The sequence below is a fragment of the Sceloporus occidentalis genome, unplaced genomic scaffold (assembly GCF_023333645.1).
Source record: "Sceloporus occidentalis isolate IW3139 unplaced genomic scaffold, rSceOcc1.0.p SCAF_362, whole genome shotgun sequence".
Lineage (NCBI taxonomy): Eukaryota > Metazoa > Chordata > Lepidosauria > Squamata > Phrynosomatidae > Sceloporus > Sceloporus occidentalis.
Window position 1 is genome coordinate 290,550 of NW_028317342.1, and position 71,863 is coordinate 362,412.

At 45.0% G+C, this 71,863-nt stretch overlaps 4 protein-coding genes and 1 non-coding gene across 5 annotated transcripts; 3 read left to right on the plus strand and 2 right to left on the minus strand.

The window, feature by feature from the left end:
* Nucleotides 1-6,722: 6,722 nt before the first annotated feature.
* LOC149273629 (E3 ubiquitin-protein ligase Itchy-like) lies at nt 6,723-21,008 on the plus strand. Its single transcript, XM_089506065.1, is given in 22 exon segments — nt 6,723-6,792; nt 9,267-9,408; nt 9,658-9,782; nt 11,343-11,471; nt 12,091-12,303; nt 12,743-12,929; nt 13,161-13,256; nt 13,698-13,872; nt 14,066-14,129; nt 14,837-14,921; nt 15,215-15,343; nt 16,049-16,121; nt 16,569-16,640; nt 16,743-16,831; nt 16,916-17,075; nt 17,687-17,820; nt 18,595-18,735; nt 18,972-19,092; nt 19,602-19,706; nt 19,843-19,939; nt 20,444-20,516; nt 20,909-21,008. Coding segments are annotated over 22 exon segments (2,580 nt in total).
* Nucleotides 21,009-24,244: 3,236 nt separating this feature from the next.
* LOC149273630 (dynein light chain roadblock-type 1-like) lies at nt 24,245-27,969 on the plus strand. Its single transcript, XM_089506066.1, has 4 exons — nt 24,245-24,307; nt 25,959-26,034; nt 27,187-27,354; nt 27,926-27,969. Exons 1-4 carry the CDS (start codon nt 24,245-24,247, stop codon nt 27,967-27,969), a joined length of 351 nt encoding a protein of 116 aa, XP_089362192.1.
* A 2,569-nt stretch (nt 27,970-30,538) lies between these two features.
* On the minus strand, nt 30,539-30,611 carry TRNAM-CAU (transfer RNA methionine (anticodon CAU)). The gene has a single exon. It is a non-coding gene; the product is annotated as a tRNA-Met (tRNA).
* A 703-nt stretch (nt 30,612-31,314) lies between these two features.
* Nucleotides 31,315-36,229, plus strand: LOC149273632 (microtubule-associated protein 1 light chain 3 alpha-like). Its single transcript, XM_089506072.1, has 4 exons — nt 31,315-31,354; nt 33,885-33,940; nt 34,933-35,039; nt 36,070-36,229. The coding sequence occupies exons 1-4, from the start codon at nt 31,315-31,317 to the stop codon at nt 36,227-36,229; spliced, it is 363 nt and encodes a 120-aa protein (XP_089362198.1).
* A 2,630-nt stretch (nt 36,230-38,859) lies between these two features.
* LOC149273633 (GPI-anchor transamidase component PIGU-like) lies at nt 38,860-45,188 on the minus strand. The gene is made up of 12 exons (XM_089506084.1): nt 45,059-45,188; nt 44,417-44,481; nt 43,543-43,602; nt 42,866-42,928; nt 42,417-42,526; nt 41,886-41,986; nt 40,552-40,649; nt 40,242-40,396; nt 39,707-39,850; nt 39,454-39,578; nt 39,151-39,293; nt 38,860-38,973 (listed from the first exon to the last, which is right to left on the minus strand). Exons 1-12 carry the CDS (start codon nt 45,186-45,188, stop codon nt 38,860-38,862), a joined length of 1,308 nt encoding a protein of 435 aa, XP_089362210.1.
* Nucleotides 45,189-71,863: the final 26,675 nt, after the last annotated feature.

Genomic DNA, 71,863 nt, shown 5'->3' on the forward strand with positions numbered 1-71,863 from the left:
TCGTTCTCTGTTGAGAGGATGTGGCAGATTATTTTTTTATATATATATATATATATATATATATATATATATATATATATATTTTTTTTTTTATTTTTTTTTTATTTTTAGAGACAATATTAGAACAAGAGGTCATGGTCTAAAACTATAGGGTCAGAGGATTGTATTTAATGGAAGGAAGTTTTAAATTACAGAGAGTATACATTTTATGAAAAAAGTAGACAGCTCTCTGATTTTACTAAATAATACATTGCAATTATTTGGGATTAATATGAAAAAATACTTTATTATACCAAAGAAATAAGAGTTTTAAAAATAAAAAGTGGCCCCGGCCAAGAACATCGTAGATCAAGTTGTGGTCCCGGTCAGTTGGATTTGTGCAGCAATGTCGGTCGAATCTAATTTCTCTCCTAACTCAGCGTTGTCATACATCATGCACGGTGATTATAGTGTGGGGTCTCTATATAGATATATATAGATATATATATAGTGGGACAGCTGTCAGGATGAGAGCGAGAAGGGGGAATGTAACGCAAGGAGAGATTTGATTCTAACTAGCCATTGCTGAAACAATTTCGTCTTATTGGGTTAATCTTCCCACCATTCATGTTTGGGTTCCTCTAAGACTTTACTGCGCCCCTTTCTCCATGTTTATTCCTGTCCTTGTGTGGAGGTGTCCTAATATAACCCCGTTCCACCGCTCACAACCGTTTTCATTCCTATATTCCGATTTCTGCATCCTACATGCTCAAACATGTAGCCATCCGGGGGCCAAACCTCCACAGCCATTGACTGGAGATCAAGTGACTACCTGAAGACAACACAGACCCGGTATGTAGCTGGGATGTAGATACCAAATGGAATCCGCGTTAAAGCTTTGAAGGTCCTTCCCTGCGTGAGCATAGGAACAGGCGAGAAGAACCGGTGTTACTCCGGAGAGACCCAAGAGCATTGAATTCAGAATGCGTGATGAGTTCAGGAGCTACTGTTGTGGCACCAGAACATTTAAGGTCCCACAAATCCTATATTGCTCCTAATTCCAAAATACCTTTCTTGTTCTCAGGGATTGTCATTTTGTCCTGTTTGCTGTGCGTCTGCATTCGTGTGAATGTATTGAGCCGCACCAGACTGTTTGAACCTATAGGTTTTGGGGTGACTGTGACATTAGAAGATCACACAAAAAAAGTGTGTATTATGATGGTTTCCATGACAGCTTAATGGCATTTTAGGCCATGTCTACCTGATTTGCCTTTTAAAGAAGACACTGTCCAGGAAATGTAATATAACCTGTATTGTTCCGTAACTTGTTTAAATACTTTGTGTTTTTACTGGGAAGGGTCTTCTGGAGGCTGTCGGGAACACGCTTTGTCACTCGCAGCAGGTACTTAGGGGATTAAGCCCCAGCCTTCTCTTCGCCTTCTGATCCTGATTTATTGGTCGCAGAATGACGTGACTTTAACGGTAAATGTAGATTTCCCTTTTTGAGTGTTTTATACATGGGTTGTGTCAAATCCCGCTGTGTTTTAAGGATTTCTTTAATTACCGAGCAACCGAACTGGTGTGCATTATTATTGTGAAAACCTGGCCAGCCTGTGGCCCCTGAAGACTGCATGGATAACCTGGTCCTCGGTATACGGACTGCACGATGCATTGGATGTACTGTGAGTGGTTCTGTGTCTCCAGTAGACTGATGGGGCAGTGAGATGTTATTATAACTGCGTTGGAGGTAATTGCTGCCGAAATAAAGCCCCACGGGTACCCTGTGTTTCCATACTTTCTACCTGCTGGGCCCAGCTGGGAGCGATGGCGTTTGCAGCTGCGTGGCCAGCCCCGTCGCTGAATAAATCGCACGTTTCCCTCGTTTCGTTCTGGGTGTCCCTTATTAAACACTGTGTTGTGTTAACGTCACCCTAGGCAGCTGTTGAACTAGATCTGCCTCAATTTTTAGGCAGTCTAATAGTTCCATACACATGGGGGGAGTAAGTTGCAGCTCATTTTTTGGTATCTTCTATTGATCTCTACAATTACTCAAGAAGTTGAGTTGGGTCGTGAAATATTACCCCTGGCTTCTAACCGCTGAACAGTCCCCACCAGCCATAATTCCTCCATAACTGCCGTCACCTCTTCATGTACCCCAGAGGACATGTGTTGCCTGCTTTAGCCCATGCACGTTTGAGTCCTTCTGTCATTCAGAGCGCCATCATTAGGCCTTTTCCTCCTGAAGACGTTTTTGCTTCTTCTCTTGTGTTACCAGACGTGACCTCATTAGCCGTCCGAGTTGTCATCCTTTGTAGTGACCGGTTACTGCAAACATTTCTTTTCTCGCCGTGAAATGTTTTAATTGTCTGGCACAAAAGCTCCCTTTATCTTGGAAAAGTGTGTGTGTGTGTGTGTGTAATAATGGAAAGCTCTGCAGTCAAAACAATACAAGGCTTGTTCCGTTGTCCAAAGGCTGCGATCAGATGACATTTTAACTCTGTTCTGCGTAGCAACACATTCATTTATTGATTATTGGGGGGTTTTGGGTTGTTTTAGCTGAATAATTCATCAAGCAGGAAGTTTATCTAAAGGAGGGATAAGCACACTGCCGCATTAGAGCCCTCGGTGAGCTACAGATAGCATTCGGCTGGAAGGGCATCATGAGACTTGTAATTCTCCAACAGAAGAGCTGCTCTTTAGCCACCCATATGGCAACGGGGTGCATTCATACGTCACCAAGCATAAAGCCTGCTTAGGTTCCGTGTAGCTAGGACGCCCCAGCTTCAGTGGAGACTCCTCTATGGGGAACCCAGATTTCTCTTCTGTTTTCACCAAATTCTCCTATGTGGACGGTGCCTGCCAAGGGAACAAGACCCTCACCGTGATTGTGGACTACAGGGACTTGATGGCCTTCAAGAGATGACATCTCCAAGTGGTTCTACAGCCTGCTTCACCCACCACCAAATGTTACATATGCATATATACAGTCCTTTCTTGTGACGACTTTAAACGTATCTCGTATGTGCATGCAATAAGACGTGTCGTGGCATGACATGTAAGTTGTGTGACGATGTGCATGAGTATTGGCTCTGGACACACCAGCCCTTTTCTTATTGTATGTGTATATAATATATCTGCATGAGCACGGATATAAAAGGTATCATGTCCCGGTCACAAGTTCTCCAGCGGAGCCGTATAATACCAGAAAGTCTCCACAGACGCTTAAGGTTCCCCCTATGGAAGCTGCGGTATGGAGGGGCTTTCTGTTGGTATGATACATGCCGGCTGTAGGGTTTTGCGCGGCTGTCTTCTCCTCCGTGCTCTTGATGTTTGCGGTCGGTGTACTTTGCCCGTTCGGCGCTCCGCGTCAGCATGTGCTGTGCTTCCCTGATATAATTTCAGATGGGATTTATGCAGGCGTGTTTATCGGTTGCACCATATATCGCTAGGAACCTTTTGTAGTGACGTATGGCTGCTTTTAATATTTGCTTTGCCGAGCCTTGATTTTAAATAATTTCTTTGTGCCGTGTATTTACCTCCGGTACCGCCTGCCATGGATTTACCTCCTGTATAACAACCAGTGCTGGGGTTGTTGCCTGTGTGCGCAGGAGGTAGTCCTTACTGGACAGAGCTTCCCAGCTTTCACTGAAACCGAGTGAATGAAGAAAATATAATTGACTTTGCGGATCTTTGGAACGAATGGCCGGCACCCCTCGTTTTTAGGAACAGATGCAATCTTGTGCCACGTAGGTGACTTGCATGTTTCGAGAACACGGCTAAGGTCTGGATATCAGACCTTCCAATCACATGTAAACATCACGCTAATCACGTCTTAATATTTAATTTCAAGGACATCATGATTTTATTAACATGTTAATTATATTTTATTGCTGAAAGAATATCGGACTGAATTAAGGCAGGACTGGTCCCTGGGCGAGCCTTCCCTCTCGCAGCCACATGGCGATGGCGGTCTATGCCGCGGCGAGTGGAGAGACCTTCGCAGCCCTAATGCTACCCTGGGGGCCGTGGAGGTGGCCCAACGGACAGCTGACTCGGACCTTTAGCATTCTTGAATTTGGCCCTGAGATGGAAAAACCTGAGAGGTATCTCCGCTAATAAAGCATTATGGGTTTAAACTCAGTAAAGTAGTTATTGGGCGCAGGGTTATAGAGATAGTTGTGCGCTGGCTCAGCTCTGCGTGACACGGGGATCTGTATCATTAACCTTTATCATGCGCGAGGCTGAGGAACACCAAACCCTTTCTCTCTCGGCTATAACGTGCTTCATGAGTAATTGATTTTTCTTAATCAGTGACGTATCTTCGATTGTTAGCTTTTACACCTGTGCCATTGTCAGTGGCTTTCCTGTTTTCCTTAAAAATCAATACATTTGAAAGCAAGTACAGAAGAAACTTAAACAAACAAAAAAAAAAAAGTTAAACCGCTGACATCACTATGATGTAATTATTATAAATACACATGCATTCTCGTCAGAGAACTGAGATGCTTCCTCGTTGTTAATATGTCTTTGTACGCAGTGTCCGAGGGATCGTATACATTTTTGAGTCTATACCGTATATGAAACCAGCGGCCCGACCGCTACTACACTTATTATGAACTACAGAAACTCTGATCTCTCCTCGGGCACTTACAATCAGATGCTGCTGTCACACTTGTAACTCTGGATTTTCTAGTTTCGCGTGACCGTGAGTCTTCCGCATGATGTTTGTAAAGGGGAACCTTATCCTTGTTTTGAGAAACCCTTTCGGTTTTTTCTACCGGGAAACAAAAGTCGACGTTCTGTCTCGGGTGGTTGGCAAATAGTCCTGTTAAGGAGCCAGCTGAATATTCTTGGTATATGGAAAGGGCATGCGAGGTGCATCTCGGCCCTTTTATAGGATTTGTTTTATATAGTTGAGGCAAGGTCATGTTTTGATTCTATAAAACCTACAGCTCTGCCGCCGTCCTCTGGCTGCTAGCCGGATCCCAGCCCGCTTGTAGAAAGAATCCCATTGATGGCTTTTTCGCATGTGGCCGATCGTGTTTTGTCAACATCGCTCTGGTGTCCATTTAAAAACAAGCTGGCATGCCTTCCTCGTCTCACTGCTCGCATTAAAATTTCAACAGACGTTCCACTGAGGCTGCCTCGTACGCCCAGGTAAGACTTTAATTTCACCTGCGTGAGAGAAAGCCAGCTCCTCTACGCACCCAGGATCAGAGGACCTTCTCTGGCTTTCTGCGGGGCCGCAACCTTCAAATGAGGTTGAATGGAAATGTATTAAAGATAATTGTTAAATGATACATGTTTGTCTAAGTTTTAGAAAAAAACAAATGCACGTTGGTACTGAAAGCAGGTCAAGGGGATCCGTAACGGGCATTAATACCTTAACACAAACCTGGCGATGGATTAACTCTGCGGGTTTATTCAAAGGTTCCTGTTCTTCGGTCACCAATCTGGTTTCTCGGCTGATATCTTGAGGTCAATATTCCTGTGGAACGTTTTGAAGATAATCTAACAGATGGTGGCCGGCTTAAATCATTGTTGCTTACTGCAAGGTATAGCAAGGTGGAAATAAGACCTGCCCGTAGTTCTGAAGGGGTTAAAGTACGGGATTTCGAAACCCAAGGCATTTGAGAGCTGGAGTCTGTTCGTTGTTTGTACAGCAAACAGAAGCCTCGGGTAGAAATATTGTTACGTGTTTTATAGCGGATAACATGTTTATTACATTAGGGGCCTTGTGTTTGGGTCATCTGTTGAAGAACCTGTGCCCTTTAGACTATATTTGTCTCCAGCTGCAATTTTTGGCCACTTGGTTAGTAGCCAAGCACCGGTGGATTAGTAGGCTTTCTGTTGCTTGACTAAGGTCTGGTAAGGTCATAGCCTCTTAATATTACACTAAATATAAGCCTGGAATGATTGTAGTATTTTGGATGCCTGGCATCGATGGCTTTCTATTTCCCGAGTGCTCCGGTTCTGTTTGACCTCACCTAGAGGATGAATGAGGGCGTCTGTTTTTACGAGGCGCTTGTGTCGGCATGGATTTGCTCGGCCCGGTGGTCATATAAATAATTCATGCTTTGCTGGTGGCAGTGAAGTTAATATTTATTTTATTTAGAACCTATTTCCTTTATTTGTGTTCCTTTTGCTCGCGTGATTGTTTTGCAGGCTGGAGACCACTTTGCATGTGTATAAGCAGGCCTAGCATTGGTGATCCACTTGCTTTACCCTCTAAAGTGATCTCTGTAATCATTCTGTTAATGTACCTGGACCCTAAGGTGTCCAAAGCTCATTTTAGGTCAACCTTTGTATTAAAGTCCATTGATAAAGGCACTAACGGCCACAAATGCTCCGTAGTGATGACCTGAACCCCAAAGGGCTAATCACAGATCATTAGACCTGATCAACACAAGTCTGCATGATCAACATGCCCACATCAGCCAGATAACCTTCTTCTTGCACAGAATGTAAGCTCTTGAGCTTCTTAGGGGGCTCCAGGCACAACCAGCTATTGAGCATTGAGGGGCTTGCATCACGATGACCAAAATCATGACCAACCGCTGCATGTTTGTGCTGTGTGTGTGTGTGTACATATATATATATATATATATATATATATATATATATATATATATATATATATATATATTTATGTTTAAAACGTGTTTGAGCATGTTAAGACATGGTCTGTTTATAACGCACAATGTGTTTTTGTTCCTCGGTAGACCCCTGCTTGTTGAGGGGAGATGGATGGCAATGCAGCGAATCCTGGAGGAGTGAATGGCTTTACCAAGAAATCACAGCTTCAGGTCACTGGTAAGTTGGAGAAACACAGAGAATTTGTCACATTCAGACAAATCCAGGCCCAAGCTGTCCGTCCTTAATAGACCTGCGTTAGGTTAGCGAGGAAACTCTAAGACGCCAACTCTTCCGCAGCTAGTCATTGTTTGCTTGTATTATGTTATTGACGGCTCCCGGTCACTGGATTCTGAAAGGAGGCAGCACAAAGCATAATCTTCAGACTTCCCGGCAAGCGAATTTAATGTTATTCTTTTACTTGCTATAAAGATAAGTTTTAATCAGTCTCGCTTGTAAGACGCAATGCGTGGGATCATTCTATTCTTCACACAGCTGGAGGATACAAGGACAAGAACGTTTTAGTCCTTGAACTGTTTTTTATATAATACAATTCATATATACAATAATGTTAAAATGTACAAAAAAAATGTCTTTATCGAGGTCAGAAAAGCCGCTTGGTGGACCGGTGGCCAATGACGCCGCACACAAGCCTTCACAGCCGCGCAATCGGCAGATGTGTCCTTGGCGTGCAGCCATGTTTGCGTCTTTTAGCTTTTCAACCCCCAGGTAGATAAATTGGAATGGAGAGGACTCCAACAATTAGTTTGGGTCTCAAGGTGTGCGTTGAGGCAGAGAAGTCCCTTCTACATCAATGACCTGCACGAGTTATGTCATGGAAACTGGATTAAATCTTGTAACACACGTTAACGTTTCTATATGCAGTGGCTAGTAAATTCTTTCTTTCCAGCCACACCTGGCACGTATTTCACCGACAATGGTCAACTTCATCCGAGGAGCCAACCATTGTCAGGGAGACGCCCACTGAGCAGGATCATTATCCCAGTCCCTTAAGAGTGTAAGCTTGCAAGCCGGCTCTCTCCCCCTAATCGATTTTTCTCAGTCTGTCAGTTCTAGTCTTGTCAGACCCCTTGAATGTATGTGTTGTATTAAGCGCTGCATAAATTGTTGGCGCTATATAAATGAATAAATGCTAATAATTGGGCAGGAGGCCGGCTTGCTTTTACGTAGTAGCAGCCACGACACAAAGAAATGATCCCTTGCTTGTGGCGATGCCTGCGTAAGACCATCCATAGTCTTATGTCACTGTGGGCAGGTGAAGCTACAAGATGGCGCCTCATATTGGGGTTTTTGTTTTCATCTTTCTGATACGTATCACTAGCGGTCTTTCATAAATTGGGCTTGTGGGCAATGGGGAAGCATGCTTACGTTTAATGGATTACTGCCTCGTATACTTTAAGAAATGATTGCCGTGTCCAGATATATTCTAGAACTGGGACATTGCAGGGAGGAGGATCTGCTCTTGGTCTCTTCGCAGGAATGAACTAAAGAAAACAGGAGGAATATGTAGTGAGAGATATTATTGCTGTGTAATGCATATCAATATTTTTAGCTTTCATTCACTCCAACTGGTGGAACTCCAGATGATGTCATAGCTTTTTTTTTTTAAATGTCTAATATTTGTGTTTTATGACTGCATCTGCACTGTTCTTGTATGTAATAAATACTAGGTGGTTATGCTGTGTAGAGTATGTTACATGTTGGAAGTAAACTGTGATGGCGTATGTTTTCCCTCATGTGATTGTTAACAGTCTCTGAATGTATCTGATTGGTTGTACTTGCTATGATGTAATAGGTTTGTCACTCAGGGTAATCTGGGTGTATCGGGTGGTTATGATAATCTGGGTCTTGTTCAGAGCTCTGGTTCGTTGTTGACATGATGGCGCCCTGGCTGGCGGCCTTTTCCTATGGGGTTAACACCAGCACTTTGACAACTTTGTTTACACAAAGCCACGTGGACAGTCCCATTAAGTCTCGTACGTTAAGGTGGTTCGCACCGCATAGGGCGTTAATGCAAGATCACGACTTGACCGCTAACAACATAATTGAAAAATGTCCACCGTGTAAATAAGTGCCAGACCGTGTGAACGGGGCACATTCAGCCCGGAGAGCTGGCGCCAGCCTCAGCCCTGCTACTTTACTGTGTTTAACATGCCCGTTTCCAGGGTCGGAATCTCTTCACCGTCATTTTATACTCGTCTATATGGTTATACCTACTTCTGGCTCGTTTAAAAAATATATAGTTGACCCCTTGAATCCTTTTGGCCCCTAACGTCTCAAATTTGTCGAGTCCTGGCTTTTGGTCGCTGAAAGGTATTTATAAATGTGGGCAAAGAAAAAATTCTGCCTAAAGGGAACATCTGATGCACACCAAACGTTTCATCGCTCAGCATATGGGCTTCCATCTGTTACTTTAAGCCTCCCAGAAGAATAGTACTAATGTTCATCCATCCCTGGATATTGTTGCTTGTCAATAACGAGCCGTTTATTCCTTGTTCGCGGTGTTATAACATTGTATGACACTGTGGAGCCTATTGTTACCTTAGAAATGGATGTAATTGATATATATCTTATCATTTCTTTAATAAGGGGTATGGCTGTATGGTATTAACACTCTTTTCCGTTTGACCCAGTGATATCTGCGAAGCTGAAAGATAACCGGAAGAACTGGTTTGGTCCCAGTCCCTACGTGGAGGTGTCTGTAGATGGACAGTCAAAGAAGACAGAAACCAGGAATAAGACCCACAGCCCAAAATGGAAGCAACATCTGACGGTGTAAGTATCCAATGAGTGAATGAAAATGTCGCAAAGACGTCTCATCTTTGTTGAAGCAACTTAACCAGCGTTTGTTTCCTTTCTTCTTGATTTCTCTTGTCTTCTTGCCACGTTGCTCTTCGCCAGAAACTCAACGTATAAAAGCTGAACTTAATGAACATACTGTTAACTGCGTGTTTCTTGTGGTTTGTGTATTTGAACTGTTACTTTGTTAAGCTCATGATTAATGTTATTACTTTTTGCTTTTAGAATTGTTACACCATTCAGTGTGTTAAGTTTCCGGGTATGGAGCCACCAGACTCTGAAATCAGATGCCCTGCTCGGCAGCGCCTCTCTCAACCTGCACGAAACCCTTCGATCCAATAACTTGAAACGTACGTACATCGCTTTGCTACATATATCTGCTTTTTGATTAAACTCAAGCCCCCCACAAAGGCAAAAACTGCAAGTTATAGTAGGATACCGAAATAATTCATATTAGGGTGAACCATGCCCGATGCCCAATTGTACGCATGTGAGTATTAATAAGCAGAGCTGTGGCAAGTCCAATGGGTAGGAGCTTCTCGACAAGGTAAGATTATCAGACCAGTTTGACGATGGCCCACGTGACATTTACGTCACAGCTTGTCTTCAATGCTGCGGGGAACAAACTTACAGCTGGCTAAGCGGGCCAAGGTCCACCATCAGACACTCTGGACTTTAGCCACCTCCGCTGTGACACAATGACTTTTCAAGCCACTGATTTGCAAACACAGGAACATTTAATTCCTGTTCGTTCTACAGGATTCTTGTTTTATTATTTTCTGCTGCTTAAAGTCCTCACGACGTTCGTATTAATAGCACAACCAAGTCACTAGTTGACTTTTCATAAGGTGTTCGGTTCACAAGCTGAAGCATTGATCAGCGGTCGTCTGTTCTGTTTCTGTTCTTACACTGTATCAGGACAGGCTTTTGGGGTTTTTGGAAGGCCTATTTTTGGACATATGTCTGAAAAGCCCAGGTTCTGTTGTGGTCTTTCATTGGAAGGGGCCCCAGCCTGTGATTTGGGTGATAAGTGTGGCCCTCTTATTTGCAAAGATTGACAGCATGAACCTAACTAAACTTACGTTAAAACCAAGTCTTCATCTGCAATTTACACGGTTACCCAGAAAAATATATAACGTAACAGCAATGTGGCAGTGTAGATAAAAGTGGGTTGTTAATACGCGACATGGCTCCGAGTTTCTCTGGTCGCGTGCAGTCAGCCTTCCATTCTGATTTTGTGTCTTGCGTCACAGCTGTCCAAGTGGAACCATACATGCCGTACTAAACTATTACCAGCGTGTGGTAATTATCTCTAAGAATCCCGATGATCTTTACCTTGCCGAACCATTCCAATGATGATGGTTTCACTGGGCTCAGCACTGGCTTAGTTTGATATACCCTTTGGCTCATTCTTATTAGTATAAACTTGTGCCTATCCTATGCTTTCTTCAATTCCTTCGCTGCATTAACCACTATCGCTATCAACAACCCTCTCTGTCATGTATTATCACTGATTGCAGGTAGGTGTTTGTGTATTCTGCTTGATGAGTTTCATTGGGACGTCTCTGGGAGCTGTGCTTGTCTGTGCTCATCAGTCCATTCCCAAGAGGTATAAATGGCAGGTATGCTTTCTAGCACACGTAACTGGTTTAACGTGGTGTTGCTATAAACAGAAGTCTAATGGGTATGAGAAGGTGCGCAAACACAGGATCGGCGCCAGCAATGGCACAACTGGATAGTATAATGGGAATCCGAAAACACCCACTCTTACCTAATGAGCTTTGTATGCATAGCTATGCAGATCCCATAATGCTTTGCTGCTATCCGGTATATTTGTCTAGCTGATCTAGACAAGCTTAAAAAAAACCATAGTTCTATGATTCCAGTTTTTGATTCCTTTTCCCCTGCAGTGGAGGAGGTGGTTGTGACCTTGCAGCTATTAAATGATGGGGAGGCAGTCGGCGATCTGTCCGTGTGTCTGGATGGTATGCAGGTAGACGCGGAGAGCTTGACGAACGGAGACATATCCTGTACATCAGGTGAGCTGCTTCTTTTACGATATTTCTGCACCCTATATTAACAGGACACGTAATTTCATTTCGCTGTCCCTGGAAAGGTATGCGTTGGAGGCTTTCCTAGATGATCTTGAGTTGCCACTGTGGGCACCATACCGATTGCTCCAATATTGGAGTTCGTTCTTGTTAATTTCCTTTGTTTTTTTTCCGGTTATCAGACATCTACGTTTGCACTGTTACGAAAACACGTTTTCCTGCCCTAATTCCTTTTCATTGGTTTTACAGAAAGTTCAATGTCGCCTGGAGAGATGCGCGCTGAGAAGTAAGTCCAGTTGGAGGATCCCTAATGTAGATGTCAATCATGGCTACACTTCTTTAACTTTGCAATATAATGTATAACAAAAACAGTTTAAAGGAGAAGAAATATTTTCTGAGCCGTAAACACATGGCTGTATACATTGACAAAAACTGTTTTATTTAAATTTATTTGCAAACCTAGAGACTACCTGTGCTCAAACACCAGCAGTGTAATTAACTGACCCATTACAAGAGTATAAAATTATTTTTATTAGTAATTATCGTAGTTAAAGAAAATTAGGTGGAATTTCCCTATTAAGTGGGCTATGAAACATACCTGTCTTAGGGGGGTTATGAATGCTCACGGATCACACAGTTATGAATGCTAATTTTTATTATCTTCACAGCGCTGGTACCAACGAAGGATCAGCCTCTGTTGATAGCCGAACGACTAACGGTACAAGTTCGCCATCTCTGGCCAACGGAGGATTCAAGCCCAGCAGACCTCCGAGACCATCGCGTCCCCCTCCCCCAACTCCTCACAGGAATTCCATCTCAGGTAGACCAGGCTGTGGGGGGCATCTTTACTAGGGGGCTCCTCTGCTGCAATGTGGTGCCCAGAACTTAAGCTTTTGTTCCAGAGCTTGGTGGCATCTCTATAAGAAGTTTAACATGGTAGAACGGCTGCAAACACGTTGTCTACCACAGAGTGAAATAACTAACGTATGCATTATAAATCTGCCTTACCTTTAATGCCTGCAGACACCTTAACTACTAGTCACAGAGTTTTCCTTAATTATGCCTCCTAGTTTGGGTCTGATAGCTTTAGAACTGGATCCATTTACAAGGGAGGTGAATTAATTCACTAGATGGGTTTCAAACCGTTTGTGTCTGCCGTTAGCTAACCGTGTACCTTTTTAATACACGTAGGTATGATACCTGTGCTTAATGTAGGTTGCCAGTCCTTTATAATAATCCATGCTGTTCTTCCTCTCCAGCTACTGCCAATGGTGCCCTTCCTGCAAATACAGAAAACAGTGGCATAAGCGCAAATAGTGGACTTGCCATCCCATTGAACGAGACAGAAACGTTGCCCGGCATCCCTCCGGTTTCTAGGCAAATTGCTCCGATCGCTGTGGATGGCCCGCGAATGGCACCAGTCAACCCAGGTCCTCTGCCACCAGGGTATGATATGATTATGGTGGTGCTGGGTGGGGGGTGTCGCAAGCATTGGTGATTAAAAGCATATCTAGTGAAAGTCAGACCTGTTACATGGAAGATTGAGGTAAGCAGTATATGTGTTTATCAAACGTTTTCTGTTGCAAGAGGAAGAGTTTTGGGGTGTGCAGCCTGTATAGGCCAATACCATTTGTTTGTGAGACCAACACATATCTAATAATGTGGTTTTGTTCCTAGTTGGGAGCAGCGGGTGGACCTGAGTGGTCGTGTCTACTTTGTGGATCATGTGGCAAAAAGGACAACTTGGGACAGGCCTGAACCTCTTCCTCCTGGGTAGGTGCCACATAATGTGGGACAGAAGTTTGTCTCCTTTACCGACCGGTTACCCAGTATGAGCCCCACTCCTCTTCTGTATGCCCTTCCTCCTTTCATCATTTCCACCATGCCCCCTTTGACACAGCCCAGGCTAAACAGTGGAACAGGGATCTGAGCAATCGGCTGTGCGTTGACAGCGCCAATCTGTTTGGAATGGCACCTGATGCCTTAATATGTTGGGTCTTCCCCTACATGAGTGTAGCCTACCCAGAACCAGTGGAAGTTCCACATCCCCACAAAAGCATATTGATTCAGACGTCTGATCCGTTTCCTTATTTGCTCTAAATGCTGACATTTTTATGTTGCTCCTACCGAGATTTTACATAGTTTTCAAACTATATATTTGGTTTCTTTTTTTCTTGTCAATCATTGTCAGTACTTTTTGTTCCCTTTTTTTAGCTGGGAACGCCGTGTGGACAACATGGGCCGAATTTACTATGTAGATCACATAACCCGGACTACCACGTGGCAGCGTCCCACTCTGGAGTCTGTCCGCAACTATGAACAGTGGCAGCTTCAGCGCAACCAGTTGCAGGGAGCCATGCAGCAGTTCAACCAGAGATTCATCTATGGGGTAAGTTCAGGGTTTTATTACTTTGCCGCATTGTCTAGTAAGATGGACCATGTGGTTGCCATTCAAGCCCTTCTGTCACTTCTTACTTGAACACTATTGTCCTCGTTCACATACCATTTTTAAAAGAGGATTCTTTACCAAATTCTGCCAGAGACAAGTCTATTTATTTATTTGCATTTTTTTTTATCATTAGAACCAGGACTATGCAGCCCAGAACAAGGAGTATGACCCATTAGGACCCTTACCTGCTGGCTGGGGTAAGTGTTTATTTACCCAACACAGCTGTAAAAAGTAAAATAAAATATACTAATTTTAATAGTGCAGAAATATGCTGTCATCTTCGCTACAGAGCCTTGCTGATGTTACTTAAGGCCCGGGTTATGATGTCATTGACTCTAATGGGGTTTATTAGGTTAGTCAACCACTGATCAAAGCTTTTAAACCTTTTGATATATGGAACCACCCTAACCATCTGCACACACTTCAAAGCCTTTAACCTTACCCAAGATCAGCTATTAGGTTGATTTGCACCTCTTATCATGAGAGGTTGTCTAGAGTTGGGAAGGGAGTCTGGGTTGGGTATAGTTATGTATAAAATTATCTCTAAATCTGGTTTTAAATGGGGCACAAAAATGTAAAAAAAAATAAATCCAGGAATCTACATGTCCCTCGATGGAGACTTTAGAGAATTTTGAAGGCATTTTGCACATCATTCCCCTAAAGATTGCGTTTACACCTCCGAGAGATCTTTTCATCATGAAGTCATTGTTTTATTTCAATCAGAAGCCTCAAACTTACTACACGTGCTTTCATTTTGGTGAATGTCTTGCTGGAGCCAGATGCGTTAGCCCGGGAGTTAGACGGGTCTTGCTTTGGATTTTGACCTGTTACAAAGTGAAAAGCTTCAGGAAAAAATATAGATCTTTTACTTTTATTTTATTTTTTAATTTTCTCTCCTTCACAGAAAAGAGAACAGACGCTAATGGCAGGGTGTATTTTGTCAATCATGCTACAAGGACAACTCAGTGGGAAGACCCCAGAAATCAGGGGTAAGTGGCTGTTATTATGGTTAAAGGGGGGAGTGCGTTCTGCTGGTGGCCTGGTGCATATAGTCTAGCAGAAACGGGTCGGACCCTTGTGCTTTGCTACCCGATCACTGCTGCTTCTTCCGGTGGACCTGCAGAGAGATACAGATGTCTCCGCACGGGTCTGCTGACACAGCGTCTAGTATGCTACAAAAATATCATGTACGCGTTAAATGTTCATAGGGACATCTGGCGTTCTGTCCGTAGAACAAAGTCGAAACGTGTGTAGATTTTAAGCCGTTTTCCTTATGTTTTAGACAATTAAATGAGAAGCCCCTGCCGGAGGGCTGGGAGATGAGATTCACCGTGGATGGAGTTCCTTATTTCGTGGATCATAACAGAAGGACCACTACGTATATCGACCCCAGAACTGGCAAATCTGCCTTGTGAGTCGCGTTCTAAGTCTCTCTGGAGACTTTCTTGGTCTGAAAGCCATCTTGCTTCTGCATCCCCATGAATCTGAACTGGAGACTAACTTGCTAGATGATAGCTGTTAAATATGTATATTTTGTTGCACTAAACTTTTAATCATCTGGAGTGTACCAAAACCATGAGATCTTCTGGGCCGTGCCATCTGCTCCCTAACCTTGCTTGCAGGACCATTTATACCAAAGCCCCTTGAACTTATGTTAAGCACTTCCATGTAATTCCATAATACACTGTATTATTCACAGCACTTAAAGCCTTGTTCGATGTATATGGCCCATGGAAAATAACTCAAGATGTGAACAATTCCACCTAGTGTCAAAAATATGTGTTCTTTCATGAATAAATAAATAGGGCTTCAGTTCCCTTCGGCCGCAATGCTCGATTTCGGATATCTACAGGTGGATGGATTTAACAAATCACACATTCCGCTTCTACTTGTTTCCCTTCAAAGTTGCTTTCTCACTCTTAAGGAAACCTTTAACAAGCCTTATTTTAATTAAAAGGATGGTTCCCAATTGTTTCCTGAAGAGCTTGGCGAAAAACCCTCGTTACCTGCGAATGGTCACTGCTGCCTCCCTGCTCTTCTCTGCGGAAGTTGTTCTTTGTATCCATAATGTTCAGCCAGATCTTCACTATTAACCTCCAATATTCTGTCCTTTTAGAGATAACGGCCCGCAGATCGCATATGTCCGGGATTTCAAGGCCAAGGTGCAGTACTTCAGATTCTGGTGCCAGGTATGGACGCAGTAAGACGTGTTGGGGTACCACTTATAACATGCCTAGAAGGCTGTATGCTTTCCATTATTTCCAGATTTGAAGTCCGGCATGTTGTTGTTTCTATGAATTTTAGCTAATCTTCATACAGCTAGGTTTATCTTTTAACTTTACCAAACATCTTAAGGTTGTAGCATGCCATTTGCTAATATTGGTACTCAATCCTGTCTGGCAGGTGTGGACCTCAAGTGACTGACCAAGTTTAGCGAATAAGCCTGTGACCCCAGTGGCCTACCAGGGCTTTACTAAACAAGCAGGATTTCTCCTAGGGACAGACTTGGGTGCATTAGAAGTGTACATCTTTCACTGTCCCTTTTTAATGCTCCTTGAAAACCATCCGCACCTTGTGTTAATGGTGGTCTTTCCCAGCCATCTGCTGATGTCCCATCTGTTCTCTTCTACCTACAGCAACTCTTCATGCCGCAGCATATCAAGATCACCGTGTCCAGGAAAACCTTGTTTGAAGATTCGTTTCAGCAGGTGTGTAGCAAATCTGCAAAAATACACTAAAAATTAAAGGGGGCAATTAACTTAAAGTAGGGAAAGGGGATACATTACAAGTTGCATTTTTTTTTCTTTTAGATCATGAGCTTTAACCCACATGATCTTAGGAGGAGACTGTGGATCATCATTCCGGGAGAAGAGGGGTTAGATTACGGTGGAGTAGCAAGGTAACGTGAAGGCCTGTGTGTGTGCGTGCGTGCGTGCGTGTGTGTGTGTGTGTGTGCCTTTTAACGTACCTGTATATCCCGCAGGGAGTGGTTCTTCCTCCTGTCCCATGAGGTGCTCAATCCAATGTACTGCTTGTTTGAATATGCCGGGAAGGACAACTACTGCCTGCAAATCAACCCAGCGTCTTACATTAACCCCGACCACCTTCGTTATTTTCGTTTCATCGGCCGTTTCATCGCTATGGTGCGTGAAATCAGATTGTCAAGTTTGTATGGAACATCTGGAGAGTTATTACAAGCAGCAGCGCTTTTCTGTTCCTAAAGACAGAGCCGGACACAAGGTCAAAATGACCAGCACGGCTTACAAACGGCTTTGTTTCAGTAGCCCATGAAAGAACTGAGAAGGTTGTACTGGGGCAGATCTCTGCAATATATATCGAATCTTAATGTGTTTTAATGACTAGAAGCAAAAGTCATGGGGTTGTTACAAAGAGCAACGGAAACCGATCCCGGTCTGGGAAGCCACATCGGTTGCGTGGACATGCCAAGTGGCAGCCTACGGCGCACGCAGGAAAGCGGCTTTTAAAATGTTGCATAGATTTGAACAACGTATTACTTAAAAGAGGCTCTTTGTCCCTGTTAATTGGAACTACCAGCAGAAATCGGTCATTGTGATGTTTAAAACTTCTGATGTGCTCTTTTGTTGATCCATAATAGTGATTTATTGATAAATGGCAAAAGAACAGCGTCGTGTAATACGAAGGGGCTTGTATTTTTTTCCATTTGGTATATAACAAAAAAAACTTTCTGCTAAAGTGATGCATTTTCCTAATTCAGTCCCTTTCCCCACCATAGGCGCTGTTCCATGGAAAGTTTATAGACACCGGATTCTCTCTGCCCTTTTACAAGCGCATCTTAAATAAACCGGTGGGACTGAACGACCTGGAATCCGTGGATCCAGAGTTTTATAACTCCCTCATCTGGATAAAGTAAGATCTGCACCCTAAAGTGCCCGGCGTCCTGCCGACTCTCTGGCTCACATATGCTTCCTTCTTTATAGAGAATTCGATTTTGGGACAGGTTTGGGTTTTTCAAAAAAATTGAGTCTGCAGTTTAACGTCTATTATATGTCACCTTTCCCTAATTCTCAATTTTACACTAAATAAACAGCTGCTATAGATTCACATAATATCTTATTCACCTTATGTGTATCCCGTGGCAAACATGTCCTAACCTCCTGTTCTCAGCATCTTTATTTATCTCCGCTACTGTTAAGTTGCTGGTTGTTGTGAATTGGCTCAGGCAGCCTTCATAATGGAGAGAACTGATAGTGCTGGCTTTCCCACAGGCTGCTGCGGATCATCCCAGCTTCCATGAGGTTAATATTTAAACCCAATATCTCAAACAATTGAACAGTTTGGCAAACAAAAATCCTTTCGTTTTATTATTCTTAAAGCTGTAAAGGCAAACATCTCTATGTATTTTTTTTATTTTAACATTAAGCAACACGACATAAGAAGCTTGTGTATGCCATCTGTTAGTAATGGTTTCATACCAAATATTTACATGTTCCCTACCCAGCTTTACAACCCATAATTATGGAACTCTAATCAAATCGATGTATTGATGATGTTGAACCACCTTGCGGCTCCCAAGTCTGCAGGTTATTTATAAGCAGCCTGTGTATTCCCCGGTTCTGAGGTGGTGCCGTCCTCGAGCTGCGGATCCAATTTATGCTGAAACGTGTTTTCCGTTTGCTGCAGAGAGAACAACATCGAGGAGTGTGGCCTGGAGATGTTCTTCTCCGTGGATAAGGAGATCTTAGGGGAGGTCCAAAGCCATGATCTGAAGCCGAATGGCAGCAACATTCAGGTGACAGAAGAAAACAAGGAGGAATATATCAGGTTCGTGCTATTTCTTGGAATAAAGTGATGCTTAATTCTCTGATTTTATTGCATTGGCAATTGGGCCATTGTGGCTTATAGCCGGGTAGCAGCTGTACACCAATTATCTGTACATTAAAAGCGCTGCAGCCACTCTCTTCCGTCTCCTTCATCTTTAATGTTTAAGTGGTAAAGTAACAGCATTTGCTTCACATTGCATACGACACATCCCTATTTTATTTATTTATTTCTACCAGATTGGTGTCAGAGTGGCGGCTGTCTCGGGGTGTAGAAGAGCAGACGCTTGCTTTCCTTGATGGCTTCAATGAGATCCTTCCTCAGCAGTATCTGCAGTATTTTGATGCCAAGGAATTAGAGGTGAGATCTAAACACCGAGAACCACTAACACAAAGAACAATATATTAACTGTGGTTATAACAAACTAAGGTGTCTTCTTTTTCTTTTTTTATGGTGCAAGATGCATTTTAGGAATCTTTACTAGGCATGTGCTAATCAAGTCATCTGCCTGTGTATAAGAGAATAAGTCCGTGTCCTATAGCATTGTGTACTCCCATGCTATTATTAGGACCGACCTCTTCAAGTGCTAGGTTACCTCCGTATATCCACTATGATTTCAGCAAATTTATTCCATTAATTACCACCACAAGGTTTAGTTTTGTGGTCCTAGGTCTGCTACTAGTCCCAGAGTGCCCTGTCAGACAGAAGCCCCTAAAATGAGGACCTACTGACCTAAAACTGGTGCACTAAAAGCCAGAGACTGTTACGTTTGCTGTAACATTGAACACGGGTCTGTCTTGTACTTAATATGTATGAAGCGTGGACCGGATCCACCTTTTAACCATGAGGTTTTTTTTTCTTCCCATCAGGTGTTACTGTGCGGGATGCAAGAAATTGACTTGAATGACTGGCAGCGCAATACTATCTACAGGCACTATACCCGAACCAGCAAGCAGATCGTATGGTTCTGGCAGGTAGGGGGTCTATTGATGCCATAGGAGATATTCATGCATAGCCCAATGTACATACCCACCTTTTATCTCCGCTCCTATTCTCTGTTAATGCTTTGTATAGGTTTTTATTACTATCTTTCCTTTTTCTCCATGACAGTTTGTGAAAGACATAGACAATGAGAAACGCATGCGACTGCTTCAGTTTGTCACCGGGACGTGCCGGCTGCCCGTTGGAGGCTTTACAGACCTCATGGGTATGTAACGGAGCAACTTAGAGCATACGTATACCTGTCCATGAAGAAATTACATTTTATGGTTACATTTACTAATAGGTAGAGACTAATTGGAAGTGATTTAACCCCTTCAGTCCCCTATAGACGTATATGTACGTCCTAAAAATGCATTCAGTTAGAGCCTTTTAGGGAATTGCTGGTTTTCTGCTGCCCGATTGCTTGTAACAGCTCCAGGCGTCCTAGCTCGATTCCCCTAGCAATGAGTATCTAGAGAAAGCTATAGGGACCCCTGGTATGTTCAGTTTTTAGGTTAAAATGGACCTGATAGAGTATTATATATAAAGGTTAATGTTATATTGCCTAGATTAGGGGTTACAATCATTGTGTTGACGTATTTAGCTGTGTAAACCCTTTTGCTACTGCACTGCTTGCAGTATTACGTGAAGGAAGAGCATCACAATCTCTTCCATACACCCTTTACATTTCCTAATAAATGCTCTATTTTCCTACTTATTCATCCTGCAGGGAGCAACGGTCCTCAGAAGTTTTGTATTGAGAAGGTTGGAAAAGAAAACTGGTTGCCGAGGAGTCATACATGGTAAGGAACCGGGTAAAATATGTATAGCAGCCCTTATGTTGTGGCTACCTCAAGGTAGAGGACTAATTGTTTGGAGTTCATATACAGCTTGTTGATTCAGTCAGATTGCCGTTTTCGAGAAGACATTTTTCACCATTGGGGGGGGGGGTTGGAAACCGCTTTAACGTGAGCTATTGGATTCTTCCAGATCACCAGCAAAGTTAAACTTGATGGACTTGTCAACCTAAATTACTAGGTCACTATGAATAGTACATAAAACTGGAAAGTATGCGTTAAAAGGAACGGTATGATACTGTTCCCTATGGGCTTTGACGGTGACAAAGCCTACATGAAGATACAGAACTAGAGGAAAAAAAGATGATTGTTTTATTTTCACCCCTCTTCTTTTCTAGCTTCAATCGTCTAGACCTCCCGCCTTACAAAAGCTTTGACCAGCTCAAGGAAAAGCTGCTGTTTGCAATTGAGGAAACAGAGGGATTTGGTCAGGAATAATAACCCTCGCGGGCGTCCCATGGGCCGGGATGCGAGTGCGAACACTGCTGATCCTCCACCACCATCCCTTATCAAGAGCTGCAATCTTCTCCATATCCAAAGGGTTGAGATCTCTCTCTCTCTTCCTTATAGCCCTGAAACCTTTGCTAACATATAGCCCTTACCTCTGTGATCTAAACACATCTGTTTATGTTTGCCGTAGTCCGTATTCATCCTTATTCGCATCGAGGAGACATGCGCCTGACCGCTGCTACACATCTTCTCGGATGTCTCCTTAAATTGCCTCGAGTCCAAAAACTTAGATCGTTCCTGTGGTATCAGAAAGGTTTACGCACCCCTTCAGTCTTCCAACCTTCCTGTGGGAAAGGATTAAAAATGCATCGGCCCCTCCTGGCTAGAGTCTAACGAATGTAGCAGTGCTGTGCCAGAGGACAGCCGGCGCCCATTGAGCTGTATATAGCCATATTTATTAAGCGCTAACAGAAGGTGTCCTGTGGCTTTGCGCGGGGTAATAAGTACAGCTGATACCCCTGTGAGGCTTACCTTATGTCTAAAACTCCAGAAGTGGTTTTGATTCTGTAGACAAGTCTACAACACCTCAAACACCATCATCCATCATAGTAAGGTTGAAGTTGTTGGGCTTGTGGACCTACTGAGCCGGGGCTTTATTAGGAATGGCTTTATTACCCTCTGCCTGTCCTGATGTTACTGATCGTCACGGCTTGAGACTCCCCGTCTGCGTTTTACGTGTGTTGGTAAGGCTTTGTGACCATGGGCTACTGGAGAACGTTCTCATTCCAAGAGACTTTTAGCGGCCCTGTCTCTGTCCCGTATTCTTACTGTTCATCCCATGTAACGGTGTTCATAGAGTAAAGTAACAAATATCTACGCGTGTACGGCGTTCCACCATCGCAGTAGGCGGTGCACGGTGGCCGTCTCTACTTTCAGGCATAGGGTTTGTATTTATTTCTCCTCCGTTTTAATTTCCGTCTTGTGTTTGGTGAGTTGGTAAATACCGGTTTAGTCCCCCACATCGCTGCCCGTGGCTTTGCTGCAGTAATATGGTGCTTTATTCAAACCAAATATTTCTAAGCCAGTTCCATTCATCGCTTGAAGCAAACCGGCACAAGGTACAGGTGGTCACCACTTTTAATAACTGCTGCAGGAGAAAGGTCCGCTTGCGGTGGGACGTTTTCCATGGACTTCCTAAATTTGTTTCGCTATAAAATTGGAGTCCGTAGTAAAATACTTGGTCTAAGAGAAAACCCTGATTGGTTTCAGGCACAAACAGGCGTTTCCAGAACAAGAAATAATGAATGTGTTTCTCACCAAGATAAGTCAATTAGGAACATGGAACCTGAGGATTATGGGCCGTATCTAAATAGCAGGAGCTCAATGCCATACTAATGGAGGCTTAGACGCATCGGGTCAGTACTGTACGATCGGGGCTGCTTGGCCCGTTTTACCCCTTTGACTATCATCATGTTTAGTTCTCATCTCACACCAGCCCTTTCATCTCCAGTCGTTCATCAACGGGCAACAAAGTGGCAGACGGTCACATGAAGCCGTAACGGGCTGATGGTGTCGCTGGCAACAATTGGGACGGGAGCGGGGGTGAGAGGACCAGAAAAGATGTGAAAAGCACAGTGATTTAAACAAATCATTCACATCCATTGAGTCCATAACACCCCATTCCCAATGGCTCATCACCCCACAGATCTAGCATTAGAGCAGATGCAAGGGCAGTTCTTTTTACCCCTTTTCCCCCATTGAAACACTGTCATTAACGTAAGCGTCACTTAAACGGATTTTACAGAGCTATATGAAAATTAAATTATTGCAAGTAACTGCTTATTACATAGGGCTTTGTGTCATTCTGTGTCGGTTCTGTCCCTTTTCTATGGACCCTGTTTCTGCCCCTCTACTGAAAGGTGCGCATGTTGTTGTTCCGTTTGAGGCTAGTTTCTTCTGACACTCAATGGATTAAACACCAAAGCTGAGGGGGCTAATTACTCGAGACATGGCGTGTAAATCAAATACAATCTCTGCCCTATATTTTTAACAAAAAAAAGTTATAATTAATATGGACATTTCCCTAGTTCTATAGGGTAGGCTCCTACAATATTTTTATGATTAGAAAAACATTATAATTGCTTGTACATATATATAAATATATATTTTTTGTTTGTTTCCCCCCCCCCCGAAATGAGGACGGGGAGATTTATTTTTACGCCTATTATTTAACCTATCGGCTGTCGGACCGCCTCTTGCAGCCAGTGGGTTAACCCTTTCAGAGTAAGGAAAAGGGGGGGCTTTTAGATAACAGCTGCCCTTCCCTAACCTTTACCCCCTTTTTATTTTTTCTTTGAAAATTTTGTTGGGTTAAATCAGAAAAAGAGATCTGCGGGGAAAAAAATATCAGTACAAAATAAATGTAAAATAAAATGAATTTTGCTCAACTGTGTGAAGCTTTTTGTTGCTTTTATATGAAAGTGCTGTCTTGGGGAGGGGGGGGTTGTTAATCCTGCTCGCCATTCATAAAGGTTCCAAAACATCAGAACGCCTCTCCAGCAAGACGAAGAAGTAACGTGAAACAGATCTATCGCATCTCTGTCACCAACCGGTTGCTGCTCACTTTTGTGCCATACAAGTCCCAGGAAAATCTTACTTGATCAAATGATTGTTTCTGGACAGGTTTGGCCGTTCAGTAGTTCTAAAGATGTGTATGCCCCAGGGTTGGAGGAACAAAGTGTTGTAATAATGTGGTACATTCCCTTAACTTGTAGTTCGCAAACTGGTTTCAGGAGGATGCATGGCAGTGGATCATCTTGTTTCCATGGTAACCATAAAATTAGAGGTCCCTGCATGCTGGCAGCTGAGTTGGTGTTAGATCTGCTTGTCAGCATGCCGGATCTCTGCCTCCTTACAAGCCCGTAAATAAAAAGAAAAAAGACACTTTGTAACATACATCTATTTTTTTAAGAAGCGAAAATGCAGAAATCATTTGTGGACTACAACTCCCAGGAATCGGAATGATGGTGGGTCACGTGGAGTGTAACAAATCACCTGACCCACAAGAGAACTGCTGTTATCACATATCTAACGCAGGGAGTGCCCAGTGCTGCCCGTAACCCGGATACTCCCTGGCCCTGCCAGCCACTGGTCGCTGATCATTTGCTGATCATTTTTAAATGGTTTTTTCAATAAATCCCAGTGTGCGGCCACGCCCAGGAGCGATGGCAGGGCGGGGCTTAGAAGGGTTCACCCGCTTGGTGACGCTAGACGTGTGCGCTTGCGCAGTCGGTCGCTGTGGTGACACTGGAGAGAGGCAGCGAACATGGTAAGAGATGGCTTGGGTTGTGAGAGATGGAGACCGGCTCTTCTTCTCAGTCTCCTGCAGCCTTACGGTAACCAGCGGGCTCGAGCTGCTGCAGAGTGCGGTGATTGCAGCGGGTAGCCGCGCGATTAGCTTACACCGGAGTGTCACACGATTCGGTTCCCGTCTTCTCTCGTAATAGAGTGTTAAACACAAAAGACTTAAGTCGTGCTTTCTGTACCTAGTGTAGAAGTCTCTTTGTTTGACGGAGTACTTTAGGGTTAAATTAAACTCTGTCTTCGGGTAAATGGCGGTTTCCATAGATTCCTGAGCTCAGGAGACGAGGCATCCGTGAGGATTTTAATTTGGCAATGTTCTCTAGAGATTGGAACTCAGTGACAGTCCTGTTCTGCGACTTAAGGATACCCCACCCTGCGATCGTATTGTGTCGGAGGTTATAAAGATTATTGCGTGATTGATGCTGTCACCATAGCAACCAGTGTAATAGTCCTGCTTTACTGCTTTGTTTATACATGAAAACCAATATGTCACATGCATAGCACGTAGTGATGTCATTTACACTGATGATAGAGAAATGTATTACATTTTACTGAAATAGGAATTTCCCAAAAAACTGTGTTATTGAGTTCTCATTGTGTTGTATTATGATGCCCCCCTATTCCTTATGATTTTGGACCCTTCCATGTACTTTCATTAATGGCGGTTTCCATCTTCATAGACCCAACACCTGAAGCTCTGGGTCAGTGACTGGTTTTGGGGATATTGTGCTTGTATATTGTGATTGATGTGTCATCTCAGGTGTGACATCACTCATCCACCTTGCTATGACATCACTTTCACACTATAATCCATTTACCTTGGAGAGAATGACTTTGGAGTGGAAGCGGTAGCTTGATCTTAAGCGTGTCAAATTCTCTAAAATACAGCGTTATAATCACCAGGGATGGATAGGATGATGGCTTCTCCTGTTTCCGGTATCAGTCTCCATGTCAAAAACTTGAATTTCAACAAGCAGCCGGAACTGCAAACAATCAGAGACTGGATTGTTTATTAAATTATTACATTTAATATTAATTGTTATTATTCTCCGATTGGCGATGTATAGTCCAGCAATTCGCTACAAGATGAAGGGTCACGGGGTGCTGGGATGTATAGCGAGAGGCATTAGTGGCAGAAAGAAGGAGATGGTTCTGCCCCTTTATAGATCTCTGGTCAGATACGGTTCTGGAAACCCCAGAGGAGGGCAACTAAAAGAGTGAATGGGAAAGACTTAAATACTTAAAGGCTTTTAACAAAGTACAGGAGGGAAGCTTATTTCAGACGAGGACAAGTGGCCCTAGAGAGCGAGAGGCTTAGAGGTAACATAACTAATGTTTTACTTTCCTGAGAGGGTGGTAGATAAGTGGAACAGCATCCCAACAGAAGTGGTAGAGACTAATACAGTACGGGAATACGGGGTAGGCGTACAGGGAAGGCCGGCAGACTAGACGGGCCGTCGGACTGAATGTTTCGGAGAGAACAGGTTCGCGCATGCATCGGGTTGGCATAAAGTACAAACCGTTTGTAGGAATATATCTGGCGCTTTTGCTGATTGTGCTGTTTTTTCCCTGCAGGCGGACGTTGAGGAGACTTTGAAGAGGATCCAGAGTCAGAAAGGTGTGCAGGGAATCATCATTGTTAACTCTGAAGGTGAGAGAAACTCTATATTATGAATCCACGTCTCCTTCTTTGGGCAAATGTTGGAGTTTTATATCCCAGTCTGGCTGATATGTCATGAATTAGGAACTCAAATGCTTACCCGTGTAAATATAACCCATGATATATAATAGATATTTAATACGGCCGGTCCTCCAATAACATTGTTTCATTATCACGTTGGTGAGAAAACGCTTATACTCTCTCTCTTGCTCACACTCTTACTCCTTCTCTCTCTCAATGTCTCTCCTTTTCTGCCTACCGCTTCCATCTCTGAAGAAAGAAGAACAAGAAGCGTCAAGAGGAGAAGTGGAGCTGTGGGAAAACCACAGCTCCGCTTCTCCTCTTGACTCTTCTTGTTCTTCTTTCTTCGTCTGCTTATCCTCATGTCTTCTTTCTTCGTTCGCTCCCCTGTGAACCTGGCCTCCCGGTGAACTTCCACCCTCTGGGCACACTCCAACCCACCCCCTAACCCCATTGGCTCTTTTGAGGAAGTACGCCGGGGGTCTTGGTTCACGGAGAAGCGGACGAAGAAAGAAGACACGGGGAGAAGCCTGAGAACCTGAACTGGTAAAAGTTTTGTTATACGTCGTCTCACTACAAGTTGCCGTTTCCAATAACCGATGATGATTATAAGTGAGGACTGGCTGTATATACCCATGTGTGTTGCATTAAGTGATGCAGACTATAGTATGTGAACAGCTTCCCAGCAGACGTGGTAGAAGGTGAGGGAATTAGGCATGGGATAGGCAAATGGCTCCTGAATCTAAAATGACATCAAGGACTGATTGAGGACTGAGTCTGCCCAGGAAAATGGGCAAACTAGACGGGCCTGAATGGGTCTTATCTGTCCAACTCTATTGTTCTGTGTTTCTCCTGCAAGGTCTGAGGCTGCCCTGTATAATGTATAGACAGATTCAGAAATCTCTCATATTAAGTATGCATAATACAGGGGTAGCTCAGCCCTTCCTGCAGGAGATGCTCGCTGGACTTGGCCCTCGATGATGCAGTGATATGAATAATTGAAGCGTCTGGCCCTCCGGCTTATGTTCCGGAAAGGATGTGGCCCTTCTAGGAGATGGGGATCGCTGTCTGTGTTGTATTAATGTGTAGTTTTATTACGGCCATTCTATTTGTTCCTTCTAGGCATTCCCATTAAAAGCACGATGGATAACCCCAGCACTGTGCAGTACGCTGGCCTGATGCACCAACTGGTAATGAAGGCGCGTTCCTCGGTGAGAGACATCGATGCCCAGAACGATCTGACCTTCCTCAGGATCCGCTGCAAGAAAAACGAGATCATGGTCGCTCCAGGTAACGGAAAGCAGAAACAGAAATATTCTATTAGATATCTGAGCGTCGTGGATATCCTACCAGTGAAGGGACATCATCGTGTCCAATTCCAACATGGACCACGATGGTTGTTTGATTCCAAAAAATAAATTATAGTTTATAATAAGATCTTTTTACTGACGATTTCGTCCAAGAAGGGAGATGTGAGTAGCAGACATAGCGCTTATCCTGGCAAACAGGTGGACCAGTGAATGTTTTTGATATTAACCCTTATAGATAGCTGATGAGATTCTGTTAGTGTATCGGTGGGTACGTTGTTGGTAACAGCCCGATTTCCGTAGGACTGGAATTATCGTGAATAATCACATGTAAGTGGTACTTCTCCCTATGAATAAGTACTCAGTATGGCAACTCTCATCATATCTAGCCAGCGATAGATATATCATTTTACAGGATTGAAAGTGTTAAAACCAAATCCTTTTCTTTGTGTGATGCTGGCGGTCAGCAGATTAGAAGTCGTGTAGAATTAAAATGTTTTACAACCTACAGAACGTGTTGGTTCTCAAATAACTTGATTTGTATTTCTTTCCAGATAAAGACTACTTTCTAATCGTCATTCAGCAGCCGACAGAATGATGGATTAACCCTTTCCTGAGCGATGTTTGTATTCTGATCATGCAGCCATCATTCCTTATTCTCCTGCCCCGCCGGAGCTCCCAAAACGTCCATTAAACCGTTTACAAGCCTCCTCCGTGTACATGTGACGCGACGCTCTGCAGGACCCACGTTATCAGAGGAACGCAATCGTCCTACGGACTCTCTCTAACCGCATGTCTTATCTCCCCTTCTCTTCGTATCACTTGAACCCGCAACCCCCCTTAACAGGGATGATGATGTAATAAATCACTACATCTGTCTGAATACTCTGTAGGCGACCTCCTGGCGTGTCCACACTTTGAAAAATATTTATTCTGATAAAACATAACAATTTAATGAAAATATTTATTGGCTTCTTTAACTTTATAAACATAACGTTTCCAGATCGTTTATATACCAGAAACATCAATGACCGTTTAATCGTTAAAAGCCTAGGATTGTCTTGCAGGGCATTCACTAGCAAGGGCTTGGATTACGCAGCCCCGTGTCAGCAGTAAATGGTATATAATTTTAGATAAAAGTGTACGTTCCATCCTTCTTATATTTTAAAGAGGTAATTATAGCTTTTTCTGTACATGTGAAGTCTTTAAGGTTTTGGGAAGAGCTTTTATTGTGCAGCCTAACTTTCTGTGATGTCATACAGCCTCTGTGATGACGTATTGATGTTTTGGGGAGAATTCCGAGAATGGTAACCAAAATGAGGAATGGTTTGTAGGATAAAAATGATGTGGAGAGACTGAGGAATTTCAATATGTGCGGGTTGGAAGAAAGAAGAGGGGGGGTATGTGATAGAAACATTAGAATCTTAGGGATTCAACAAAGTACGAGACAGAAGTTTATTTCAAAGGAGGAGAAATGTTAGAACTAACACTAGGGATTCAGAGGCTTAAATGTAATGCAAGGAAGGCTTACTCTACTGTGAGGGTGGTAGGTAAATGGAACAGCCTGCCATCAGATGTGCAAGGTTAATATTAGGGGGATTTAAACATGCATGGGATAGACCTATGGGACAACATCAAGGACTGACCTGAGTCTCCTTTCAGGGAGCAGAGTAGATGTAGGTGGTTTTTATTTGCCATCAAATTCTGTTTTATGCCTGTAGGGGGCACTCCGTGCCCATTTTTCTAATGGTGTATTACACATGGGAGATCTGTGCTATCTTTGCCCCTAGCCCCCTCCAACATACACTATGGCACACATATGTAAACACACAGTCATACTAGCCACACACTCCCTTCTCTCACATCTCCCATGCTAACACACACTCCATCTCACACCACTTACACGTACATGCTCACACGCACAACCATGGTCACATAGACTTATTCGTAGACATTCATGCTCACATGCATTCGCACATATCCCCCCACCCTCCCGCCTTTCGGTCCACTGCTCGGTTCCACCGCGGGGTCATGTAACATAACCCTGCTGTGTGCCTGTTTATCTCCATTCTGGTTCAGAGATGCTTAGAAAGGGCCGCTCGGTCCAGGTCGCAAGGGCCCTTTCTGAGCAAGCCGTACGGAGAGACAGGAAAATATGTTTGCAGGGGGCCCCCCGTCTCATTTGCCACCTCTGTGACCCCTGTGGTTACACCACTGGCTGGGCCGTTAAATGCTTGTTGACCCATAGAGGATGGATGGCATAATAACTACACTTCCTAAGGCTGGGTTGGTGAATGTCTGCGCCACCAGAGAGTTTGGGGCTCATGATGCCTTCACGGCCAAACAGACCACCACCGTGGCCACCTGCTAATTGACTGCACCACCGAAGGACCTCAGCCAGATGACCCATGCAAGCCGCGTTATAAAGATGCAGGATACTTGCCATTGTCTGAAATCCCAGTGGCCCATTGAACATGACCCTAATTACCTCTCCCCGTCTCAACCCATCTCAACCCTTAACGATACTGGTTTTCACCGGGTTCACAGAGCCACACTAGGTGCATGACCTGGTTCCTTTCACAATATGGCCCCAACCTCAGACCATGAGGGGCATCAGGGCTGGACTGGGATTTAAACTGGCCCTGGCACTTTAATGCCAACACCTACTGAAAAAAATGGATCTGTATATTCTCATTTAAAAAATCCCTGTGGAGCATAGTAAATCCTGCCTACCATATCATCCTAAGGGGGTGGTTGTAAGTTTTTTGGGGCACTAAGTGGGAAAGGTCTCTTGGGGCTCCATAATAATAAATAATAATTACATATAACTCCATATATAATTGCAAATAATTACATATAAATACATTAAAAACAAAACTGTACCTTTAAGAGGGATTCACTCCCCATAGACCAGCTGTGCACCCTATACAAAGACCCCCCTCTGTCCCCTTTCGTGGACCTCTTTCCCTTTCACTACTTAAGGATCCTCCTGCTGATTGTCTGCAATGCATAGAAATGATCAGCGCAGATCAGCTACCTATAGAAATTCCACTGATGCCTATAGATCTTTTTATTAAAGTAAAGCACTGTTCATTCTGGGTTATTATTTTGAATATTAGTGGGCGGAGACATTTACATAATAAGCCAATAAATCAGAGCAAAACATGTGCCCCGTGTGAGGATCGAACTCACGACCTTCAGATTATGAGACTGACGCGCTACCTACTGCGCTAACGAGGCTCTGAGAACACCAGTGGGTGAACTAAATAATGATGTCAGAAATGGGCTCATTCGTCCTGATTTAAAACACTATATTTATGCTATACGATATATTATCCGTCTACAAGGCTTGTGACATGAATGTATTAAATATATAAATATATACTCTGTGGTATAACACATGAATCAGTTATATGTATAAATCTCAGTTTTTACAATTATATACATTATAGTACTTATTACCTTAATGTTCATTGACTAAAAAGGGCAAATACATTTGAATATGAGTTTAAATAACGGCTAATATATATAGATATATAGAATATTTATATTAGTATATATATATAAATAAATATAAGTATATTTATATTAGTATATATATATAAGTATATTTATATTGGTATATATTATTGATAGATTCTAAATTTCTTATAGATGATAAATAAATGTAAAAATAAATCCGGACCTTTGATTTATTTCCATGATTTCTTGTGACTGCAGGGCTGTAATGAGCTGGAGAGGCCAGCAGGGGTCCTCGCATCTCACAAACAGACGACGCTTTGCCTTTAAGGTGACGTCACGCGGTTTGTTACATTGTATCTTCGCGGAGTGAGAACGCAAACAGGTAGATTCGGGGAGCGCTGAGCGAGTCGGGGAGACGGGAAACGAAACAAAGCTTGGACAGACCGATCGGAGTACCGGGAGCCCCGACTGACAGCTCAGGATGCCGTCAGAGCGGCCCTTTAAACATAGGAGGAGCTTTGGTGAGTGTCTGATCCCCCAGAAAACGGGACGGGGTAACGAGTGCCAGAAACTGCCCCTACCGGCTTCCCTACCGTTATACTGAGTGCCTGAGCCGGTCCCGATAACCGGCAGTCAGGGGGGTCTGTACATTAGATACAAGCCCAGCCCTGTGTGAGCCTGTGCTGGTTGTTGGATTGTTATTCACACACATGCTGCTGCCCCGTGAAGGGTTAAAGAGTGTAATCATACACAGCAATAAACACTGAAGGTCAGTCTGTCCGCGCGCGGGGGGCGATCGCCAGTAACAGCCGGTAACGTCACGTGATGTTTATCTCCGGCGGTCTGTATTTATCGCGTTAAATGGATTTAACGGCCCCGGTTAATCAGCGGGGATTCTTGGGAGGCTGCGGAGCAACAGCAGCTGTGATTATGTTTATGCACCATCCGTGCTCCGGGGCTGGGCCCTTAAGGACCCGGGTACATGACGCACACGCACTCTCGCTATAACACACACACACACACACACACACACACACACACACACACACACACACACACACACACACACACACACACACACACACACACACACACACACACACACACACACACACACACACACACACACACACACACACACACACACACACACACACACACACACACACACACACACACACCACCCCCACCCCCCCTTAGTATCGTCAACTTCGGCCCCATTCCCAATAAGACAAATAAACACAGTGTGTGAAATAAAATGCTTTATTTAATCATTCGATTTTGGATAAAATTTGGCCACGGTCAACATAAAATATTCTCCCCAACCGTGACACTCCTTATATCATAATTCTTCAACGTGTTTATTAAAATCCATAATTAACCACAAACTTGGCTAAAAACGCCAACCGTATAACACATTAGATCCATAAGGCTGGTAAGGGCGTAAATCCTCCACGTCACTTGTAGAGGCTGCCGGCGTCCAAAGCCCAGCAACCACACGCCAACCAACGTATCACCTGAGCACGCGCCCAGGGAGTGTTCTGCACTTCCGCCCTTAGGCATGTGCACCACGAGTACAACCATACCTTAGATAGTTGTCTCAAGCACCGAACCAGCCAACCACATTTGAACAATGACCACAACATAATACCAAACGCCACACACACAATGGACAGTAAATAAAAAGAGGGAACGGAGGGTGGGAATTTCGCCTACTTATTAAAACCTACGACCTTAACTGAGCATAGGTTCCCAAATTTATTTGCTTTTTGCACCTCAGTGCCCACCCCTTCATCCTGTCGCTGAATATTCAGACTAGAGGGCAAAAGTTCACTCAGGGGGCAAACAGTTATACAGGATGCTTAAATGTAACAAGCCCTTACCCGGTCATGGTGCCCCTACACCTATTTCATGCTCCGGGGCTGTTCTCTCTCGCTATAGTGCACACACTCTTACTGTAACTTTTGCTCAATTACTTTCAGGGATTACAAGCCCCGTTAACACCAAAGGGCGTTTGTCGCTTCTAATACTCCGTACTACTGTAGAGCCCAGCTCCTAAGTCTAGCTGGGCGTACTGGGAGTTGTAGTCCAGACCGGCCGTGATGAAGGTGCTCAGCTGTGGGTCTGATGAATGTTTTAGGAATTTGGGACTCCGAATGGCCTTCGTTTTGGATGTCGATCGCTCGGCGGCACGGAGCAGGACGGGACTGCATTCCATACGCAGAGCGGTGTATCTGTATTATACGCAGAGCGGTGTATCTGTATTATACGCAGAGAGGCGTGTATCTGTATTATACGCAGAGCGGGGTGTATCTGTATTATACGCAGAGCGGGGTGTATCTGTATTATACGCAGAGCGGGGTGTATCTGTATTATACGCAGAGCGGGGTGTATCTGTATTATACGCAGAGCGGTGTATCTGTATTATACGCAGAGCGGTATATCTGTATTATACGCAGAGCGGTGTGTGTCTGTATTATACGCAGAGCGGTGTATCTGTATTATACGCAGAGCGGCGCGTATCTGTATTATACGCAGAGCGGCGCGTATCTGTATTATACGCAGAGCGGCGCGTATCTGTATTATACGCAGAGCGGCGCGTATCTGTATTATACGCAGAGCGGCGCGTATCTGTATTATACGCAGAGCGGCGCGTATCTGTATTATACGCAGAGCGGTGTATCTGTATTATACGCAGAGCGGTGTATCTGTATTATACGCAGAGCGGCGCGTATCTGTATTATACGCAGAGCGGCGCGTATCTGTATTATACGCAGAGCGGCGCGTATCTGTATTATACGCAGAGCGGTGTATCTGTATTATACGCAGAGCGGTGTATCTGTATTATACGCAGAACGGTGTATCTGTATTATACGCAGAGCGGGGTGTATGTGTATTATACGCGGAGCGGTGTATCTGTATTATACGCGGAGCGGTGTATCTGTATTATACGCGGAGCGGTGTATCTGTATTATACGCAGAGCAGTGTATCTGTATTATACGCGGAGCGGCGCGTATCTGTATTGTAACTGCCTGGGTTTTGTCTTCCAGCCGAGCGATGCGCCGAGGTCCGTCAGATCCGTGAGCAGCACCCGAATAAAATCCCGGTACGTAACGCGATAAATAAAACAAACATTTCATGGAAATGAAGGGATCCGGCTGCGAGAACCCTGCAGCTCTAGAACCCTGCGATTCCCCCCCACACGCACGCACCCAGAAAACGTTCCAAGCTCCTAGAACAGAGGGACTGCGGCTCCTGAAGAGGGACACTTGAGTGGCGGATCTTTATTATTTTAGATATGTTGGGTTGTTGATAAATCCTCGGGGGCCGTGCGGAGTCGGAGTGACGGGGCGAGTGCGAGATTCTTGTCCCTCCCAGCTGTAGTTCTTACGGATTACATTTATTTATATGGCGCCAGCAGATTCCGTAGCGCTGTTACAATCAGTGGGATAATTTAAAGTCACACACAATATAAACCTGGGACAAAAGGAGAAGAGGGGCTGCTCTCAGGAGCTTACAATCTAGTCGGTGGTTGGGGGGGTGAAGCAGTAGGAGAGGACGTCATGGATGGGGACGAGTTGGTCGGTCCGGATGATCTGTAGAGGCTGTTGGTCGTTCAGATGGCTTCATTAGGATGCTGGCTGAGAGTGTTGGGAGGAAAGGTTGTTCTCTTCCCAAAAAAGGTGGGTTTTGAGAGAGTTTTTAAACTTTGTGTTCGAGGGAGAAAGTGTCACAGAACGGGGTCGGGGTGCAGCGTGGGGGAAATCCTGACTACGGGAGCGAGAAGACGTAATGACGAAAGAGAGACGCCGGTCATGAGAGGGAGGAGAGCGGTTAGGGGGGGGATTTGGATAGGAGGGTAGAGATATGGGGGGGTTGTCAAGGGCTCTGTAGGACGGGAGTTGGCTGTATCCCGCGCCCCCCTCCCACGCTTGGCTGTATCCCGTGCCCCCCTCCCACGCTTGGCTGTATCCCGTGCCCCCCTCCCACGCTTGGCTGTATCCCGCGCCCCCCTCCCACGCTTGGCTGTACCCCGCGGCCCCCCATCGCTTGTGTGTTGGTGAATACTGAAGACCTGCTGGTTTCTCCTGGTTCTAGGTCATTATTGAGCGATACAAGGGAGAAAAACAGCTTCCTGTGTTGGACAAAACCAAGTTCCTGGTTCCCGATCACGTGAATATGAGCGAACTGGTGAAGATTATCAGGTGACCCAATATACGTTACTTTTCGCCGTGAGAGAACGTAACGTCATTCGTGTTCATATGTTGTATTAGGATGTCATAGAAAAAGCTGGAGTGCTTATAATATAGTTGCCAGCAGCCTCAAATTTCTAGGGATAGTCCCAAAAACCAGACTTATTTGCCAAGACTGGTTGCCGTTGTGCGATCCTGGAGATCTCCATGAGTTTCTGCCGTTATCGCTGCCCCACTGATAAGTCGCTGATTGTTGTTGATTGGTTACAGCGGCCTTTATTAGGAAGGGGGAGGTGGTCTGATAATAGCCCCTTAATGTATAATATATGGTTAATAATAATATATTATTTAAAGGGGGATTTATTCTTCTCACTCATTGAACTATACAGTGTGCAGGGTCCTCTCAGCACTTCTTGCTGGATAAACCTGCTAGTGCTGGCCTTTTTATGATGAATAATTAAATGAATAAACCCCAGCGATGCCAAGACGGATGCTATAAAACGCGTGCAGCAGCCGCGTCTCTTGGCAATGTTCCAGGTTTTTTAACCCATAGGGGTTAAAAAAAAATTGCAAAAATATTTAACAAACCTTTTGAGATATATGTTAAAATTTCTGGTTCTTTTATGTATTATCTCTCCTGTGTATATGATTATATGATATATGTTTATATTATATATATATATCAGATATGTTTTCTATTGGTGAGGCTTCAGCTTATTTTTGTCATTTTGTTTATTGAATTATCTTTATATTAATATAATTCAATTTTATTGATCTCCATAACGGCCATTTTGCTCATTTACAGGTTAAGCGGCTTAATTCATGTTTTATTGATTAATTATAATTATTGCAATTTGGTAGATTTGTATTAACTAGTTTGCCATCAATGCAGTTAAACATTCTGTTAAAGGGTTAATACCAGAAGGGTTTCCCAGGTAACTCTCGCCATAACTTCCTTTACTGTTTCGTGTAACGCCAACTGCCCCGGGACGTAAATCTTATTTAATCTTAATTTTTTTTTTCCTCCTCCTTCCTTGTTTAGACGCCGACTTCAGCTGAATCCAACCCAAGCCTTCTTCCTGCTAGTGAATCAGCGGAGCATGGTGAGCGTATCTGCAGCCATCTTGGATATATACGAGCAAGAGAAGGACGAAGATGGCTTCCTATACATGGTTTACGCTTCCCAGGAAACCTTTGGCTAAGAGAAAGCAAGCGAGCCTGCTCCACTCACGCTCGCACACTCCTACTAACCCCTGCCGTCATACACGTAGACACGCTCGCTCTGCTAGGCTAATGCATACATCCTCAGTAAGTCTATTTTTGTACGTTGCCACATCAGCCACCGAAGCACAAACATTCCACCTAAATGACAATGACACACGCAGACCGCACGCACACGATGCCCCATTCCAACACATACTTGTCGAAACCCTCAAATATGCTGAGTTTGCGTTTCTCCTGCACAGTTACAGACGTTTCTCGCCCTTGCACAGTGAGAGTAGACGGTAGGCACGAAGTTTGTGAGTAGCACGTTGTGGAGATATTGTTGACTTGTTTTGTGCGTCATGGATTCTCGGCCGGTGTGAGCGCGGGGTGCTTTGTGGATCTGAAAGATCTCAGCCTTACTGAGTTTAACCCCAAACTCCACACCTGCCAAGGGTCTAATGTATACCACCGCCCCCCCGCTATATCCTCTTGTCTCCTTCCTCCATGAACAGCTGATGGTTTGGTGGTCTTCTCGTCATTTATGTCATCGACATAAAGCAGCCCCGGGTCTCGGATAGAGATATAACACATCTAGCGTTGCCCGCCAGCGACATCAAACCTCAAGGAAAAGGAAGGAGAGAAGAGGGTATAGCCGCTACATGACTATATCAAGAATCATAAGTGAAAGGTATCCCCTTTATGACAATAAATGACTATTAAAAGTAATTTTAGCAGTAAATGTATTTTAACTTACATATTTGTATTATATTTTAATGAAATACCCAGCATTGCCTGCTTTAATTACGTTAAGGTTTATCCTTTTAATATATCGATTTTATTCTGTATGCGCGTCTTCAATGATGTTCAATGTTTGAGTTTTGAAGCACTGTGGGTAAAAAAACTTCTCCACGCCAATCCATTCACATGTAAAAATATATATAAATATAAAAAACCTGATGTGTGTGTGTATATAGAGATGTACCACGTGTATAAAGCTGAATAAATATAATATTGGGTCAGATTGCTCTCGCCTGCTTTGTATGAATCCAGGTACAGACTTGTGATTAGGTGTTTGTGCGCCTGAAGAGACCGAAATCCAAAATATGTTCCCAAGAGTTTGATTGTTGTAAGTAAAGCATAAAATCGAGCGGCCGAAGGCAAGATCTCTGGCTGCCGTTTAAAACGATTACACAGAATAATCGGTGCAGCTGTAGCAATCACTCTTTGGAAGTTACCCCGTCTGCCTGCAAAGAGTTAATAAGACAAAGACTCGTTGAGGCTTCGACAGATTTATTGTCCCGATTCCCTACAAATAAATAGATTGTAAAAATTTGTTCAGAAACAAAATCCAGATAATCAAAGAAACTTCAGCAAGGGAAATAAAATATATATTGGTGTCCTTTACCCCGCACTGTGGTATTATTTCACCCCATCATTGTCACTTAAAGGAACAGTCATGCCTTTAACCCCGCAATGATTACGGTAAGCCATGTTTGCTTCATCCACACTTAGTGGTGGCCAAGTTACGATGAGATTAAAAAACAAAAAAATTAAATCCCGTCACACGGGAACGCTGGGTGTCCCCCAACCGTAGACAGACGTTGACCATGACAAGCGAGGAGGCCGATATCAGCAAAGGTTGGTCACGCTGTCCTCTCTATTTACATAAAATAAGGAAAATAGCCATGACTGTTCCTTTAAGAGCTCAGTAGCCCAGAATACATTGTCCAGCAGCACTCGAGTCAACACAGCTTACTACCCTTCATAAAGGTCGGTCCCACCAACAAGTCCGAGCATGATGTGCGTTACAGCCGTGCAGACAGACAGATCTTCTGTATCTTTGCCCAAAACACACGTATTTCTCACATCAAGGATTTGGTTTCATGATACATACAAACACTCAGAGGGGACGGCGATAGCACGTGTACACGCGGACAGTACTGACAGTGTGCACCGTCTGTATAAAGTAACAGAATAGTACACAGTACTCCATCGTACAGACGCCAGAAGTGGCCAACCTGCCGCGTGTTAGAAGAGCATGATAGGAGTGATGACAGCAGGAGAGCTGAAAGCCGTCCATCTGCCATAGCAGCATAGTATAAATACAGGCTCCGGCCAATGAATAAATCCCATGTAAAATGTTTTGTGTGCAAACTCATCGTGAATTATTCAAACCTGTAAAAAAAGAGCATTTCCAGTACCAGATGGTTTAGAACGCTGAAGAAACGAAAGTAACGTTACTTACCGGCAAGGCTTTCGGCATTAGTATAGCAAACACCATTTTACTTCTCTTTAAATACCATCTTTGTAAATATTTGGGGCTTGAACTGAAATCTCCCCTTCCATCCGTCCTTGCGAGCAATAAGGCACCCACAGCGGAGGATAATACTGCAGCGTGTGGGGTGGAAGGGAGCGGGACATGAACAATCTCACTTAACTTATTTCTTTCAAAACCATCAACTTTAAAGAGTCTGAATGCAATCGTCTTTGAAGCGTCCGTTTAGGGACCTTAGAGGGACGGGTTGAGTTGAAACGGAACGGTCTCCCTGCATAGTTTGGGGGGGGGATCCTGCCCCCCACGTCACGTCTCTCCTGTAGAACTTGCTTCCTTGTGTCCGCCGCAGGTTTACTTCAAGATCAGCGTGGCTTCAGTTCCATCGCGCTTAGTTAAGAAGAGGCCATGATGGAGATGATATTCCCTCCGCAGAAAGGCATAGAAATAATCAGAAACCAGCAAGATCTGCACAAAACATAATAAAAACGGACATGAGCATCACATAGCTACCATCCTGTCCTTTATTCCAACACTTTTCTAATATATATATATAATTTTTTTTATTATTATTCACGTCAATGGCTATTTAACACCACCAGGTTTCTTCCTCACAATGGCCCCAGGGGCAACACTCAGACGTACCTGTCCTACATTGAACGAGAGAGTGATGGCGTAGAAGAAATTGGAATTGGCGCTGCCTGCGTAGATCCACAAATGCCACAGGACCGGAAAGAGGAGCGAGCACACGATCAACATGCACGACACGATGAAGAGATTACGCAGGACTGGAAATATATATAAATAACAACATGTAGAAAATTACTTGATAGAACTCAACCAAGGCAACACACACACACACACACACACACACACACACACACACGGTCAAGTTTCACATCGAGGGTCTCGTTAAGTGGGCAAGAAGTCGCAATTAAGAAGACTTACACCTAGAAAGGTGAGACCACATGGGTAGGAGAGCCATATATAAAGCCACGTCGCCCACTGTGGGGTAGGACTTGAATATAGAAATGATGGCGAGCTGGATAAACATCAGGAAGATGGGATGTTCCCTGCAAAAGAAAAAAAAGAGAGAGAGGTCATGCATTTCACACACGGGCTGAAACGTGCCAACCGGCAGACAAACGGCAGCTTTGTGCAGATGTACAGAGGGTGTTTTTCACATCATGGTACCACTCACTTGAGCTTGATGGTGAGAGGCACAGTGTAGAAAAATACATTGATCTGGAACACGCAGACGAAGAACAGACTGAAGTGCTCGAACATCTCGGCGAAGAAATACCAGAAGAGGCCAATGTTTGGCGTCAAATCTGGGACAGAAAGTCTGGAAATGGGCAAACAATAGAGAATAATCAGATATGGTGCGATGAGGTCAGAGAGTCAGCACGACTTCACAGAACCCCCAAATAAATTGTGTTTTACGGGAAAGGTCAAAACCAAGACAAATAGCAATACTCAGGGGCGGCCGATATTACAGAGATTGAATACCGAGGGCTAACGTGTTAGGATAAAGCCATTCTCATGAGACTTCTCTTATAAATGCGTGGCAGGGAATGGCAGGCTTTGTGTGGTTATAGGAAGGCATGTGCATGCAGGGATACTCTGTGTGCCCACAACTAGCCTTTAACGGCTACACAAGTAGGAAGGCTGGGGTAGGCTACTCATCCTATGTATCTATAACTCTCAACACTTCTTATGGCATCTGTGAAACTTACATGAAGCCGTATATGGAATAAATGAAGTCCCAGGAGTTCAGCAAGAAGAAGGAGTGACAGATCAGGATGGTCAAAGAGCCGACGTACAAGGAGGAATACTGACACGTGTAGAGCCAGAAAGCGGAGCTCTTCAGCTTCACGGGGATAAACTCCCTCTAGAGAGTAAGAGACACCAAAAAAAAAATCTTTGGATTTCAGGGAGTGACAGCTTAAAATGCGGGAATTCCTAACAAAGCATTTTACAGAGGTTAAAGTGCCTTTGCTGTACTTTTAAGGACCGTTGGGCCTGTGAGTCCCTTTAACTACAAACCTGAAGAAGGAAGAGTAGAGCCGGTGCGAATAAGGTGACCGGGTAGAGAGACTGGTAGGTCGCCAGCGCCAAGAACACCGCACTCAGCAGAGGGCTTCCTGACGGGGAATAAAAGTGAGGAATTCAAATGTAGAAAGAGCAACAAATATCCCTGCCACGGACATTCCTTACAGAAGAGAATCTTCTTACGGAGAAAGTCGTTACAACCAGTGGGAAAAAACGTCAGTCCCGTGGTATCTATAAATGCGATTTTCACTGTGATCCCATTTCATAACAAAGTTCATAGAGCATGGAGATCATTTCAAAGAGCATAGCCAATAGTTTCCAGTATCGGCACATTCCATTGAAAGCAATACACGTGTGTTTATATATATATATACCGTATTGGCTCGGATATAGGCCGCCCTCGTATATAGGCCGCACCCTAAAAGTTTGGTGCTTTTTTTTAAAGAAAAAGTTTTTTTCTTTAAAAAAGCACCAAAAAAACATGCTGCCACTCTGCCCCCCCCCGAGATATGCTGCCACTGTCCTCCCTCCCCGAGATATGCTACCACTGTCCGTCCCCCCCCCCGAGATATGCTGCCACTGTCCTCCTCTGCCCCCCGAGATATGCTACCACTGTCGTCCCCCCCGAGATATGCTGCCACTGTCCTCCTCCCTCCCCGAGATATGCTACCACTGTCCGTCCCCCCCCCGAGATATGCTGCCACTGTCCTCCTCTGCCCCCCCGAGATATGCTGCCAGTGTCCTCCTCTGCCCCCCGAGATATGCTGCCACTGTCCTCTTCTGCCCCCCGACTTACCAGAGCTGACTCCCGGGTGTCTTGCGAGGCCGGCGGGGGACATCTACGCAATACGCGTATACAACTTCCGGTGCCGGATGTGCAAGACACCCGGGAGTCTGCTCCGGTAAGTCAGGCGGGGGGCCAGAGGTAAAACGCATCGTGCGGTTAGACAACCGCACGATGCGCTTAGACAACCTCCCGTGCCAGCACCCCCCCCCGTGGAAAGTGCTGGCAGGGGAGGCTGTCTGAGCGTATCGGGGAGTAGGATGCAGGTCCCCTGCACCGCTGCGGGGGATCTGTATCCTAACCCCGCTGCCTGCCCGGCGCCCGGGACTGCATGTCCCAGGCGTCGGGCGCTAGACCCCGAATATAGGCCGCACCCCCACTTTAAAGACTTAAAGTGGGGGGGGGAAAGTGCGGCCTATATCCGAGCCAATACGGTATATATATATATATATATATATATATATATATATATATATATATATATATATATATATATATACACACACACACACACACATTGTGCTCATCTGTAAATGTTACCCACCTTTGACAGTCGCCAGTATGAACAGCGCAATGACCGTGTTGTTAATGGCGCAAGTGGATTTGGCCACGCAAGAGAGAACCGTGTAAGGATTCAGCAGGTAGCTGTAAAGAGAAATGAGAAATATGGAGTTTATGAACTTTATGCTCGCTTGTTAACCCGTTTCCATCACTAAAAATACACGGTTCATTTATACGAGAAGCGCTTACTAATATACTTCAGAAGGTTTTATATTCCTGGCTTTCAGTTACCTCTTAGTAGCCTAGAGAAGCATCTATTGAGATCACTAAAGCGGGAGATTTCAATTTAGTGGCTGAAGAAGAGATCTCACTTGTCTCAAAAGCTTGCAATCTAATGCAATTCGTGACTAACACAATACGACTCTAGGCCTATAATATGAAATAAGATATCCTCAGCACAAAGATACTTACATTTAATGAAGTGAAACAATATTAGCATAAAACCCACTGAAAGGCCAGCAGCAGAGCATTTTAAAACACCAAAAATAAATAAAATAATAAAATATATACTTACAAGAGCGCTACCTTCAGAGGGACATAGTACATCTGTGTCGGGACCCTCAGGAGATCATGACATCCCGGTGCATACTTATTAAGCTCCAAGTAAAGTTTCTGCCGTTTAAACTGTACAGACATAAACACCCGGGATTAAAAAACAAACCTTTTTCTCATCAGCCACATCGAATTAAAATAGTTGGAGACATGCCAGTCCAGTGATGATGGCAGCAAAGCTTTGGAGTTACTGATGGTGGAAGAAGAGATGCAACAAAATACGATGCAAGTTGTGGCAAACGGCAAAATTGTGTAATAAAATAAAAGAAAAAAGGCTGCAGCCTCCAACAAGGCGCAGCTTCGCGACCGTACACAAGGAACCGCCATCTTGCCAAATAAAAAAGACAAATGCGTTATATTGTGAAACTTGTAAACTATCCGTTAAAAACAGACCCCACATACGGCCCTTACCGTTACTTTGTTGTATTCTTGAACTGCCAGGTAAAGCGCCACAGCCGTCAGGGCGTCCGTTATCTGAGAAGACGAAACCAAAGCAATCAATCATCAATTATTATCCGCATTCATTAAATATGTCACATGTATGGAAGTCAAGGGCACTCAGGGGCAAATTTCCAGGCTACGACGGCCATATTCCAAAACACTTATTTTTAACTTTAAATAGTAAAACACAAATTGTGTAACACGTTAAAGAGCCAGGTTTGAACGTATGTAATAGATATTTGCCAGGGAAATGTTATCAAACCTCTAATAAGCTCTTGATAGTAGTGGAACGGGAATTATTCTTCATAGAAGTCCCGATAGCACAAACACCCCGTATTCTATTACACTCATAATTCAGATTCTACATTGTCCACCCATCGCTACACTGACGCAAGCTAATAGGAATACTTTAAGCATTCTATCTCATACTTCAGCTTGGCCACGTTCTAAATTGTTTATTGCGCAGCATTCCATTTTTCCCATTTTCTTATTCTATGACCCCAAGCTGGGTGTACGATAATTCCGCTTATCGGAAACAATGCTTATATTCATATCAACCCATGAATCCAAACCGCGGTCAGCCCATCCCCCATCTATATAATATCTATACAATATCTATAAGTGTTCTATAAACGTTGGTCACTTACCATGAACACAATTTCCACATAGTCCACGAGGAAATGGAAGAGATATATAATAAGCGGCGTCTGCAGAAAGAGAGGCACGTGAGATAGCTGTACTTTTATTATTGGGGTCTCATATACAGCAGCCGGTATTATCTCCAACTCCGACGGGAATTATATTTTATCGAAAAGAATTCCTGCACCACGAGACAAATGAACACGGGGGGGGGGGGGGGGTTTGAGAACAGCTCCGGTGCTGGATCGATAAGGCTACGGTAAAGTACTATATATTGTCCTGATTGTAGGCTGCGCTCCTATTGTTTGGTTTTATCTTAAAGAAGGGAATTTGGGTTCTTCTGCCTTCGTCCGGTTCTCAGGCCTCCCGCGCAGGGCGGAGCCTCCAGGCACACCCCCTCCCTCGATTGGAGGAACAGGGAGAGGAAGTACTCCGATAGGCCAGAATAATGCAGAGAAAACCGCTTTTCCGGCCTATCAGTGCAGTTCCACAAAAGAATGGCGTCACAGTAACAGCCAGCTCCTCCAATCGGGGCAGAGGGTGTGCCCAGAGGCTCCGCCCTTTTGAGGAAGTTCTCCGGGATGTCTGGTTCATGGAGAAGTAGAAGAAGACAGAAGACCAAAAAGAGGCAAGAGAAGAAGTGGAGCTGCGGGGCCACAGAAGAAGTCAGAAGAGAAGAGAGGGAGACGTTGAGAATACCTAAACCTCTATTCTATTCCACACCCTTGATTTAAGTATTTAAAATGGGGGGGGGGGTACAACATATAACCGGGACAGTATGGTAATCACCAGGAATAGGTGTGATTTTACATATGATATCATCGGCAGGGATTCAATAAGAACGATGAACCGATTATTACATGTTTGTGAGCGACTGCTTACCTCGTGAAAGACATCTCCAGAGTAAGGGGACACTCCAAGGTCCAAAAGGGACATTCCTTCGACCACTACAACGGACAGACACGGTGCGATATCACATCATTATTACGCCACGGACAGGTTTAATAACATTAAAAGAGAAATGAAGCACGCCGGATATAGTAAATCATTACTGGATACACAAGATAGACCTTATGTACTATTCACAACTAGAACATTTTTACAAACATAGTCAAGCAATCAGACATGGTTTAAAAAAATGGGTGTGTTATATATATATATATATATAAAATGCACTGCTAGCTACCAGACAAAGGGATTCATATTAATAATATAAACATAAGTGTATAAACCTAGAATTTATTCTAGTAATGATGACTATGAAATACTCCCATAAATCCATACATACAATAATATGAACCAATCCAAGAAATGGATTCCTTTCCCCGCTTGTCACATATTACAGACCTAATATTACATAAGGGAATGAAGCCAGATCCCTGGTACCCCAAAATAAAGACACCCCCCCATAAGGATGAATCTAAACCACACATGAGGACTCATTGTAGATTCTACCCCTCTCAGGGTGCACAGCCTGCTTCCACCCCATATTACTCAGTAACCACCCAGATCTACCCCACTTACCCCTTTTCCATGAGCTCAGCGGGGATACCACCTCCACCCGTTCAGAAATAAACCCTACCAGGCTAGAACGGAACAAAATAGCCCGAATAGTCACAGCTACAAGCACTACCAACACCAAAGGAGCCGCCATCTTGGTAAAGCAGCCTGGGCTCAGGCGGCGCACTGGTTCATGGAACTTGTAGTCCCGCCGTTATAATGGAACGTTGAAAGCAGCCCAGTAGAAAACTACAAATCCCATGAAGCACTGCGAACGACAAGTCTTTTTTTTCCGGGTGTCAAACCTACTACAGCAAAAGGCACCTGTCAGATGGGCGCACTGTGTACTTCATGAAACGAAACGAATACCGAATCTAATGTGCTATACGTTATATTCTGGGATACCTTTGGGCAGTAACAGAGGAAAAATAACTACCTGAATTTGTGTTTGTGTGTAGTACCTGGGGATAGCCATGTTAGCCCAGTGGGGTAATATATATATATATATATATATATATATATAATACAATATATATATATAATATAATATATATAACATGGTCTCTATTATATGTACTACTGTTAAACATGTGACCCTGGTAAACCCTTTTGCTTAGGGACTCTAAAATGCTGGACAATGCAGTATTATGGCCGTCACTCAGCCGCTCCATTATCCAATAAGCGTAATTTTTAAAAGCATAGCTGCCAACTATCCCAGGGATTCTGAGTCTGTTCAGATGACTCGGCATCTTACCCTATCACCATGGCTAGTGTTTCTATTATCGGGACTGCTGGCAGCTCCGTATGGCCAAGCTGGGCATTGCTTATTAAAAGGTGCTTTATTTTATTGGTGTCTCGTCACGTTGTGGACCAAAGCGTGGCACGATAACCTCAATTACCCCGGTGGCAGAACCCAGGACGTTCAACTAAACGCTGTAAAAGGAAATGGCCCCAATTACCGGATCAGTTTAATGTGTGGCCTGTTTCCCAACATTTAACATCCTATGGCTACGTTATATTATTACTATGAGACATATTACATGATGCTGAGCTCTATGCGCATTAGGGCACAGGTGCAGACCCTGAGACTCTTCAAATATTAACCCTTTGATCAGTGATGTCGTGCTGCCGCGGGTCAGTGCCTTTAAAAGTAAACCGTAAAGATTACTGCAGTACTCGCTAATCACAGCTTAATAGATCGAATAACTACCCTTATGAAAACCATTACTTCAATTGTCATGTGTTATTCCTCACAAGTGTCTCTATTCAGAAGGTTTAGTCCCTACTTGGGACACAGATGCCTCTGTTATCCCCTTTTTTCTAAGAGCTTAGAATTATTATTTATTGTTTCACATGGCGCCATCATGTTCTGCAGCGCTGTACAAGGTGAAATTTTTTAATAAATCCTGCTTTTTCCCAGGGTATGAGAAGGGGGATAATTGTTTATGTCTGACACACATTTGCAGGGATGGGGTAACAATAAAGAAATGTTATGCACGTCTTCCAAATTCTGGCAATCCTAGAATGTGGAGAAACATTAAAAATGCATGATTCATGGAAACCCTCAATCAGGGTGGATGTCCGATATATATTTTGCACTTATAGGGGAAGCTCTACTTGGTTTTAGGGGAAACCAGGAACAGAACATGGGGGTTGCAACACAAGCCGGGGACACTGTCGACCCCCCCGACACACTCACTGAGTTAGGGGCTCATCAGAATCCATACAACTGATACAGGACAGCAGCAGTATAACAGCCTGATGATATCACGCAATGGGCAGCATTTCCTATAATTCTCAGCATCCGCCAGGTCGTAAGGAAGACGGAGGCATCCCGGCTGAGCCATCGCATGACTAGCTAAACATCTGATTGTGCTGAATTGGCACATACATGCATGACAGACCAGAACTGCATGTCTAATGAATTTCTTTACACATGAGGTAGGGTATTTGTTAACTCGGGCAATGTACAAGTGATGTAGTCTTGTTCTAGTTATGGAAATCACATGAAATAAAAGTAGTGAGAGCCAAAAATTAGAGGCTATGCCCAAAAACCCAGAACTGCTGCCAGCTTTGGGTTACAGTGTTCTTTTGTACAAAGTACAGCTTCGAAATCATCTGCACTTTATAGCGTAAATTACACGCATAAAACACTTTTTTATATCTTATATCTTCTTGAAGGAACCAGATCAAGGATAGGCGAAGTGTCCCCAAGGGTTGTGAAGGTCCATAGAACATCATTAAATTGTCCACCACAGACCCCAGTAAATGTCCACCATGAGCAATGCTGGCGCCGACCCCTGAACCAGATGCCAATGATTCCAATGCTGATAACAAGCTCATACCAGGTCAATGTATCACACAGTTGCTCTGTTCTTCTGAGCTGCTCTCTTGTGGTGATCATGGGCCAGCTTGGGAGACCAGAGGGCTTTCCCTGACCAGTCACAGAACCAACCAAGACCTCAACCACAGCAAACACATTGTTATCTTCTAAGTGGAACACTCGGATTTAAAGTGATACCCTGGCATTCTGCTTCCACAGATTCCGAGATACAGGGAAGCTTTTAACGTCTTTCTCTGGCCATGCCCTCAGCCCTGCCTCTGACCAATACCTCCCCAACAAAGGTCGAGCTCGGTCTTTGGGCACATGAAATGTTGGTGGGGTGCGCAAATAGAGATTGGACTTACTCCCTAGCTGTTGTCTGTCCTAGCAAATATGCTAGTTATTGGAAGTGCTGGCAGTGGGCACAATGTCTGAATCAATGGCAGTGGGAAATTGGTAAGTAAGTTCCAGTATGGAGAGGGTTGAGGAGATTTCTCAGGGTAATACAGCCTAGATGTTCCCAAGAAAACAGTAGTAAGTGACAGGCCAGAACAAAGTGATCTGGTACCTTCATATCTATCTAAATACCACGCCAGACACCGTTTGACATTCTAGAACACTACGTACTCCTCAGTCACATTTTGTTCTTCAGTTAAACTGCTGAAAAGCCTTTTTGGTGACAGAGATGCTAGTTTTGAAATCAGATAAGGGCACATAAAATGACATAAGTCCTTTCAAAAAGCGGGGGAGGGGGGTAATATATTTTTTTACTGTTTGCAATCAAAATGCAAAGGTGTTCCCATGCACCTTAAGCACAATCGTGGTGTTCTTATAGCCCATAGGAGAGTGGGTTTAAAACTGCTTTAGACATAATATGTCTCGGCCACATGGTACAACCTTTTGTACTTTTGGAGGACGGTCATTACTATAGAAACATGGTTTGGCTTTAGGACCTGGAAACACAAGAGAAGAACAGAATTCCATTTTTTCCCCCAGAAAATTCGTCCTATAGCTATCTCACCAGCAGCTCGATGACATGTTAAACCTTCTGGCCCTCTATGAGAAAACATACACCACGGGAATACATGCAGAAGGATGCTGGTTTTAAACAGAACAGGACCCTTCCCGGTTGACCCAGGAAAAGACAAATGGGTCAGCATAGCATAAAATGACTATAGGGCCAGATTAGAAAAAAAAATCTGCTATGTGTGATAAAAAAAATGCACTAAATAACTTATTCAAGATAAACAGGACATAGGGAAACCATCAGGACCACGGACAGGTGCTGAGACTCATCGAGGGGTTTACTTGGTGGGAAAGCATTGAGCGCTACTGCCAGCTGTGTGTCTCTTAGGGTGCTTACTATGCCCCTCTATGACTTATTACATATTAATATAGATACCTAAAAACAGATGGAGTGGAGCTTCACGGCCACTCGCATCTGCGGCTGTCATCAGATATGTTTGGACCCAGTATCAATTTAGGATCTAGACTCCCAACCCATCACAGGGAATGGTATTAATCTCCGAGAGTGCCCTCTATTGTATAAATCCCTGAGAACAATACATTAATGTTCAGGATAGACATGTGAAGGGGGGTACCACTGGGGGAGTGTGGGGGCCCCTGGGCCATGCAGCTCTACCTGCGATGGCGGAACTTCTCCCCACCGTCCCTCTTTCTGCCACTGCATGTAACTGGAGATGTACACAAACAGACATTTATCATTAAATTGCCCAAAAATGTCATCGGTTCCCTAAATCACCTCTAGTTTAATTTTTGCTCATTTTACTCTCCACCGCCTGAGCCTCCTGGGTTTGTTTGTAAGCGTTGTCAGTGGGCTCCGCTGAATGAACGTTATATGAAGCCATCAGGATCTGGGATGCTTTCCCTACCCCACGGGCTGGCTATATTGTATAAAACCTGATTGTTCCCTTTGTGTGGGCTACACGTATATATTATATTGACATTTCTTTTCAAACGGTGTCATGCCAGCATCAAAACACCGGTTCATTATTAATGATGTTATTATACACCTCGGCTCATGCGGTACACACAATATTTACCTGTGCAGTTCTTCAAATAAAGATTATGGAAGATAGGGCTGCCTCAGGAGCCGCTAATTTAGCCCCACAAGGACCAACCAAACGCCTCACGCTTTTCCCCTTAAAGACACCCAAGACATCTTTTATACTTTAATGTATACTTCACAGATATCTTTCACATGCACTCATTGTTTAGGGGGCCCTCTGGCACGCTGCATTGTCCATTTAATCAATAAATCATTGGCATAAATCCATAAGAAATTAGTTGGTCCAACTAATGAGGCTGTAAATAAATAAGGAGAGACTTCTTTTTGAAAGTCTTCTTTTTTGCCCCCCTACCCCCAAAATTTTTGCGGCTGCCAAATCAACATGAAATTGTAATAAATTTACTTGCAAAATCAAGTCATTTTTTTGGCAAACACAAACAAAAATTCTATTATTTTTTTAGATGTACACCACCTGAGTTGAAGGATGACAAATGCGACTTTACTGGAAATTTTAAGTGGAACCCCCCACCAAAAAAAAAGTGTTTCTTTCCAGACGTAAATACAGTGTTGTATACAATAAATAAAGCATGTGTGTTTGTTTAATAGATTGTGGATGACTGAGCTAGAAGACATACAAACTATTAATATAGGGCAGTCTAATATAATAAAATATGTGAAAATTAGAATTATTTGTTTTAAATGTAATGCTAGTATTAAATAATTATGGGATTTCCCCTTTTTATATTTGTATATTATTGTTCTATTATACTAATATATATATATATAATTTAGAACATGAATATAGTATAAGTACACACATTTTTTTTAAATATTTTTTCTTTTATAAAAAGCTAACATTTACTGTTTGCAAATGTCATTGGTGGAGGCAGGTGAATGCACCGAGAACCCATGGGAACCAGAGCATCTGGGCAACGCCTGCGTTTCCTATCCACTTTCCGAAGCATTTTATAAATCTCTCTGGGACTAAAATGGTGTTAAACCGACATCGAGAGTTAAGGTGGGTAAAGGAAGTGGCGGGACTAAGAAGAAGAAGGTCTGCACCAACCAAAACGCCACTCTCTACAGCCGGTTCTCTGCTTATGTCCGGTGATTCTGCTCCATTTTCATTCCTACGCATTTATTGCAGGGAATGAAGTTGCTCTTCTGGTATCTGTATCAAGGGGACCCTGATATCTACCCCTGAAAGTAACCTGTCATTTAGAATAGGGATGCTAATTATCGTCGCTCGATTGTAATGTACTATACCACGCATGTGCAAGCCTTTCCACAGTAAAGCATTCTTCTCGTAACAGATGAGATTAGGAGCTGTTTGCGTTGGGCCGCTTATGCCCCAGCTGTTTGTGATCGGAGTTGGGCCGGAAAATGCAATTTCACACATTCCCAGTACAAATGAGAGTCTTAACAAAATGAGTTCTGTAGGATTGCGTTGGCCATCCATTCTTGCAATGGAACACTGCAGTACCCATGGGGACCTATCTATTATGAGCTACTGTGCCGCAAAGTTCTAAATATGGTGCAATCTCCATGGAAATCAATGGAATACTACTGTAGATTGGTCCATATCTATAACTTTGCTAAATAATTGCTCCTTATAAACATGATCCATTGTTTCTTCAGGGTGGGGGTGAATCAGTTCCTTCTACGGAGTTATAAGTCAAAGTACAAAGAAGGGCTTGAAATGTAAGATCAGCTTTAAAGTGTTCTCAATTTATACAGTGAGTTCTTCTGAAGACCCCCCTGGATTCTCAAGGGTTTCAATATATATATATATACTGGTCTTATCAGGCCCCAGAATATGGGTAGGCAGGATAGAGATGGTGAAAATAATTTAATGGATTGATACGCAGCTTAAAGTTCTAACCAAATAAGCGCTCTTCAGCTTGAAATCACATAGCAAAGAATTCACAACTGGAAGCAGAAACAGACGGATCTTCACGCCTGATCGTGGCATACTACTGGAAGCCCCCTAGCATAAAAAGGGAGGCTTCTGGCCAGTTGTGTACAATATGTATGGTAACATGTTGTTCCCGTACCGTGGATCTTATTAGTCTGATTTAAAGTGAAAAGATCTGGTGTATTTTAGGGTCTAATTTATAACAAGTATAATAAGTATAACATGTCTACTCAAGTGTACTTCAAGAGGAGGCATTCAATATAGAAGTGAGGGCAAGGTGTTCCGCCGTGATATAGCAGAGTAGTGGATCTTGTGTAATACTTTAGTACCGTTATATTCTACATTTTAACATTTCCTCAAGTTGGAAACTTTTATAGCTACTATGTACAGACACACGCACCTGGTATTATGATAATTAAAATACAAAACTCACGTTAGATTTCACAGAGAACCTTTTTTTTCTATATAACCAACTTACTATCTTCCAATTTTCTTGCTTTTTGTCTAATTTGTACCTCGAGTTCCATAATTTAGGTCTCGAGTTTTGCGCTTCTATATATAGGCGAGTAAAGCCGGGTAATTAAACTGTGTAAAGCGGCTTTCATCTTCTCATAATAACAGTGGATCAATTTTATTGCCATCCCTCAATTACATATCCATTTTGGCTTTGAAGGCCATCCTCCTTTCTCATCTTTTGTTGAGTTTCAATTTGCTTTTCACCAAGTGCATTTTTTTTAAAGGTGGTTTTTTTTTTTTTCTAATTAATATAGGAAAGTGGAAAATCTATGCTTTCTTCTCCTCTAAGCTGTTCATAACATTTTATTTATCTACTTTGAGGTTTACTCACCAAACAAACAATACTTTCACTCATGATGTTAAAGAGCGTGTCACCCCCCCCCCCCCCGAGTGATCAGAGATGCAGACGATAGAAGACTGGTTGGCTATTGACTCAGCAGCTGTACCGGGCGCATGGTCCTGGTCCATTTCCCCATTGTGTCCGGGTTCAACAATAAAAACAGTGGTTCCAACGTTAGCAAAGGGGATGAATTTAGACACAAAGCATCATGTTTCAAATAGAAAGCTTTGCCTTGGTAGAGGCACAAGTAGGAAAGGTCCATGTACCCCCCACAATATTCTTCTACTCCACATGAGCGTTTGGAGAGGGAGATGGAGGGCTTGGAGTTGGGCATGGATTGGGCAAATCAAGCTTTATAGGCTTTGTAGCATTAGGATGTTTTCTTACACTTTCTGACTTTGATTTTATACAATAGCACACTTCAGATCTTTCTCTACCTATACGCCCAAGCACTGTCCATGACTCCCAATATCTGAAGTCTTGTACAACCATACTTCAACTTGAGAGACATCTATAGTGAGCATGGCAGCATGGGTCCATAGAATCATTGCCCATTCCCACCCTTTTTGTAATCAATCTTCACCCACTTTGATCATGATATCCTGTTCCCTGCCTACAAATCCACAAAAAATGCGAGCGAAATCTCATGTCTTGGAGAAGTTGGCCAAATTATACATCTTTTCTTTTTTTTTTGACACTGAAAAGGTTGACTAATGAATACAGTCTAATCTTAAGAAAGAACCAAAAAATCGGATTCTATATGCAGTTATGTGGAATGATATCAGGTATAATATAAAGACTATCAAAGCATTTAAAGTTAAATTGTTCAACGTTATATCATATCAATTGCCTTTATCAGGAGACGAGCCAGGACCCCTGTTGGGTTGAAAAGTAAACGATATGAGTAACTTCTTCAGAATACAGGAAGCTAATTAATTGGCCATTAGTCACATTAATTTAAACATTTGAGGCATTTGATATGGGTTCTCTGACGTTCTAGAGGGAATTTAATGATCTCGTATACATGGAGGTAATCATACATATTCATGGGCAAACTTCTGTTCCCATTAGTCAGAATAAATCACTGGATATCATGCAAATTGTGGTTGCTTTGGATACCAAATAAATTATCGGAACTAAATAGGTCTAAATTAACAACTTCAGCTTACGCTGAATATGAAAAGTAAAGATAGAAACAATGTTATACCAAACTACGGGGTTTTTTTTTATCAAAAAAAAGCTTTTTTAACAAATTTAAGAAAGGTTGAAATGGCTTCATTTGTTGGGAAATAGCCTTTAGTACATTTAAAAGCAAGAGATTATTAATATAGAATATTTTCCTGAACCCAAGAGTATTTTGTGTACTTTCACAAATGCATATCTAAAAACTTCCACATGGTGACAGAAATTAAGATATTTGAAACTTTGTACGGTGTTTTGATCCAGTGTGGGGGAGACATTTTACAGCTGCTCCCCTCACTTCCTGCTGTGTACAATCTGCTCCGCAATCAGGGAAAGCACTCAGAGAGGATTAAAATGATATGTGAGACGCAGATATATCGAGGGGTGCTACCCACAAGCTTACAACACCAGTGTATGGGATGGCGTGTGATAAGTGTGCACAACAGGTTGTGTATGTGAATGAATTGTGTGACCACATACTTATCAACCCCTAGATTTCCCTCTTGAGAATATTCAACTGTGAATGAAATCATTTAAGGGGCACTGTGACATCACATATAGTAACGAGTATAGCCAGATTTGTGCCAGCACTACTGGGATACTGGCAATGGCAGCTGTTGGGACTGCCTCTGGCAAACTTGGAACGATGGCAACTACACGAGTGGAAAGGAGGGTTTATATTAAGTGCCCTTCATAACACATGGTTAACTACACGTTTCTCTCTCGCCGATTACCCATAATGCAATGCAATTTTGAATAAACAAGGAGGGTAACAGAAGATGATGGGATATATTGAGAAATTCAGGAAGATTAGTGGATAAAATAGATTCTACAACAATAATTCATGAATATTGTGTATTTTAAGTATATTATGTGTATATGAAGATTAGTGATCTTCACGTTTCTAAAAACCATAATCTATTAATAATGCCCTAAAAACAGGAATATAATAAAGTGCATCCTCAACACCCACCATCACCATTCCACACCATGACAATTACCTTTACTTATCTGTAAAGCTCCAGTAGCATTATTTGAAAACAAAAAAAGGCTTCAAATGAGTATACCCCATGTGTATAGCCTGGTGAACATGGAGCATGTTGTACCCGACTCCCTCTTTGCAGTCAACGGCATACTTGACCTATGGACTCGGGTTTGACCCAGAGTCTCCAGGTAAAGCCCTGTTTTGTGGGGTCCCAGGGTCAGGTTATGCTTTCTCCAGGCAGGGGAGCAGTGTTTAGCTATGCGTGCCTCCTGCCTATTCCTACCCACTTCCTACTGAGGGTTGTTTAGCACTATCCAGCCCCGACAAGTAGTTCTCGCCACCCGTTCACAAAGCCATTTATTAGCTCCATCTTCTGGCATTCAATATGATTATTGCTGAACAGTGCCTACGCTATTTCCAGAAACCGATACATTGCTTTCCTTTTTTATCTGGATTTTCACATCAGACCAAAATAATGTGACCAACATAATAAAAAATACATAAATTATGCATAGACGGGTTATGACCACACTGATGATGCGATCTAACGTCCCGTGATGCTGGTCAACTTTGATAGAGACAAGGCTAAACAATTTATGGTATTTTTGGAAGGATTCACATTCCCCTTTTTTAAGCGATCTGAGCTGTATCTGAGAATCACAGCTTTTTTTTTTGGTGTCCGCTTGTCTCCTCACATCATGGTCACCTACCTACCTATCTACCTCCTTTACTGTCCCTTTTTTAAGAGGAACAGTCTCTCTTGGCCACCTAGCCCTAGTTGTCCATCTTTTCTCACCCTGATGCCCTTCTTTTCTCCCCTGATATCCTTCTTTTCTAGGGACCCTGGTTGCTATGGGGATACTTATTTTAAAACTTTGTAATAGGGGTGTTCTTTATACATAACCCCAATGTTTTTTCCTTATAATAGCTTACTTTGGGTATGCAAAGTTGTGAAGCTCTGTGTGTAACATCACCTTTGTCTCATGCATATTTGAGATAGACAGAGAGATCATCTTAAGATGTCCCTAAAGGAATCAGACCATAAATATACCCGAGAACTTACTGGTTAAGATCACCTTCGCCATAGGGTAACAAGGAGGAGAGGCAATGAGTCAGGAAGAATGGGGGAAGGTATGCGGGTGCAGGGCTAGATGTGGGCAGAAAGGGATGAGAACGGGTAAAACCAAGATGGAGCTAAATGCCTCTCGAATCACCAAAAGCCGACCTGGTAATCAGCTGCCATACCTGGTGTCTTGAGGGTAGTTCAAGAGAGTTCAAAGGTATGGACATTACGTGCTGGCTCGGAGCAGCAGATACTTCAATGTATGCATCCTGCAAAACAAAAGAAACCCCCAGCGGACCAGAGAGTCAGCGTATAGCTAAAGTAAAATTAGAAAGCAGACCCTTAGCTAAATGTGAGGCTCGGGGCATAGACTGCAAGGAAGAAATCATAAAAATTGTCTGATGGAATCGCTTCATAGCCGCAGGAGCATTGTGAAGGCCTTGTCACCCCCCGAGGAGCACACACTGAAGAACATTTCACTTTCCCAATGTGCATTTCTCTGATGGAACATGACACAGGGTTCAAGCCCCTGGGGGGGGGGGAAATTGGCTTATTAAGCCCTCGTTGCACATAGGAACATTTTTAATTAGGTCTAAATATACATAGTGCTCAGAAAAACAAAGGCTATGGGGGATATAGGAATATGGGGTATCACTGCTGTCCTGGGATAGTTTTTGTCACTACACGCTTATTTATTGCATGGAAGTACCTGGTTAAGTCACAGAACCCATACCGTCCAGCTCCTTACCCAAGGTGGCAGGGATGAGGATATCCTGCGTAGGCAGAAAAGTGGGCAGGGAGTGAACAGAGCCAAACCCCGCCCATTCCACTACCAGGACATCCAGGGTCCACCAATCAGCTCTGATTCCAGGGGCAAACCCAGAGTACCACTACCATGATTAGCAGTGTCATATAAGGAGCTGGTTAGAAGCCACACCAAGCCTATGGGCCCATCATAGGTGATATATAGATATACAACGCGTTCAATAACTTGTGTAAATTAAATACTTTCTGTCCCGAGTATACCGACAGGCTTGTGGTTGTCTTAGCAATGAATGCAGAGATCCCAGTAAGGGCAAGTTTTATTAAGTACCATTCGAGGACCAAAATGCTGCCAATGTACAGAGTATAAAGCTGTACTGGTGATGGAAACCATAGCCACACACCATTATGACATCATGATCAGGTTACCTTGGCAACCAGGGAAGCATGTCCCAGCTCACGCTTTCAAGAGGGCGCATAAGACCCCCAGTGATTTCTCCATTGATATGAAAGGTACATTAAGCTTCCATCCTAATTTAGCTCCATTGGACATTTCAGTAAACAGCATACTGATACACACAGACTTTCTTCCACCCACCAGTACACAGGGCACTTAATGCACTTTCTATACTCATTCTGTGTAGTGTAGGTAAAGTACCCCGCTATGCGTATCTGGCTTAGCCTATTAACCCTTTCTTTGAACAAATCCACCCTATGTCTTATACACTACTTCATGTGGACGTTACGAGGGTCCAACATGGACATCTTCAACCCAAATCAAGTTGTGTAAACTGAATAATGCCCCGTTATTAAATGATTTAGATTTTAGCATGTTTGCTTTTCCCAAAAAGCACGCATTTAGTGCCGGAAGGTTTACAGCCTAAAATTCTGTGAAAATGGCTGTTTGCTTCATAGAAGTGGAAGTGAAGTCATTTGATTTGGCTGCAGAGCTCTTTGCATTAGATGGATTCAATGGGAATGGCAGGCTTATAGGGCAGTGTGTGGTATACAGGGGGGTAATCTGGGCCCTAGGATTTTTAGGGTAAATCAGAATTTTATTGTAATTTTCAAATAATGCAGGGAAGGGGTACAGAAAGGAAAAAAGGGAGGGGAAGGGAAAAAGAATCTACATAAGCGATACACAGTGCGCCAAGGCGCTACAAAAAAAAAAAAAAAAAAGGGTAATAACAGTGTACATGGACAGATCACACGCAAGAACACACGGAGTGCCCACACAGCGAAGGAACCACAGTCCGGAAACACAATGCGGAAGAATCATCCCGTGCACCTAGCCGGGCATAGCAGCTATATGAGGATCGTGAACAGTTGCGTAGAACATATGAAAATCAGAATGAACAGCACAACAGGCAAACAGAATTGTGGGAAGTGCACTAATCAGGGGATACCATCGAATCCCCCCTCCAGATCTGGTCCCGCGCTAGAGTGGCACCATGAAAGCACTAATGATAGGGAGCTCATACGAAAGAGAAAATATGTAACATTTGAGATTGATGGAAATAATCTCAATATGTGCCAGTTTCCAAAGCCGGGAATGGTAAGGCACTGAGAGGTGGAGCAAGGCCTGGCTGTAACAGTTAAATTTATTAGCTTGGGTGGAACTGTAGCATAAATTGGAAGCGTATTGTGAGCCCTACCAACAGGCAACGCAAGAGCTCTATATAAAGCCTGAACCCAAGGGTTCACAGGCTAGAGGGAAGCGCAGAGCAGACCAGAAAGAAAGGGCAAGGAAGGAAAAGAAAAAGGGTAGAGAGGAACTGGAAGGGAGGGGCCAAAGGAGGGAGGGACAGGGTACAGACGGGAGAGGAAAACAGAGAGGACCAGAGAGGAAGGGAGGAATAGAAGAAAGAAAGAAAGAGAAAAAAAAAACGAAAAAAAAAAACCCCACAACTACAACACAAGGACAAAGAAAGACAGAGGAAGAAAGAGGGGAAAAGAAGATGGCAAAGACGTACAGTACACAAATCACTCCAACAAGGGACGAATAGCAGGGTCACTCACGAAAGACAGCCAATGGAACCACGTGGCCTGATACCGCTCCATGCTCCCAGAAGCAACATGATGAAGTTCATCCAGGACCCGGATCCGCTCCACCCTGAGCACCCACTCAGCGAACGTGGGGGGGGCAGGACAGCCCCAGTGTAAAGGGATTAAAGCCTTAGCGGCCACCAACAGATGGCAAAGTACCGATCTCCGAAAGCGCTGGACGGATTGGGGCATATGGAAAAGAAGGAAACACTCCGGAGTAAGAGGGGGAACCGAGTCCGTAAAGCGGTGAAGCGTGGAATGGATAGCAGTCCAGAAAGGGACAATACCCGGACACTCCCACCAGATGTGAAGGAGGGAACCCGGGGTGGCGTTACACCGCCAGCAACGGTTAGGAACATCAGGGCGGTAGGTAGAGAGTAGTGCAGGAGGTCGATACCAGAGGGCCAGTAACTTATACGACATCTCCTGATCCCTGGCACTCCTGGAACAGCGGTAAGTGCAAACACATATCCTCTCCCACTGGGGCCGCGTGAAGGTGAGTCGCAGCTCCGATTCCCAACGACCCATAAACGCCGGTGGCACGGGGTTAAAAGTGTCGAGGAGGAGGCCGTATAGACGGGAAACACCATGAGCCAATAAGGAGGGCGCCACACAGATATCCTCAAACACAGTGAGGGCACGAGAAAGATTGTGTTGCCGGGGCAGAGAGCAACAGAAACTACGTAGCTGCGCGTACTTAAAAACATCGGAAAAAGAGGGAGGTGAAGAAGGGGAGAGCTGATTCAGGGGCTTAAGGCCCGCAGGCGACCAATAGGAGCGGATACTGCCAGTGCGATCAGAGGGAAGGGCAGGGAAAAGGAACTGCCCCTGGCCGGGTGGGAAGTCAGGGTTATCCCTGACAGCGGTCAGAGGGGAGGGAACAGTGGAAAGTCGAGTGTGCCGGAGCACGGAATGCCAGACGTCCAACGTGGCCCGTATAAACGGGTGAGGCGTGGCTAGAGACCTAGCCGTCGGAAGCGACAACCAGGGCAGCACACCAGCAGGGGATCCCAAGAGGCAAGACTCAACAGCCACCCACTGCTTATGACTAGGGCCATGGGCCCATTCCACAACCCGGAGAAGGTGACATGCCCTGTAATAAGAACGAGGGCAAGGCAACGCCAGGCCCCCCTGAGATTTGGGCAAAATCAGAGTGGAGAAACGAACACGAGGGGCCCGAGATCCCCAAACGAACCGCAAAAGAGTCTGCCGCAAGGACACAAAGAACGACGAGGGAAGAGAGATAGGGAGGGTCTGAAAAAGGTATAGTATACGAGGCATGATAGACATTTTAATAACATTGATGCGGCCCACTGTCACGAGAGCCGCCGCGGCACTTACCTCGCGTGCTCGCGGCAGCTCCCTCCATCCTGCCGCTGGCGCCGTGCGGTCACGTCGGGGTCGCGGCTCCGCTCCCGCCACGACCCGATGTCGGCTGGGCGTCACGCGCGCCGCCGCGGCGCGCACGCCAGGGGCTCCCGGCGGCGCGCCCGTCAATGCCGCCGACGCCGTACGGTCGCAGCGAGGTCGCGGCTTCACCGCCGCCGCAACCGGACGCCGGCAGGGAAGTCCTGCCTCCACGGCCTCACTCGGGCTTGCGCCTGCTCGCCAGGGACGAGCAGGCGCGTCACCACCTTCCCCCACCGGGATCGCGGATCGGACCACTGCCGCGATGACGTCACGCACGCCGCGCACGGCACGCCGCGGCCTCATTGTGAGTAGACGGTTTCCTATTTAAAGGCCATTTGTTTTATCTGCTTTACCCGTTCAAAGTTTATTGCTTTTTGGGGTGTGCTGTGCTTTATGATATTACCTTGCCTTGTGTACCGACCCTTGCCTGCTCTTTGACTACGATTCTGATCTGCCTGCCTCGACCTCGGACCTGTTATACCGTTTTGCCTCTTATCTGCCTGCCTCGACCTCGGACCTGTTATACCGTGTTGCCTCTTATCTGCCTGCCTCGACCTCGGATACGTTTTTGACCTCGCTGTTTGCCGTTGCACTTTTGACCGGACTACGCTACGTCCATATATCTGCATAGTTGGATCCTCCCCTGCTACCTGACCCCGTGACACCCACCCAAGAAATCATCAGACATCTCCACCGTAGCAAATCTGCCTGCACCCCAGCAAGGAGAGGCAGGAAGTTATAACGAAAAAGCTGGGAGAAGTCAGGGGAGAGCCAAGTCCCCAGGTACTTAATTCTATCAGCACTCCATCGGAAAGAGAAGCATGGCGAGATGGAGCGAACTTCAGAACAAGGCAAGGTAACGTTTAGAATTTCGGATTTGGAAGGGTTGATCCTAAAATTCGAAAGGGCACCGTAAAGCGACAGTTCGCGCATGATAATAGGAAGAGACAGCCGCGGTTGAGAGATGGTGAAGAGGAGGTCGTCCGCGTACGCCAAAACCTTATGATGCGTGCCCCCCACGGATAGACCGCTAATGTCCGGGTTACCCCTGATGGATTGCAACAAGGGTTCTAAGGATAAAACAAATAAAAGGGGGGATAGCGGACAACCCTGGCGCGTGCCATTTCTAATACTGAAAGGGGCGGAAGAGATACCATTGACGCGGACACGCGCCGCTGGAGTGGAGTAAAGAGCGCGGATCCAAGTGAGAAGCCCGGGACCGAAGCCCATGCGCGTTAGAGAGGCAAACAGAAAGGACCAATCAACTCTGTCAAAGGCCTTCTCTGCGTCAGTAGACAGCAAGACCGCTGGGACACGTGCATGTTGAGCAAAATGCATCAGAGAGAGAGCCCTGATAGTGCTGTCCCGCGCTTCCCGACCAGGAACAAAGCCAGTTTGATCCAGGTGGAGCAGAGAGGGCAGGAAAGGTTTAATACGATTGGCAAGAACCTTGGCAAACAACTTAAGATCAGAGTTGAGCAAGGAGATAGGGCGATAGCTGCCACAGTGATCCGGATCCTTGCCCTCTTTGGGAATGAGGGTGATCGAGGCCAGCAACGTATGATCGTGAATATGGCCACCCGCGAGGATGGAATTGAAGGCGGCTACAAAATGGGGGCCGAGGAAATCCTTGAATGTGGAATAATACCGCAGCGGGAACCCATCCGGACCAGGGCATTTACCAGAGGGTGAGGACTTAAGGGCCAGCAAAAGTTCAGGGAGCGTGATCGGGGAATCAAGGGAGGCAGACGCCTCTGCAGTGAGCGTGCGGCGGACTGTCCGCTCCAAGTAGTGCCGGACTTCGTCCGACTCCACACGGGGTGACGAAGGCGATCCCCCGTCGCGCACATTATACAGCCTCTCATAATATGCCTTAAAACAGGCAGCAATGTCCGAGGGAAGGGAACGGAGCTGGCCGTCAGAGGAGCGGATTCTCGAGAGATATACCGACTTGCGAGACGCCCTCAGAGCCCTAGCAAGGTATTTGCCCGGTTTATTCCCGTGTTCATAGAACAAAGCTCTAGAGCGGGCAAAGGATCGTTGCATCCGCTCGTTAAGAATAGAGGCTAATTCACCCCGCAGAGCAAGTAAGCGCTGTAAGTCAGCCCCTAAACCAGAAGACTTATGAGCCCGTTCCGCCTCTGCGATCTCGCCATAGAGCTCATCAACCCTGGCCGCTGCCAAACGTTTACGACGAGAACAGACGCTGACAAAGTGACCCCTGATCACGCACTTATGCGCCTCCCAGACAGTCAACAGCGGTGTTTCAGGGAGCGAGTTCTCCTCAAAATAGCGACGAAGGACCTCCAGGGCCTCCGCACCGACAGCGGCATCAGAGAGAATCGCCTCATTGAGGCGCCAGGAACGGTCCAGGGGGCGGGCCAGAGGGGATAGCAAGGAAAGCAGAACCGGGGCGTGATCGGACCAAGTAGTGACCCCAATAGAGGAGCTACGTAAGAGAGAAGCATGTAGACAGGGGAGAAAGAAATAGTCAATTCGGGAGTAGGAGCAATGAGACACAGAGTAGAAGGTGTAATCCCGGTCAGAAGGATGCAAGGCCCTCCAACAATCCAATAACCGGTGCTCTAAGAGGATATCCGAAATCTTACGAAGAACGTGACGAGGAGTCCCGGACGTGCCAGCAGAAGTATCCAGGGCGGGATATAAAGACACGTTGAAATCACCCCCGAGCACAAGGATCCCCTCCTGGAAGCCCTCCAACTCCCGAAAGACACGGCGCAGAACAACAGGCTGACCTCTGTTGGGAAGGTAGACATTGGCAAACGTGTAAGTTTGCTGCAGGATCCTCCCCTTCACCAACAAAAATCTCCCCTCAGGGTCCTCTCGAGTATCAAGCAAATGAAACGGAAGCCGGTTAGAAAAAAAGCATCGCCACACCCTTGGACTTAGCAGAGGGGTTATCGCTGAAAAACCCAGTGGGAAAGAATCGAGAAAGTAGCCTGGGGGCCCTGGACTTTAAGAAGTGTGTCTCCTGCACGAAGGCAACATCAATTCCCCCACGCTTGAGATCGCGTAGAAGGGAGGAGCGTTCAGACCACGTGCATTGATAGAGAGCAGATTCAAACCAGCAGCCATTGCGGACATCACACAGAGACGGAGAGGGGCACAAACAACGACAACTACAACAACAACAATTAAGACAACAAAGGAGAGGAAGAGAGAGAGAACCACAAAACAAAACAAAAAAAAAAAGGGGGGGGGAAGGGGGGGAGGGGGGCTCGGGCTAAAGGAAGGAGAAGAGGGGCGGGAGAGGCAAGGAGGTGGAGGAAGAGGAAAGGGGAAGGAGAGGGGTAAGGAGGAGAAAGACACTAACTACGCCCACCGGGGAAAAAAAAACCGCACCCAGTAACTGAAGGGCGATATCGTGTAGGGGGGAGAAGCCGACCGACAAGAAGAGAGAGGAAACCAGAGACAAAAGAGAAGAAAAAGGAAAGAGGAGAAAAGAGACAAGTCCAATAAGGGCCGCCGCCCGCAGACCTATAAGAAAGCATAAGGACCTCAAAGAGAGGAGGAAATGGGAGGGGTGGAGAGCGATAGCCAGGCCATACAACCTGGATATTGAGTGACGGAAATAACCGCCCCGAAAAGTAAACCCCGGGGCATATCACAGTGATAAGAAACATATAAACAAGAGTAACAATAACCATCGCACGTCACCAAGTGCGAACCGAAGTGCTGAGACCCACGAACAAAGCCGAGCACTCTCAATAAGATACAAGAGGTATCCACACAAAAAAAAAAACAAAAAAAAAACAAAAAAAAAAAAAAAACACAAACCCCCCCCCAATAACCACAAATCCCCCCCCAACCCTCCCCTTACCCGCGTCATAGAATGCAGCACAAACAGGAATCCTTGCAGACGGAGCCCATCAACACAGAAGTAAGGAAAATAACCGCCAAGTAGACGTGGCAAAATCATGGTAGGCATATATAGAAGCACAATGCATGTGGAGAAAACAGGCAGCAATCCGCGTATATTGAGCTCGCACGGCACTAGGTCGGCAATATCAACACACGCGGTGAGAGCATGTAGGTGAAGGCGGCGCAAAAAAAAAGAAAAAATAAATAAATAAATAAATTTAAAAAAAAAATAAAAAAATAAAAAATAAAAAAAATAAAAAATTAAAAAAAATAAAAATAAATAAAAATAAAAAATAAACAAAAACCCAACAAAAACAAAACACCCCCCCCATAACCACAAACCCCCCAACCGTCCCATAGAATACAGCACAAACAGGAATCAATGCATATGGAGCTCACCAACGCAAAGCATGTTAAGCGCAAACATAAGCGCAGGGTATGTGAAAAACATAGTAAACCGTGCACATGAGGCACGTATGGCATCCGGGTAGCGAGGATAGCAGCCACAGAGATGCGTCAAGAGCATGCCGATGCAAAAAACTGTAAAAAAAAAAAAAAAAAAAAGGGAAAGGAAGAAGAGTGTGGAAAGAGAATGTACGTGTATAACAATGGTGCAGAAGCCAAGAACGAGGCAACTGCCATCAAGAGAGTCCCAACAAGAGTCCAGCGAGTGTGGGGTGGATAACAGGTGAGGCGACGGCGATGGTAGCAACAGCGCAAAAACTCACAACCCGCTACTCTTCAATGTCACCCCGACGATGAGAAGCCAGGGTGTGCTGCGCATGGGAGGCCCGACGGCGAGGAGAATCCCTGCGGGCGAGATCCAGACGACCACGGCTCCGAGGCGGCAAAGCTGGGATGCGAAGAGAGCCAAGGACCACATCTGCAGACGACCAGTCCAAGATGCGGAGATCCGGGAAGCCCAGATGCTGCAACACGCCACCGACATCCTGGTAGTGCCTGATGACAAGAGGCCGATTGTCGTGACGGATGATCAGGGCAAAGGGATGCCCCCAACGGTATGGTATATTCAGCCTCCGCAATTCAGCTGTCAGCGGCCGCAGGGCCCTCCTGGCCTGCAGAGTCAGGTCGGAGAGATCCTGGTAGAAGGACACCTGGTGCCCGTCAAACAGCCAAGTGCCCACCTCACGAGCGCGAAGCATGATGGCCTCCTTCACCAAGAAGTCCGTAAGGTGGCAGATAATGTCTCTGGGGGGGGTCCCAGGTCCACCTCGAGGGCGGAGGGCCCTATGAGCTCTATCCAGGGGCATCAAGGAGGCGGCCGAACGACCCAGGAGGTCATTGAAGAGTCGCGTAAGGAGCGCTGTCACATCCTCCGGGCCCTCGGGCTCCGGAATCCCACGGATGCGAATGTTGTGTCGACGACCCCTGTTATCAAGATCTTCGATCCTGCGGCGGAGTTCTTGCAGGTAACGAGTGTGTTGAGTAGTCGTCTGTTGTGTCTGAGTGTGCGTCAGTTGGTGTTGGGTCGCGGAGGCCTCGAGGGTCTGCACACGTTTCTCCAACGTGGCTAGATCAGAGCGTACAGCAGAGACCTCATCGCGAACCACCTGCTTAAGCTCTGCGATGAGCAGCGAAAAATCGGATTTCCACGGTGCCGATGAGAAAAGACTCACCACCTCCGGAGGCTGGGATGCGGGCGGTAAGTGCAGCGCCGGGGCCGGTCCTTCAACCGACGAGGAACTGGCCGGAGACGAGGCCTCGTGGTCTTCAGGGGCCTGGGAGGCCAGGTCCGCCGGCGTCCGGAAATACTCGCGGAGGGAAGGATTGGAGGAGCGCGACCGGTCCCCCGGTGTAGAGGGATCAGTGGCCGGTTTCTTGGAGCGACCCATGAGGGCAATGAGCGCGGATTATCGAAAGAAAGATGCGAGTGGCGGCGGAGACTGTGGCTCAAGCGTCCATCTTACTCGGCGGTCGGACACGCCCCTAGGATTTTTAATTACGCCCCTGATGGGCGAGTGTGGATATCTACCGTTCTTAAGACAATGTTCACTTGCCGTTGGTCGTTCCATTTCACAGCTTCTCTCGATAATTCGGAGGGACCCCTAGTCCCCGTTGTCTCATACCTCCATACAAAAGGAGGGAAGTTCACTTACTGTAAAGGGTTCTGGAGAGCTTCAAGGTCCATAAATTCTACCAAACTTTCTAGAGAAATATAATAGGATTGAAATATAAAATATAAAAAGGATTTTTTTCTTACACCGTGGACTGTGCATTAAGTTATATAGGGCAGAGATATTATTTTTATTAAATAATAATATAATATTAATAGTAATTATATATTTACTGTAGATCCAGCCGTGTCATAGTTTTACCCACCATGCCCAAGTACATAGCATCTATCAATCTAAGTTTTTGGGGTTTTTTTTATACAGAGCATTTTGAGTATAACAAATATATATAAAAAAGATTAAAAACTCAATTTTAACCCACCTCCCTTTAAAATCCCCAGAGTAACAATAATTAACCTTTGCCTGTTCTTCTGCAAATACTCTTTTTATCTAGCACATAATATTAGAAGACGAGAAAAAAATAGCCTGCATGCGTCTTCGTCCCACTCCGTTCTCTTGAATATTTCATATTACAAAAACCTGTATTAATACTGACATCCCCACTGTGACAGAACACATAGATGGGACGGCTGGCTTGCAGCCTGCACACGGAATGTAATTTTTACGGATTACTTTAATCACTACCATCTGCATTAGACAATATCTAAATAAATATTCGCAGATTGCTAGACAAATTCAATCAGATGGGTTAAAACACAGGGAAACTTATTAAAGGCACATTTCTGAGGCAGAACTGCAAACAAACAGCACCGAATAAATCAACTAAAAAAATATATACATTTGCTCGACCCGTCTGTCTTATGACATCACCATGTTGCATCATATTTAAATTATTTTCCACTGCAGCTGTTCATTTACAAATGTGCAATACATTTAAAGCACATCTTTCGATGGAACTGAACATGGGGCTGCCATTTCTTTTATCACAATTTATACATCACTTTATATAAATTATGTTCGTTAGGGGCTGCGCAACACATTTCTAGAGCACCTTTTATACCCATCGTGTGAAATGTACATGTTCTGGAATAAAATAACCATCACAGACCTCTGTAGTATCCCCCGCACGCAGCATGACCTTCTGAGGTGGAGTGCCAGAATATGACATCATATCCCTGCGCTGCCCCAGATGACCTTTCAGGGAGCATGGACATGATGTCATCTCCTACTGCTCAGTACGCATGAGGCTCACATCCCAAAACAGCGATTTTGGTGGGGGGGGGGGGGTTGAGTGCGCTACTCTAGGGGAGGTTAAAGGCATGAAAGTACATAATTCACAATAAGGTAGTGATAACGTAACGGGGAGCAATAATTACACGGAAGAGGAAATAAACCAACCTTACATTTATAAAAAGCAAGGTTTGCAGAATCCCTTTCTTATGAGTTTAGAGGGGGGAAAAATGAGCGGGTAACTTACCGGACTACCACCCGCCGGCTCGTCATCAGCATTCTCCCTTAGTGGGAATAGCGCTCAACTTAACCTGTAAACACAATCACATTATTTAGTGAAGTGACTAATACGCACAACTTAAACGTTTGGGGTCACTCAGCTGTTTTTGTGGAAAACAAGGACGTTTCTAGCTGTAACATAATTACAAAAGGATTTTCTAACTTAAATTTGGAACAGTGAACACAACATGTCATTGGAAGACAGGAGTGATGGGAGTGATAAAGGACCTTGGTACGCTTATGAAGATATTCCATTAAAAATCCGCCATTTCAATCTACAGTAGTCATTTACATCATTAACCCCATCTGCGCTGGATTTCTCATCCATTTCATGTTATTTTAGTGCACAAAATTTCCTTTTCTGTCAAAAACAAGGACATTTCTAAGCGACCCCATGAAAGAGTGTTTCTAGGTTACCAAGAATCCAAACTGTAATTATCTATTGGTTAAATTCCGTTAATGACTGTAATTGGTCCTATCATCCATGAATTGAATGGTTATTTGGCATTAATTAAAAGGATGAAGTCAGCTTAGCAGGGACGCTGTAACATCCCTCTCATCCGTACTGACACGTGGACCTCCATGCCACAGATCTAAAGTCGCTTTACATTTATTGAATGATTTGAGGTCACTAGTTCTACGTCTTTAACGGATGTTCTGTATATCACTCTGATTGGTATACAGAATTAATATATGGTCAAAATATTGTTATCAATGCTTAACATTCTGAGACGCGAGTCCCCTTTAAATGAGTTCCAAATTATTTATTTCTGATCCATTTAAAATTGGAAACCCACAGCCTGGAAATGATGCATGAAGCATATACAGCAAACTTTTTTTTTTAAATTAAATGCGGTTATGTGCATAATTATATTTAGGTCGTCTGTCTGTATTGCTACAGGACACATTATGCATAATTTACAAAAAAAAAATCCCTTGTTACGTAAGGGAAAGGGTCTGAAACGGTTAATTGTGCTGAAATCGGGACACCTATTTTTATGTATCCCCTGTTCAATGGCTGAGAGATATCCCAGTTACTGCATAATGACACTTTGAGGTCGTGTAATGCTAATTACCAGCTTTTGTATGCAAGTAGTAATCAAGCGGGTGCAGGACGTAATTGGCTTATCTTTCGTGGAAAGCAAACATTTTACCCATTAAGTGCCAGAGGTGTGAAGCTCTGTAACGTAAACCATTGCTTTGCCCGCACCTTGGTGAAGAAGATATTTGAAATGGTTCACATACCATAAAAGCTGATCGGCCGGGGGGGCGTGGCTGGCTGGTCTCCAAGATGGACGTGTAGTCACTTTGCTCCTCCGTGATGCCCTGCTTTTAGCTACTTACGAAGCTGATACCTCTACCACATTAGCTCCACCAGACAGCTGGGGGATCAGGCATGCCTGGCAGTACCCGAAAGCCCGCAAAAAGGAAGACGGTACCTGCCATTTTTCAGCGAAAACCCTCCAACTCCGATCTTCCCGCGCTTTCCCTAATGGAGGCCGCTGTGCCGGTGACACCATGCACGAGGCGCGACGTAGACGAGCTCAAAGACCTCGTTCTCTCCGTCAAGCAGGACCTCATGGACCACATCCATAATGAGCTCCGAGAATTGACGAGAGACGTGGCGGAAATTGGATCCAGGACGGACGTCCTCGAATGCACTCAATCGGCCATGCAGCGTGATCAACGCCACATGGAGTCCGACATGGCCGCCCTTCAGCAAGAGGTCCTTGCCCTCCAGGATGCTCAGGAGGACCTCGAGAACAGGTCGAGGAGGGCCAACTTTCGTTTGCGGGGAATACCGGAGACCCTGCACGACATGCAAGACATCCTGGGCCAGGTATTCTCCCAATTGCTACCCCGCGTCCCGCCTGGCGAAGTCCCGGTCGACCGTGTCCACCGGGCCCTTCGGCCGCTGCCCAAACCGGGTGAACGACCGCGTGATATCGTGGTTCGACTTAGGGACTTCTCCCATAAGGAAGACCTGCTGCGCGCTGCCAGAACCACCGCTCTTAGGATCGATAATACGGAAGTGCAGGTGTACGCGGACGTTGCCCCCAGGACCCTGCTGCGTCGAAAGGCCCTTAAGCCTCTCACAGACCATCTTCGCTCTCACGACATTCCTTACCGGTGGCGGTTCCCGTTCGCCCTCCAGGTCGTCAGGGGTGAGGTGACGCGCTCGGTCAAATCGCTTTCGGAAGCCGACCTTCTTCTCCGCGACTTGGGTTTGCCGGCCCTCGAGGAGGAATCGACCAGATCCGGGCCCTCAGCGTGTGGGTGAGTGGATTGATGTCCCCCAAGCCCCACCATTGCGCAACATCCAGGCCCTCGCGGGAGCTCCGGCGGCCCCCTGAGCGCCGGAGGCATGTGTTCCGCCCGTCAGCTTCCTGATGTCCGCGGGGTCCCACACGGTGCCATCTCCAGGTACGGCAGCAGCGTTGCTCATACCTCGGCAGGCGGTAGAACTTGCCTCGTGACCCTCGGGGCTGACCGCCACTCGTAGCTTACACCGCCGGATTCGTCGACACTCTTCTATCAAGGCGACGGGGTGCTTCAGCTCTACGGTCGACGACTCGCTCATTGCCAGGTGCGCCGTTAGCTCGTCACCGGTGCCCTCTGGCCGGTTGGTCTCCCCGTTTCACGTTTTGGCCGCTCTGCTGCGTGGGACTTACCGTTCTGCTGCCTCTCATTGGGACTTCTGTGCTCCTCGGGTCAGCTAAGTTCGCCGTTTTGAACTGTTTGCACTTTTGTTTTGCGCGTTTGGTTCGGTTTTTATTTTTTATTCTTATTTTCTTGTACATTGCACTGCTCATTACAAGGTACATTTGGCTGACCATGTTCCGCCATGACACTTCTGTTGGTCTACGCATTTTCATGTCTTAAAGGCCTTATGCGCCTACTACATTTCCAATGGCCATCTGGCCATATTTGTTGCCTGTAAACCTCTATTCCCCTGGTTAGCAGCTAGAGGTTTCGTCCATTTCTCTAGGGCTGGAGGACCCACCTTGGTGCTTCGCCATGCCAGAACCCCCTAGAGACCGTAGTCGGTCTCGTGGTGATCTGACACCTGAGCCTTCGTCTCAGACGCCGAGTCCATATTGTGACTCGCCGGTCAGACTGACTCCCCTTAGGCTGCCCTACGGCTACTCAGCTCCTTACATTTATGTTTCTTGGCGGCCTATACCTGCACTGTTGTATCATTTGTTTGCCATGCCATTTTGTTCCTTCTCCTGGTCCTTCTCTTCTTCCCCTCTTCTCTTTCTTCTGTTCTGTTTTCCTCTTTCTTCTCTTCTCCATTTTCCTCTCGGTCTCTTTCCCTTCTTCTCTCTTCGAGTGTTCCAGGGTGCCGGCCGCTCCTCAGCTGCTGTTCCGACCTTCCGCCACATCCCTCCATTCCTGAATGGCAAGTAACGTCACCATCATATCGCACAACGTCAAGGGCCTGAACTCCCCTCGGAAGCGGCGCCTGGCCATGACCTACTACCAAAGACACCGAGGTGATATTATTATGCTCCAGGAAACGCATCTTCGATCCTCATATCTGCCGTCGTATTGGAGTAAGCATTACGGCACTCATTTTCACGCTACACATCCTACCATGAAGAAGAACGGGGTCAGCATCTTTCTTCGCACGTCCCTGGCCTTTCAACTCCAGCAGGTCACAGCTGACAAATGGGGCAGGTATCTCCTCGTAACCGGGCTTCTACACTCCCAACCGACGGTCATCCTCAATGTCTACGCTCCTTCCACAGCGGCGGCCTCCTTTTATGCGCACCTTTCCGACATCTTGTTACCACACCGTAATCATCAAGTTATAGTTGGTGGAGACTTTAACACCTTGTGGGACGCTTTCCTGGACCGCCGGGGTCCGTCGCCCCTGCGACATCCTCCTACGAACGCCAAACATCTTAGGGACTTCGCGAGGACCGCGGCCTTGGTTGATGTCTGGAGACTTCTCCATCCGAAGTCTCTGGACTATACCTTTTATTCCCATCCTCACCAGTCCTACTCTAGGATAGACTATGTGTTTCTTGGCCAACGCTCTGCGCATTCTGTGGTGTCTTCAGGGATCCATCCTATCACGTGGTCGGACCATGGTGCGGTGGAATGTACTGTGAGCTTGGGCGCCCTGAAGCAGCGGGGTCTATGGAGGCTCGACGAGTTTCTACTTACCGACCCTCTGGTTGTGGAGGAGATCTTCAGGGATCTGGGAGACTTCTTTCACCACAATGAATCCCCTGAAATAGACCCGACGCTCCTTTGGCAGACTCACAAGGCGTTCATCAGAGGCTCCTTTCTCCGCATCGCGGCTCGTCGCAAGCGACTCTACCGGGAAACTCTTGACACGCTCTCCTCTAAATTGCAGGAGTTGGAATCACAGCATAAACGCACCTTGGACACTAACGTCCTTCACGATATCATTCAATTAAAAGGCGAAATTAACCTCCTCTTTAGCAAGCAGGTTCTCCACTCCCTCAATGCTACTAATCAGAAATTTTTTGAAAAAGCCAACAAACCCGACACCATGCTGGCTAGGAGATTGCGGTCGCAGAGGAAAGCGCAGAACATTCCCAAAAGCTGATCGGCCATTGTTCCCACACCCTACAGTTGCTGATTGTTGTTGATGGGCTCCGATAATGCTAGATCTGCCACAGGCTGCTACTGACCTCAGTTTCCACCAAATGAAATAACAAAAATGCGCCATCCTTGGGTAATGGAAACAGAAACACAGAACCTTACGGCCGACACGAACCATTCGGACCGTCTAGTCTGCCATTTTACTGCATTTTACTCAGACCTTGATCAGTCCTTGACCTCATCTTAGATGCAGGAG

Bases quoted from the DNA above. Each gene is read 5' to 3' on its own strand.
- LOC149273630 (XM_089506066.1), top strand. From the start codon at position 24,245: ATGGCAGGGCGGGGCTTAGAAGGGTTCACCCGCTTGGTGACGCTAGAC. The intron at 24,308-25,958 runs GTCGGTCGCTGT...TTTTCCCTGCAG, and splicing joins TAGACGTGTGCGCTTGCGCA to GCGGACGTTGAGGAGACTTT. The intron at 27,355-27,925 runs GTAACGGAAAGC...ATTTCTTTCCAG, and splicing joins CGAGATCATGGTCGCTCCAG to ATAAAGACTACTTTCTAATC.
- LOC149273633 (XM_089506084.1), bottom strand. From the start codon at position 45,188: ATGGCGGCTCCTTTGGTGTTGGTAGTGCTTGTAGCTGTGACTATTCGG. The intron at 43,603-44,416 runs GTAAGCAGTCGC...CTCTTTCTGCAG, and splicing joins CTGGAGATGTCTTTCACGAG to ACGCCGCTTATTATATATCT. The intron at 39,579-39,706 runs GTGAGTGGTACC...TTTCTTTTGCAG, and splicing joins CCTCTCACCATCAAGCTCAA to GGAACATCCCATCTTCCTGA.
- LOC149273632 (XM_089506072.1), top strand. From the start codon at position 31,315: ATGCCGTCAGAGCGGCCCTTTAAACATAGGAGGAGCTTTG. The intron at 33,941-34,932 runs GTACGTAACGCG...TCCTGGTTCTAG, and splicing joins AGCACCCGAATAAAATCCCG to GTCATTATTGAGCGATACAA. The intron at 35,040-36,069 runs GTGACCCAATAT...TTCCTTGTTTAG, and splicing joins GAACTGGTGAAGATTATCAG to ACGCCGACTTCAGCTGAATC.